The following is a 72,089-nucleotide window of genomic DNA, read 5'->3' as shown; positions in this document are numbered from 1 at the left end:
AGATTTATGTCTGTGCCCTTTGGGGTTAGGCTGGGAAGATAATTCTACCTCTACAAACACATTTAAGGTTGTTAAAAAATACTCTTTCTAAACTCTTTGTGTGGGTGTGAGTGATGGAGAGGGTAAGGGAATAAAAACTATTTTCTATCAGGATAGTCACATTCTATAACATTGTATTAAAAAAAAATCAAAAACATTCTTCCTTGCAATAAGTGTTTTATTCTTAAACTAAGAATTGTGTACCAGGAAAAAACTGTGTACAAACTTGTGTTGACCAGGAATTCCCTCAGGAATATGGGATCTACACAGTATCATTTCTGGTTGCAATCCCCATGAAATACAGGACGTACTTCCTGGTGTTCCCAGTTCCCAAGCTTTGGAAATTTGGGACTCTGGGACACCCAGCTCTATAACCAACCTGCCAGGGAAAGGAGAGGTGACAGCTGATTTCAGAAAAGTGGCAGAAAGTAACTAAGGCAAGTTTTGTTAGAATTATAATGTTCCCACAGATTTGGATGAACTGGAGAAATGTTCTGATGGGAAATCATCCCTGAAGCCCTGGAGGTGAGTCTGGGTGGCTCAGGGGAGGTCAACATGGACCCATCCTCTATAACTCACTTCATCCCCCACCACAGTGTGGGTTGGTGATGCTGGTGCCTGAGCTGCAGCTGCACCAAGTCCAGCCTGTTCTGAGCACAGACTCAGTAAGTCTGATATTTGATGGAGACATGCCCCTAAGGACCATTTTTCAGAGGTGCTACAGAGCACTGGCATTTTCCCCTGCCAGCTGTTGAGAATTTTTTCAAGCTATATATGCAGAGGTTCATTAGAGAAATGTATCTATTAGATTAATGTGGAGAGCATCTAAGATTGCATTTCTTTCTTCTACGCAAGAGCAGCATAATTCAACCTCTCTGTGGTTCTGTTCCACAAAACTTCCCTCATTTGCTTTTTTAGTGTTATTTTCTCCACACACCCACCTGCAGCAGTAGCTCTGATGTACCTCAGGTGTGTCACAGGCTCTACAGCCCCAGTGCAAGGGCAAAAGCAGAGGCTGGTGTAACCCAAGCTGTCTGTAATGAATTTGATCATGATAATCTGAAGCCTGTGATGAAGCTTCAGAGGTACTAAACTGATTTTCTGAAGAGAGATGCTGGCCATGGTGCATCAGTACAAGGCTCTATTGATACATGTGATTTGGGTTTCAAAAGCAGGAGAAGTAAAATGAGAAGACTTCAAAATATCAAATACCCAGTGAGGAGACTTGAGCAGAGAAATACAACAATGACACAGGGAAAGTGTAAGTACTCAGAGGCATGGCTGCTGAAAGAGGAGGGTCACGTAGGAGATGATGATGTCTGCTTCTGTCACTCACATTACAGCACTGCTACCCACAGGGATGGTGCTTAATTTGAAGATCACCTTCACTAAACCATTTCATACAGAATGTGTCACAAGGTAAATTGAACAGCTAGACATATAATCAGACAGAATGGCACATTGAAATAATTAAATACAGGCAGCCCCAGGATGCTCCCTGTTTAATGTAGAATGCTAATTGGTATTCGAATACCACACGGTGTGTGTGGAAGAAAGACAGTGTGACTAATGTACCTGTATGTTGTGGATAATAATACAGCATGAGACCTTGAGGGTACATCTTCCCCTGAGGATTTCACACTGCCAGCAGCTGATACCAATAACAACAAAGGAATGAATTTCCCCTGATATTTTCCTGACATATTCTATCCCAGTTCCTGCTTCAGTGCAATCTGTGTGAAGCTTTAAGAGTAATATGGTGCAGTGGAATTAAATTTGACTTATAAAGTACACATATCCTATTTTTAGTAGTAAAAACCCAGCAGATAGAATTGTGATAGCAGACTATAAATCCTTGGTTGCTTGCTTTCATCCAGCTGATTTGAAAAACTTAAACAACCTTTCCTTTATGAAAAACATTTTTCTTATTATGGTTTTATGATGCTTCCATTTTTAACAGCTAGTTTTCTGACTTCAAAGTACATGGAGGAAAATTTGTGTTGACTTAAAAATATTGTTGAAGTCTTCTTTTAAAAGAAATTTATAAATACAGTAATTTCCATATTTCTGTCTCAAGGTAACTTAATGACAAGCCCTGTATTTATTTTTTGTTGTAGGTACACTTAACTGGTAACTAATAAAATATATTGAGGCAAAAGATACTTTTTACATATTCAATGCAAGACAAAATATTTAACTGGATTGTAGAAAACATTTGCACAAAAATACAGGGTATGAAAAGCACTCCTAAAATAAACAACCTCTAACCCTCAAAAAGCAAAACGAAAAATAAAGAGTAGTTGCAGTGCACACTTGCAAAGAAATATTATGCTCTGTGCAGTGGCTATACATGCTGAATGCTGTTATCCCTGCTTTTGACAAACAGTATTCCACTCTTATTCAACTAGATAAAAGGAGCTTTTATGAAGTAGAACTCTATGAGTGTGAATAGGTAAAAAAAACATGTCCATATGCACACAAATATATTTGGGGTGGTGCCCTCAAAAAAAAATTTAAAATTGGTTATAGCCTGATAGTCATAAATTGAGTAAAATATTTCTTCTCACTCACAGGCTCATTACATCAGAAACAGAGTTCTGCAGAATGATTTTTGCTCTCTCTTCATCCTAGAAGATTTTCAATGAGTGACCAGAAACCCATTTTGCATCCCTAAGGTTCATTTCATTTGACACTAAGGACAGGTGTTTTGCCACTCCCACTTGTAGGAGGAAAGAAAAGTGAGATTAAATAGTGGCATACATACAGAAGCAAATGAACTAAGGTTAATCCCAGGCTGGATTTCAAAATTATTCCATGGCACACTGAGTCACAGAATGGCTGAGCTTGTCAGGTACCTCTGGAAATCATTTAGTCCAAGCCCTTTCCTCAAAGCAGGGATAGCTACAGCAGGTTGCCCTGCACAACCTCCAGTCAGATTTTGAATATGTCCAAGGAGAAGGGCTTCACAACCACTCTGGGCAACCTGTGACAGTGTTTGACCAATTTTCATTACATTTAAATGGAATTTCATGTGTTTCTGTTTGTGCCCCTTGTTGTACTAGATACCACTGAGAAAAGTGTTTCCCTCTTCTTTATTATCTCGTTATTCCCTCTTGCTCAGTTTTCAGATTGAGTGTTATCAGACAGTTATGAAACTGAACTTTGAGTGCAATGAGCTCCAGCTACAATGATTTGAAGGTTGGTTTCTTTAAACTAAAAATGGAAATTCTTTGAGCTGACCTCCTCCAGTTTAACACCATGTGCAATTAATTTCCTCTAATTCTGTTGGAATGGCTCACTTATTCATGAAAGAAAAAAGAGAAAAAAAAGGAAAAGAAAGGAAAAGAAAGGAAAAGAAAGGAAAAATGGAGAAAGGAGAAGAGAGGAGAAGAGAGGAGAGGAGAGGAGAGGAGAGGAGAGGAGAGGAGAGGAGAGGAGAGGAGAGGAGAGGAGAGGAGAGGAGAGGAGAGGAGAGGAGAGTGAAAATGAAGGTAGAAGCCCCCTTGAACAACTTCATAGAATAAATATTTTGCTGTCTTTCAAAACAAAAAGACTTCAAAGGTCTGGCAAGTCTCACTTCCTACGTAAGAAGCTTCCTTAGACCATGGCAAGAGCTCTGCCCAGACAGCTTCCAGGCTCAAGTGGAAAACCCTTAGCACCAAAATACTCAGAGATATTATGCTACCTAGCTGCCCCAATATCAAGGAGCTCTGGGCACACATGGGACAGGTAATCCAGACCTAATACAGCTGATACCACCTGCAATACTGTCCTCAGTAGTATCCATTACCAGCAGCTCAGTGTGCCTCAGCTGTGGAGGAGCCTGGCCTACTTTAAAGAGTCTGGTATTTAATTTCAGTACTGGTGGTTTTGGATGTTACAAATCCCACATTTGTTCCTTACAGATGGCAAAAATAATAGCTCAAGATTAACTACTTTTGCTTTTAGCAACCTGGTCTAGTGGAAGGTGTCGCTGCCCATGGCAGGGGGCTGGGATAAAATCATCTCTAAAGTTCCTACCAACCCAAACCACTCTATGGTTTTTATGATTTCTATGAACTATTCCCTCATCACTAATTTATGACATCTCTCATTTTCCTATCCTGATTGCTAAAGCATTTTCAGCTGGCAAATGTTGGTAGCAGCTAGAAACACAAAATGCTGACTGAAAGGCCTTGCACTGTAGGGACAAGAACTGATTCAAGTATGTTCATTCTAACAAATAACAATTATTGTTTTAAACTCTTTATTTACTGAATAAAATAGCAATGCCCAACAGGCATTTTAGGAACTGGCAACAATAGTTATAATCTGCTTCCAAAAACTCAGAACAACTTGTATTCTCATTGAAACAATAACAATTTTCATAATGGATAGGCCTGTCGAGTAGAAAGGAAAAGAATAATTCAAATAATGATTATTACAATATGCTGCAGTTATGCACAGACAATGTCACATACATAAATTCTCTTCCAGTCTGTTCACAGCTATTCCCTTTGGTGCTATCATTTCATGACAAATTCTGTTTACATTCCCTTACTTGAAATCCTTTTATTGAAAACTCCCAAAACACAATACAATGCTTTTTGGACATCCTTAGTAAGAAAAGATTGTGGCAGATTCTTTGCAGTACATGTTTACTAGGCCAAACTCCAGAAAAACGTTAACAATTTAGAGGGTGACCTCATTGCTCTCTGTAGCAGGGAAAGCAGGGAGGGAGGTTCCAATCTCTTCTCCCTGGTATCCAGTGACAGGACATGTGGCAGTGGCTCAGAACTGCAGCAGGGAAGGTTTAGGATGGACAGTAGGAAGCCTTTCTGATCAAACATTGGAACAGGCTTCTTAGGGAGGTCATCAACGCTCCAGGCCTGTGAGTGCTTAAGAGGTATTTGTATAAAGCCTTTAACAGAAAGCTTTACCCTCAGGTCAGCCTTGAATTGGTCAGACAGTGGAACCAGTTGGTCTTTTCAGATCTCTTCCAACTGAAATAGACTATTCTTTCTTTGTTCTACACTATTAAATGTTTCATGCACTAGGCAAAATAAGAAGAGAAAATCCTCTTCCCAGTCATTGTCCAACAAGGATGGAATAAGGGGCCTTTCGTGTACCATCTGTTGACCTGGCTAAGTCACCAGGGGATGACATCCAACTTCCCAACCACCATCTGATTCCACTTTCCATGTCTTAGTCCAAGTCAGGACTGACTTAAAGATGCTTAAGTGCAAGATTTACCAAGTACATACACCTAGAACATTGCTGGATGCTTTTTGTTATCTAACACATGTCTTTCTGCAGAGCAGCCAGCCTACCCTGCTGGAAATTTCCATGCCTGAAATGACAGTAGTTCCCTGTGTTTGAACACTGCAGAGCTGCTCCAACAGATCAACAACAGAAAACTCTTTTCAGTTCACCTCCAGAAGTTTGACTGATCTTGCATGTGTAGGGTGTATTCTGCATATTACTGAGCACAATTTATCACTTGATTTATTAACAATTCACATTGCTTAGAGAAAGAGTGAGAGAATGAGCACTCATTCTCTCACAACACTCTCCAAAGAGATTTAAAACAACAGACACAACACTCTCCAAAGAGATTTAGAACTCAAAGCACGTGAAATAGATGCACATAGCTGTGCACATCAGTTACACTCCTCATCAATCAGACCCAAAGCCAAGATTGTCATCCACGTGACTTCATCTAAACAAATTTCCTTTAGGAAAAAAAAATATCCACAAGCTTTGCTGAAGAAAATTAGTGTTCTTTTCTTTAAATTGAACTTAACATAAGCATCTCAGATACTTTTCAGTTATGAGATTAAAAAACATACAGAAATAAAAGTGGCCAAGGATCGGGCAAAAGATCTTATTTCCCCATCAAATACTTTACTGTGGTCACAGTGATTGAAAAGACAAGATGTTAATTTCAAACCACTATAAATTTAGTTTAAAATTTACTTATGTATAGAAGTTATGCACACATATCTGAAAGAAAACACAACCAATTTTGTTCTGAAATGTGAATAAATTACTTAAGATACTTGACCTCAGTGTGCTAGATACTTTTTAATCTGCATGTAGGGGTTTTTTACCCTTGCCTTCAGGCACAAGGTCAATGTTTATTTTTTCATGAAGCAGGTAATACCTAGGAAAAGGTAACTTTGAAGTATATGTGCAGTGAAGTATTTAGCCAAACAAACACTATGCTAACTTGCTTACGGATAGAAAATAGTAAAACATATAAAATATCCCCTAAAAGAAAGAGAAATCTCAATGTGCTGCAAAAACATGTTGTGCTCATTCTCTTGTTTTCTCTTTCACCATTCATATTTCTATTACCCCCTTAAAATATTTAGAAGTTCTTCCCTGAAGGACTTTCTGGTTTGTCTAACTTTCATAACTCCTAAAAATTTGGAACTTTCTCCTGCTATTTAACAGCATCATGTAATAGAGCATATGTGTTTCAGCTGTCACTGGTAGTTACATCAGGCTCCGTGTGACTCATGCATTATGTTCTTTCTTTTTAGTTTTTCTAAAAGGACATTTACAGAGTAGGAAGGAGGTAATTTCACTTATCTTTATTCCCTCTAGTTAGTAACCTGGTGGGTAAAAATCACTGTTCTGACAGGGATGAGAATCAGTTTGAAGCTGCAAATTTACAGCATGTAAAACTGATGAAAATCTCAACAGAGAGAGTTTGCTCTGTGGCAGTGTGGCAGGGCCCCATCATAATATCAGTTGGAGTCAACACTGTGAGGAGATCCAGTTTCAACAGCAGCTTTCAATATTGTTTCCTACCACTGAACATTGTTGTTGCCATGCATCGACAAAAAAATGAAGTTCAACAGCACAGCTTTGCAGAACAAAGCAGAAAAATGCACAGGCTGTTTTGTATGTGAATTTTTAAGATTCCTATCATTTTCAGTATAATAAAACCACTGAAAAGAATTGTTCATCACAGCTTTAGAAGTATTGTCTGATTCTCTGCTGAACAACTCCAAAATTCAGTTAATTTTCAGTGTAAAATTGAACCCCCTGCTCAGCCTTTATTTGCTTGTTTTTAAAAGAAAATGTGAAGTTCCTGTTCTCATATATATGCCATGTGTAACTCCCCTCAAATCAAAAGGAATTATCTGCTCACTGCAGGGAGATAAATTGACCATGAGCCTTGCAAACCACAAAACTGGGGAAAGGAAAAGTAATAGCCCATGCTTAAGATAATATCAGCAGTTGTGCAAAACGCTCTGTGAATTCCATCTCATATTATAGTACTATAATAAAGATGGATCTCTTGCAGAAAATTCCACTTAGACAATCATCTTGGCATTCAGAGATCAGAGGAATAATCTCTACTTAATACCAGCAGGGAAATGGACCCAGTAACTCTCTTTAACTGCTGTTTAAATACTCAGAAGTCAGCTGGAATGGGAGTTCTCCTTCTCTGACTCTCAACATGCACCAAAGCTCCTACCTGGGCTGTAGTTCTTAGCTTTCTGGCCATGAAAACCAGGGGGCAGGAGGTGATTGGTGGTTGCTCAGAGAATATGACAGCATGGGCTTTGCACCTGCAGCCTGCAAGTCAGTAGTCAAAAAGGCTTACCTTCACCAAACAGCTCTAGCCCATGGAGTGACAAATTAAGGACCAAGAACCTTCTTACCCTGAGGAAATCCAAGTCTATTTTTTGACAGAAAGAGGCAAATTCCCAGGTGATTGTTTGGGCTGGGGGGCAGGACAGTCACTGTTAGCCCTCCCACTAAAGTAAAACCATTGTTTTCTCTGGTGTGCAAAAGCCAAAGCATCAGCAGGAGGGCAAGCTAAAGGGAATTGGACTGCACAGACTCATGGCTTTGGTACTCAGCTGGGAAGATGGAACTGGGCTCTGCTCCCAGGATTATTCCCATTTACAACTCTAATATGTAGCCAGCATTGCAGAGCAGCTGGAAAACCACCAAATGACCAAAAATCAAGGGCAAGAGGACAAAATGTCTGGTATTCCACTTCCACGTTAGGTCCCTGCCACTGTATGGTAGAAACAATTATTCCCACTTAGTCTTCTCTTGGTTTAGTGAGAGCTGCCCTAAATTTGGGGTACCTTAAAAACACCCTCAATGAAGGAGGTAGAGGTAGTCAACCCTAATGGTTAAGCAGGAGGGGAAGGATGAGCATGGGCTGATCATTTACACTGTCTTTGTGAATTCAAATTCCTTCTGGAGATATAAGAAATTGTACACATTTTCCATTTCCCAGGCACATGTTCAAACACTTCCATGCAAATACCTGCATTCTTAGGTGAAAATAACATTTATCAGTCTGGGTCTTACAAAACGTGATTCTTGCTCAATTACACATGTATAGTCACAAGATGAACTCTATAGACAAGCCCTTTACCCTTTGAAGACATCTGATTAATAACCAATCATGCAGGAGAGAATGGTGCTCTTAATCCCCCTACTGTATCTCTGCTTGTACTAAACTGTCTCACCTGCTGGGTTAATGCAAAGAAAATTCCTCTCTGCAATGTGGCATCTATCTATGAGTAAATCAGGAGAAAATAATTTTGTTCACGTACACCAAACACGTCTCCACTCACCCTCAGAAATGTTCAAGATACACTTGAAAAGTAGTTGATTTTCTGTAACCTGTACCCTATTTCTTGCTACTTTCTCTAGATGCAATACATTCTGCAGTTGTCTGAATTATGAATTTCTGCTGTGCCACAAAATAGACATGGAAGGGAGCCCTGGCATCTGCAAACTCCTGCCATTGCCCATCATTCATGCACCTGCATTTAAAGAGCAGATCTGCTGCAATTGCACTCACTTTGTAGATCTAAATACACTGCATGTGCAAGGCAGAGGGTTGTGACATCCCACCAACTTCTGTAATTTCTGCTGTACTTTGACAGCTGTGGTCAACAGGAGACCCTTTCAGCAATGAATTCTGGATTCTGGTTTCAGGCCACTATATTTGTGAAGAGATGATTTACTATTCTTCACCCTTCAACAAGAACTTTGTTGATTTCAGTCAATGAACTTACACTATTTGATAAGCAGAAACTCACCTGTTAGAGAGGCTTGTTCTTTCAGACAAACACTATCCTGGAGATCACTGGATTATGTCAGGTAATTTCTTCATTAAAAAAAATACTATAGTAAACTATGGACATATGGATATAAACTGATCTGAAGTGAATAGATTGCAGACAGAATTCTTCTCTCATCTGGAGTAGATTCATTGGCTTCAGTGGAACTATTCTGGATTTACAGTGATGTAATTTGGAACAACATCTGGCTTCAGATATATAAGAAGGATTCATTGTAATGGTTTATATCACTGACATTGCATACTTTTGCTACACTTTACTTAGCTCTTACTAGCTACACATTACTCATGGTTTTATATCTTTCTCTTGTATTTCATGTAAAAACCTGTAAAAGCCTTGTAGAATGAGGAGAGAATACATTTCCTGCAGGTCACCACTGTGTGGCATCTCTCATAATTTAGTTAAAAACACAGTCTACAATTATTTTGTTCTTTTTTTTTTTTTTTTTGATATTGCATTATGGAAGGCAGATAAATGAAAAGTCCTCACTGTTGTGTTTGCTCTTCACAGAGTGAGTCATTCAGCAAGCCAGTGGCACTTACCTGGAAAACACCTTTTAATTTGTGTGGGTTTTCCCATAAAGTCTCTGTTCTTTGGCCAACTGTATGCTGTGTTGACAGGGATCCATTTGAGTCACCTTAGCACAGGTTTGTTATTGCTCCATTATGAACAAATAAGTCCAGAGCAGAACCTGTCTCCTCTCAAACCTGTGACCAAACTGCCTCTCTTTATCCCAGACAACACACACTCAGTGCCACTGCAGGGTAAAAGAGAGAGGTGAGCTGAAAGGTGCTGTTTGCCTCTCACCCTGTGGATATCTTCAGTATGTCCTTTTTTCATTGCAAGGCTTTTGGCATCACATTGTCTGCATCCTGGCCATGAGCTCTGAGTACAATCTTCTCTGCCATCAGAGTCTGCTAATGTGATGTTTTGAATTTTAATAGAAGAGTGTTTAATAAAACTACAAGACAATGGGGAATAAATATGCAAACGAGCCAAATACCATTTAGAAATCAGCATTTGCTATTTCACCACACGTGCAACTGTGGTTTTCTGTTATGCAAAACCATAGCATCTGAGCTTTTAATGGCAAAGCTATCCTTTGCAAATATGTTGGGAAATATTCACACATGTTTCTGTTTAATCTTACGACACTTGTTTTTGCAGCTTGAAAATTTAATTCAAATATGGTATTTTACTTAATTAATGTTAGATATGTAATAAATGTATTGTTTTAAACAAAGTGGCTACAAGGTCAGCTGGGTAGCCAAAAGCAATACTTGCATCATTTGCATTTCTTTGAACTCCTAATTACATGGCACTTGTTTCAATAAAAACTAATATTACAGTTGATTTTATTTACTCTACTTCATTACATCTGGCTTCCTTTTAGATATTTTTTCCCAAATCTGCTCACAGAGAATATATAAATTTTACACCATTATCTTTTTTTAAAAGGCAGCTCCATCCATCACAATGGATTACAAATTTATCACCTTGAATCAATTTCTGTTCACAAGTTCAAAAGGAAATATAAGTGCTTGAGGGCCCAGAAATATTTATTGTACATGTGGATATTATTAACGTTTATTGAAATCCTTCACCAATGAGAATTGTTTCTGTTTTGTTTTGCAGTACGTACAGCACTAATGCTAAAAAGCAAACACCTTTATTGTTTAAAAACTAAATTGTCGATGCAGCATTGATTTTGAGGACTACTGATTCTGGCTAGACATACTAACATATTTCTGCAAGCATTCATTTGATTAAGACATGACAACCTCAGCTTGCCTAATTTAGTGAAAATTAGTTTCGACATAGTTTTTTGTATAACATTTCCCATGATGACGTCTATTTTCAAGTCAAAAATGCTTCTGCTAGCAACATCAACAGTAATTCACTCAGATTCTTTTCCTTGTAATAGAGCAGAGAGAGAAAATGGAAACTTAAGATTCATGGGAGTCTTGGTTTAAGACAGTGACAAGACTACATCTGGTATCAATACGGTTCTCTGGGATCTTGACCACATCTTTCACAAAGTGGTAAGTTCCGCCAAAAGGACACATCTTGCTGGCTGCTAACTACAACCTCCCAAACGCCCAGCCCGCGCAGGGGAGGAATGCAGTAATGCTCTGCTGGAGGGAGAAAATGAAAACTACTATTCTAATTACATTTTTATTAGTGGTGTTAATGGGAAGTTGAGCTCTTAAAGCCCATAGTAAGATGTGCTTTCTTTGAAATTGTATAGCACCATGTCAGGAGTTAACATGAGAGGTTTGGTCGCTGGGGTTTTTTCTCCCCTCCTTTTGGACTAATTTCTTGCTATACTAAGTTAATTAAACCCTTGGAAATATTTCCCTTTCAAAGAAAAGGGTTTGCAACCTCAGAAGGCAAAAAGCAGCTGAGTTGCTGTGGGCAGGCAGACATATACCATGGAGCAATCAGACGTGACTGTTGAGTGGGTGAGGAAACCACCACGGGCATTGCCAGCAGAGCTGGGCATAAAGCAGCTGCCCAGGTGCAGATTTCACCATCTCAGATACAACATTTGTTTTGTTAAACAGCATGACATATTGGTGTCTAATGAGTTTCCACTGCGACTTTAGAGGGCAGGTTTGTATTTTTGTTTCTAATCTGAAGGAACCTAGGGAGCATCTTCCACAAGGAGGATACCTATTTCAGGAAAAAGGTGAATATTTCATGATTCCAAGTGTTTGGAAGTGGAGTTCTATGAGGGCTACCTGTAAAAGAATTTTACTTGAAAGCAGAGATGTCTCTAAATGAGGAACAGATTTGTTTGACTAATGAAGAATAAGCTGAGATTTCACACAGTCTTACCAGTGACTTTAGCTGTTTCCACATTAAAGAGTCAATGTGATGCCAGCTTTGTAAAAAAGTTTTCTTCTCAAATATATATAACCCAGAAAAAGGGTTTTGCTTTATTCCAAGGAACTTTAGACAGATGAATCTAATGTATGTGCTGCATAATCATATTTAATTTGGGACTTTTAAGTTCCAGTAAGAATGTTTCATGTGGCTTTCTTAGCAAGAGAAGACTTAAATCTGGTTTAACTGGCCAGAGTAGATTTTTTCATCTGAAAACATCTTTTACTTCCATAAAGTTGCAAACCTAACTCCTGCTCCATTTGTCAAGGATATCAGATATGGCCATAAAGACATTTCGGTGTAGAGATTGGTAGGTGCCAGAATGTCCCCATGTCTTTGGCACTTCAATTAAAATAGAGGAGCTGATGGTTCATTGTCTGCCATGCTGGGCTATATTAGCTTTTCTCAATGGAAGGGTTGGGGGAAATTACTGCTTACACAAAATTTCCTTCCTTTCATCGTGAGTGCAGCCTGCCTTGTTTTACATCAGCTTTGTACTGTGAAACTTATCTAAAAGAGCTGTGTCTGAATACAGAAAATCCCTTATCATCCCTTTTCTGCCCAGCTCCTGGTATTATGGATCCTGAGCAAAAGAGTGTGGCCAAATTGGTGTCTGGATGGAGGAGAGGTCACCAGAAGAAAACTGCTCCTGAACACACTCTGTGCCCCTGCGAGGTGTGTCTGCCCTGGATCCATCAGCAAACCTGAATGGCAGAGTTTTGGTAATAAAGTCAAAACATTGAGCCAAGAGAATAATCCAGGAATTTATCTCATTCAAAAATTCCCCTTTGTTATTTCACACACTGTTAAATGTCTGTTGTTCTGCTGGGTTGCACACCCTGCCAGTTTTAGTTCCATGTTTCTATTTGGTGTTCCTGAATAGCTGAACATCAAAAGAAAAATTGTTCTTACGGGGCTGGCGAGGAAGGCTTGCACCAAGTAGAGCCTATGCCATATTTAATTCAATCAGCTTTAGGTATTCAGTCAGCATATGGATCACTTCAGGGCTTTAGTGATGCTTTAAGGAAACATCAAACAAAAGTGTGAATGTCTATGTATACACATATCATATGACAAGAACCTCTGATGTTTAAAGGTTACAGTTTGCTCTGAAAAGCTGTATCTGTGTAGCATTTTCAGATTTATTAAATAAATTGAATGTTGCATAGGAATGGGCTCATCTGTAGCTGCTCTGGAAAGACACATATGACTATGATAGATTTTCACACATTGTGAATGAAATCTATTTTGTACAAGTCAGCAGTTCTGCAGTTCTGGAGTCCTAGTTAGCAGGGTATCCCCCATTAATAACATATATTATGCATCTGGAATGTTTATAATGTTTACATACCAAGGGAGGGAAAATGATTGGTATAATAAGGGGCAGAAAGTAATAAAATTATTACATTTATTCCAAGTTTCCACTAGGTATTTTTTTAATTGCTGTCAACTGAGTTCAAAGTGCGAAAGGAACCAACATTTTCTCCTGTGGCATTTTTTTCCTTAGATTTCTCATGCATTCCCTTTTCTGTGAAACTCTGCTCAGTAAATATTAATTTACCCTCAATTACTAATGACAAGTGAAAGAAACCCTTGCATTCATCAGGGCCACAGCCTTAGGACATACGTTTGTCCTTCAAAGCGTTCAACCATTCAACAATTAGAACTAATAGCTACTCCAGGCTATCAGGGCTGAAACACACAACACTCCCCCAGTGCAGAGCTCTCAGCACAGGCACTCATGGTGGTCTTACAACCTATTGACTTCATCAGCAAAAGTTGGAAAAGTGATTTGGGAAGGGGACAAATTAGACACAGTGATTGTCTAAAATGTGAGAACACTTATGGGCTGGAGAGGGGAACTAGTCAATTAGTTCACTAATAAACCTGAGCTATGTAAAAGTTCCCTCACTTCTCACATGAACACAGCTTGGAAGACTGAGGATTTTGCTAAACAAAAGCAAAACAGATAAATAAATAGGAAATTCTAAACCAGGAGCATAAAGAATGATCAGTATTGACACTCTGGTATGTTCTTGTGCAACACCTTAAAGGTGAATCTTCAACCCTTAAGCTTTCTTTGCTGAGAGCTCCATCTTTAAACAGAGAAAATCCCCCCAGCCTCTGCAGAATCAGCTGAGGCTTTGTGCTTGGATGTGGCTGCAAATTTACACAAACATTTCTGATGGTGACCTTGCCTGCCTACTTCACTATTCTCCCAATATAACATAAAGACTGGTTTGCTTAAACAGCTCTGATTGCTTTTCTTTGCAGAAAATAGTAACAGATAATTTATTTTATTTTGTTTTCTGCTTTCATTATTTAACAATGAAGAAATTCTTTTATTACAGTAAAAAGAACAAAAGCATGTAATGAAACCACAATATTATTGAAAATAGCAAATTTGTGGCCAAGTATAGTGTGAGAGTAGGCTTTCATGAGTACACACATTTGTTCTTGAAAACTGACTGGGAATGTTAATTATATTCCCCCTCTTTGAATATTTATATATTCTAGCTTACTTATTTATAAATGTCACATATTTCTTGCATCTTACAACTATAATTCATGGAAAGCCAGAAGATATTGATATTTTGTTTAATTTCTAATGGAGGAAAAACAGATTTAGGCGTTTGGGGAAAAAAAACCAAAACCAAAAACAAACTAAAAACTGAACAAAAACCCACCAAAATAAAACCACAGGTTTATTTATAAGAAATGATAAGAAAATTTAAAGATGGTTAAGCAGCACTGCTGTTTTTCAAAATGTCTCCCCAACAAACCATCCAACATTTCGAGATGTCTGAACTGTAAATGGCTACACCCAAGACTTAACTTAGTGTTCCCTGGACACCTCTCATCATTAACCACTGGCACTTAGTGGTCACAAAGGACCTTCCATGAAGGTTCCAAGTCATACCAGGATGCCACCAGCAATGGAATCTAGCGGTTCTGTTCACTGAATTAGACAAAAAACAATAACAGTGAATTCTTAATTATTTTAAAAATTCAATGTTACTAGTACCAGGGCCAGAGCCAAAATCTATTGTTCAGGAAAAAAAAAAAAAAACCAGGAAAAAAACCCTTAACTCTATAATTTTTAGCGTGACATGAATATTAAAAAATACACAGAATTTTTTCAGATATATAATTTGATTTTTTACTTCTCATATCCCATGTATATCCCATATACTATACATATTGCAGATAAAAGAAATAAAATTATAAACAAGAATTAAATGACATAGTGTTGACTTGGCAAACTGAGTCTAATCTCATGCACAAGGAATGAACAAGGACATTTCTAGCACCTGAGATTTTCTGAGCTCTGTAAAGTGGATATTTATAGAACGCTGCAAAATTAAATTACAGCATACTACAACACAAAGCACTATGATCTTGACTTTGTGCCAATTTAAAGCATAGAAATTAAAACTAGTGTTAACAGTGGACAATGATATCAGAAAAGGTAAGGATATCAGAAATGATATGATATCAGAAAAGGATGTATTTGAAGACAGAATTGGGATTTTTTGCCATAATTAAAATATTTCATGTTTCCCACAATGATATTAGTAGCTCTATGCACTGCCAAATTTAAAAGAATGACATGAGAGTGTGCATAGGGGATTTTTTCAGAGTTTTCCAGAAGAGTTTCACCCTAAATGAAGAAAAACTATAGTAATAGAGTTTAAAGTAATCCTGCTTTAACATTCAGCCTGGTTTCTGTAATGAAACTGATGGCTTTTTGTCTGTCAGTTTGCTAACACTCCATCATCTGGGGGGATTAGATTTTGGGAATCAGAGGTGGGAGGCAGAGAAGTTTGGATAGTGTCCAATTGCACCAAGTTAGGGAAAAATAAGCACAAAATAATGCAGAGAGAAAGGGAAAAAAAGGAGCTGAACGAAGGCAAAGGGGGTAGAGAAGGATTTCTGTTAGAAATTGGTAATCTTTAATTACCAATTCTATTAGATTGGTAATATTTAGTCACCAATTAAAGATTTTTTTATAGGGCAGAAGGAGACAAGAACAGTGCAGCAGGTCTGAGAAGAAGCAGCAGAGAGTTGGAAGAATGGATTGTGGGAAACAGCTGGTAAAATACACTGTACCTCTAAGGCAATGCAGTGTGAAAAGGAAGCTAAGGAGAGAATTCAAGCATCATTAAATGAGTTTCCCAAATTTCTACACCATATGTTTTGAAACAAAACATGCTGAAATTTGCCAAGTAAAATTTTATTCTTACTTGGCGGCTTTGTTTAGAAAATGGTCATAAATCCTAAATATAGCTAAAGTACTTATTCCATTGAAATTATCTCATTTCTAAAATGGATACATGCTTGCAATTAGTTTTGAAGGATTTTATATTAGTTTTTTCTTTCCTTATATTCCAATAAAATCTAAGAGAATTATTTTAGTCTGATCCTCTTTTTTTTCTTAGACTGATTGGGAAAAAATGAGCTGCAGTTCTTTTGGGAATTTTTTTCAGAAAAACCATTCACAATTGACCAGTTCACCCTGATTTATTCATGTGAGCTTATTCTGCAAGTAATTCTCCTCATAGCAGTGGCATCATTAAGTTAAAAAGTTATTGCTGTTGCTGTGTCCCAAGACATGGGCATGGTCTTTCAACTCTGCTTCTCTTGTCTTCAACCCTAGTATCACTACAGTTTTAGGTCTTCTACTGTGATCTGTTTTGCTTGGAAGAAAGGGAAATATGCTCCAGTCCTCCTAAACTAGGCATCTGATGCTCTGCTTTGATGGCTTAGAGGGTATTTTTTCCATTTTCTTTCCCTAGAATCACATATTACAATATTCATTGACTCAAAGAACTCTTGTGAAATGCAGAAGTCAAGTCAGGACTCAGAATATTTAAGGAATGGCACCTTCAGAGCACATTTAGATTAGCTGTGTGGACATAAAGACATAGCCTGTAAAATAAATGCTGGGTTGTGAATTGTCGAGCCTGCAATTCACAGCTACTTACTGACAACGATCATCATGATCAATGAGGTAATGTTAGACAGCTACAAATTTCTCTAATGTAATCAGGCTTTTAAATATCTCAGTAGATATGATTCAGATTAATTGTATATTCAGAATTAGACTAGCTGAAGTAGATCATATGGAAGACATTCTGAGGGGTATTTCTTTTGCAAGATATATAAAGTTAATAGAGAGAACTGGGAAGTGGGAAAGGCTGTATATTTTCTTCTCTCTAAAATACTATGAGGGGAGTAAAAAATTGCATGTTTTTCACGAGGAAATGTCTTCTTTAAAAAAATAGATAGTTTTCCACAAGGCTTAAGGAAGAAATGCAAATGAGCTCCACATGCTCTCCAAAGTGTTCAGGAGTGATTTTGCAGGCACCACTATAGGCAAATCATTCCCAATATACCCAGGCCAATAGAAATGGCACATTGCACATTTCACAGTCCGGAATTCACAGGAAACCAGATAGGCAAAAAAAAGAAAGTCAACTTTTAGAGACACGCATCTGGAACTTCAGACCACATCATGGCTAATGGCTTTATTGTGAAATGCTTCCTCTCACTGGGATCATTGTCAGCGAGGCTGTTTGTGTTGCTAAGCATATTGTAAACCCAGCAGCTTGATACATCTGGCATTATGCTCTTCTCTTTTTGCATGCAGAAGAAAAAGAAGAAAGAGAAAAGAAAAAATGAGAGGAGAGGGGAATACTGTAGAGTGTCACTGATGTGTCAGAAGGGCTCTTTGGGATACGAATTCACAGCAATGCATAGAACTATACTGCAATAATTGTGGCTCCAAAAGTGTTACAGGCACCTTGTTGAATATAAAGACAATGCATTTGCTTCAAAGAGAATGTGCAGTTTAACTACAGGCTTGGCACCAGAAATACTGCAGTTAATAAATGGAAGCAAGGGTTATAATTACGACATTGTGCAATTCTGGCATGCGCCATGAATTCTTTGTGTGACCCCAGCACACTTCATCCCAGATTTTGGCTGGGCTATTTATAAGTCAGAGAAAGTTCTGGCCTCATCATACTACACTGACCAGTTACCCATTTAGCTCTCTTGCCTCTTTTCTCCTCAGCCCAGCAACAGTAGGTAGGGTTTTCTTAGACAACAAAACAGAACTTTAACTCATGCTTCTAATAAGGCCATAATTTGTGAGTTTTTGGCTTCTTTATGAAACTTGTTAAGACTGGTATTGCTTTAGTCAGAACAACTTTTTTGCATTAATTATCCCTTTAAAATCCCCACTGCTGCTTTATTGGATGAAGCTGGTGACAAAGTACATAGCCAGAGAGCTCACTCAGAGCTGAACTCTGTGATGCAGCCAAAGAAAGGCTATGAAAGCACTGATGCTGGAGGCCAGGCAAGCCCTCTACTCCTCTGGCCAAGACTGAGTGCTTCTAAGTATTTCTTAAATCTGAAATCTTGACCTCACATTGCTTTGGGAGAGTTAACTGGCATCATTCCTTCCAGTTTGGTGAATAAGTTCCTGAGGGACATTGCACTTGAAATTGCACAGCACAAGTGTTGTCTGTGGTGTGGTTATAACCATGGTCAAGCCTCTGTACTCTGCATGAGGGTTCTCCAGGGATGCTTGGAGACTTTCAACTTGCATGTCTCTAATACTTTGGGATATTCACAGGTGATTTACTTCTTCACAGCCTTGGTCCTCAAATCTCTTTACTACTTTTTCTGAAAACTATTTGTAATTACATATGTCCACAGGAACATATTTCTGTAACTCTGAGGAATGTTATGTCTCTTACCAAGGGTCACAAGGGTCTCCTCAGGAGCACTTCAGAAATGTTATATTAAGTGAATATATAAGCTGTTAGCATTTATGAGGTGTGGCTCTATGTTTAAATGCAGATCTTCTGTGATGCTTGTTCAGGTTAACATTGCTATTTCCTTTTACTAACCACTGAAGTCAGCATTTTTCATATTGGCTCCTTTAGATGCTTTTATCTGGCTTTGGATGAGATCTGTCCTGTGCATTTCCTCCTGCTGCAGGAGAGCCCAGCTCTTGTGACAAGAAATGCAGTGAAGGAACCCCTGGAAACATTCTGGAGCTTGGTGTAAATGTAGCAGAAATACATCTACACTCAGTAATGATAAGATGGGGTTATAATTTACCCTTTTCCATCATTGTAATTCTATTGTGGATAGTGACATATTTGCACAGGGCACTTGCTCATTTTGTAGGCATTTCTGTCCTTTAACAACTTCTGCTAAGACTAATTCAAAGACTCATTCCTTGAACTCAGTAGTTATGCAGAAGTCCTACTTCTGCTGTTTCTCCTACTGGATACTATCTATTCCTTTCTTCATAGGCCACAAACTCTTTTCTATTTGCATTGGTTTGATTTTTCTCCAGTAAAAAGAAGAGTAAGGAAAAATGGACCCAATATATAAAAGTTGGTTTTTAGGTCAGAGCACCACAGGACTAGAACACACCATAAAACAGCTTTCCCTGAGATTAGCAACACTTCCCAGCCCTTTGCAACTGGGAAGCTCAGTCTGTGCTTCCAAACTGGAGATACATTTCCCTGTGCATGAATGTGTTCATGTTCACATGTGTGTTCATATGTACTAAATATGGAATATAGCTTGATCATTTCCAATTTCTGGGAATTTTGGCTGCACTTCCAGTTTCAAGTATTTGGAACTGTTCTTACTTTATGTTAACTTAATGGGTTTGCCTGTTTTTAATGAGCGTGTTTAGTGCAGTGAGACATTATGGTCACTCAATAGAATGTAAGTTACTTTCACACACATTATGTTGCAGGCCAGATTCTGACTGATTAATATGTTGCAGGTGTCAGCCAAAATACAAAAGGATAAGGAGAAGGGTAGGGGGGTGAAGTTATTCCTCCTTGCTGGCTGACTGCTCTTGGTGGGGGTTGCAGAAGCCATTCTGAGACTGGATTGGAAAGACATCCCACTCAGAAACACAGCCCTAGAAACAATACTTCTGTCATCCTTTCCATCTGCACAAATTATTCCCACTCGTGGTAGAGCAAAGAAAAAAACAGCACCAGGCAAAGGGGCCCTTCAGGAGGCTCTTGCCAGCCAAAGTGCACATGCCCATTAAAGTCAGCTTTGCACCTGTTTTTTGAGAGTCAGATGAAACATTTATTTTATTTTGTTGCCTATCTCTACAAAAAAAGCCTCAGCGCAGGCCTGCATAGTAGCTAAGATAAACCTTGTATATTTTCATTGTTTGATTAAATCTTGTCTGAACTATCAGTTGTGTAATGAGAAGAGCTGGCTTGCTCTGAGGTGCTAGCTGTCAATGGTTATTGTTAATCATAATCTAACAAATACCAGATACAGCTATTTGGCAATTGAGAACTAGCATTATTCTTATTTAAGGTGATAGGAATGAAGGAAACATAAATCATAAAGTACTCATTTTCCCATATCTGAAGGTGCATTAATACTTAACATTTGTCTACATTTCAAGACAACCAATTCATGGTTATTACCGGGAAATTGTACATTTTAAATTTTCACTCAAGTTAGCATTACAGAATTCATTGACTGTTTCTCTTTTCTGGGTTAATTCCACTGAAGACAACATCATTGGACCTTTGAAAAAAGAGCCTGTTCAACCTCAGTAAGGAGAATTGTTATAAGCATTATCGATGACCATACAAATAATGTATGTAATATTTGTAATGGTTTTATGCCAATTTAAACTTCTGAAGCTTCTTTGTGATACTTTCAGATTTATATGTATCTATAACTGGAACAAGTTTTAGTTGTTTTCATAAATTCTGTTTACAGAAAACCTTCAGAAATACTTTATTGAACTAAATCCTGATAATGTAAATCATGTCAAGTACCTAGAGAAACCAGATGATAACCATTAAATAAAATTGAAGACAAGTTCAGACCTTGAAAACTTAATTTCATTGGGATCCCAAACATCCTGGAAATGAAGTACCCAGGCTAAACTAAGTGTGTAGGCTCCCACTCACAAGGGGCTTCATGGTGATTTTAAATCACAGCATGGTGCTGTAGGCTAGACAGAGCTGCACTTCCCAGCTGGAGATATTTTGACTGACTCATGGGATTTTCTGAACAGACCTAATGACTCTTGGTAGGACATAGTATAATCACATGCTTGCATGCTATTATGAACAGTGTAAAGGAGAGTGACCTCCTTCTGTTCTCTTTGGGGTTCTGAAATATCCTTTTCATGTGTATTTCAGGTATGGCACAACAAAAATTTCCTGAATTAGTTGTGGAAGTTCATATTTTCTACTGTGGTTTTGGTGGGTTTGCTTTGTTTTGTTTTTAGAACTAAACTTGCCTCACGGTCTTTAAAAGCAAGCAGCATTTTTCTGTGTGATATAGCCCAGATTAAAACTAGATATAAAACAGCCACTGAAAAACAGGCATCGCCTAATGGGAGGCAATAAAACTAAAAATGTTCATACATAAGTGAACAAAGAGGAAACCTGGGATCTGAGATGTCTCTCAATTCCTAGTAATAACCTCAAAAATTAAATGTCTTTCTGTCCCCCAGAACATCTCTTGATATAGTTTTTGTTCTTGACTGTTACTGAATTACACAAAACAAGAATATCACCTGCAGGTTCACATTAGGCAAGACTTCCCACAAGGAAATTGGGAAGTGGCCCACCTACATCAGGACTCACAAAGCCCCATCGTTACACAAATGTCCCCTGTGTTGTGTTGAGATGCCAAGAGAAACTCTTTGACTTACTAACCTCCAAGTACTTTCCCAAAGTCTGGTTAGCATGATGGATCTAAACATCAGCACCATCCCTGCCAGAGGTTTACCTGGCAGATCTCACTGATGACAACCAGCAGTGATCACTGGTTCTGAGTGATTCAGCTGGGCCACCATAGTTGTGGAAAGGAAGATCAGAAGGATGCTATGTTGTTTTCTGGTAGAGGTTTGTAGTGAAATGATCCTTAAGGTCTTGTCCAACCCAAATCATTCTATGATTCAGTGATTTCCCATGCAAAGAACTTTTCAGAAAAGAAGCTTTTTTCCAGCATTCTCTGTAAACTAATACACCCATCATGAAATAAGGTCCCAAGAAAGAAATCAGGAAATGGACATAGCAGTCACCACTGCTAGCTCAGGTTTGTGGGAAAAGACACTCCATTCTCACAAACCTAAAGACAAAAATGTGAGTTTTGCCTGGTGTAAGTGACATCAGGATGAACATCAAGGACTTTGCCATTGACGTGCTTGTGTACATCATCAGAGCATAACATATAGCCTACAGTGTCTTTTTCAACAGCATTCAAGGTAAATATGAATTAATATATATGTGTAATGCAAACCTAAGCTGCTGCCAGACGCTTCTATTTGGTTACTACACTTTGGTGTCTGGTCTCACTGAACTCTGGCATCCTTTGGACTTGACAGATTAACACATATATGAAGACATTTGCATATTTATTTTAAACCAGATGTTCTTCAAGCAGTACAGCCAAATTCCCATCATCACTACAATCACATTGTGGGTTTTTAACATAATGGAGCCATTAAAATTCCACCACATGCTTCTTTGTTAGGAAGAAAGGGTTATTAAAGTATTTTCCAGGTGAATTCTAAATGAATCCTAATTAAGGAGAAAGAATCCCTAGGTAATGTTAATTGTCACTATTTCTATCACTGGAAGATCTGGCTTATACCAAAAACTATTACTTTCTTTTGCAAAAGCTGTCATCTCTTTTACAGAAAAGGTGTTTGGAATAAAGTTGTAAAATATATACTTTATTGTTTTTACCATAGACTTATATTTGAGTTTTGTTTTCAATAAGACTTCTGAAATCATAACTTTTTCATTGGTTTGCATCATTAGAGAATTTGGCTTTTTCTATGAAGATGAATATTTGGTAACATGTAGCACAATTAATCACTGTTAAATCAACTAATCCAGAGCTCTGGAATGCAAAGAATGAGAGTGGCATTGTTTTGTTAAAACTGGAAAGTTTCAATCCATTGAGTGATAAAGAAATAAATTTCATATGAGAGATTTTTTTTCTGAGAAAGGAGCCAAGAGTAAGAGGAACTGAGTGAGGTTGGAGACTACATTTAAATAGACCTTTCTGATTCAATGTGACATTGTTTTTCTAAAAGAAAAATTCCAGACAGTCAGAAAGAAGAGGGAATACTCAGGAAAAACATACATTTGGAAGTGCTACTTTGTATTAAAAAATAATGTCTTGGGGCCAGGAACTGCCCTTTGAATTGTGGCACTGAGCAGTGAGCACAGAAGTCAAAAAATGGCACACCTGGTCGTTTAGTATTTCTTAAATGATTAAATCATTCTTTCCCAGCTGACTGTGAGAGCTGCAGGCAGCAAAAGGCATCTCCCAGCGGCTGAGACCCTGAACATCTCATTACACATCTTGTAAGACACCCAGATGCCAGAGCAAGGGATGAGATTTATTGAGGTTATTTAAGTTTCAAATTTCCTTCGGGGCTACACATGGTATGAGGCAGTTCAGCCTGAGCAGGCAGAGAACAGGAAGGGAATATATTTAAGTAATCCAAAGCATGGTGGGTGATGGAGTATCTAAAAATCTTATTCTGGCCAAAAGAAGCAAAGAAAAAGAGTCAATGTGAGGAGGGAAGAGACAAAGAGTAAACCAAAACAGGGCACAGCTCAGGAATGGGACAGATCTGCCAAGGTGGTGACCACCACACCTCTCACTGGAGTAGGAATGGGCTAATTGATCACTGCCAGACTCCTGTCCAAAAGTCAATGCAAAACTGCAACAGATATGATGGAAAGACAGCTCTTGGCAATGGCATGAGAAGCTCTGCACTTGGAGCTTGCACCACCAGGCAAAGGTCAGCTCAGGCACATAACTGCTGTTGCAAAACACTGCTGCACATTTCCGAGCAAATGCCTGGCAAATTGTGGTCTCAGAGAAGCTGAGTGGATAGAGGTCTACAGCATTTCATTAGGATGTGTTTGTTAAAAAGCTGTGTCTGAAATGTTTGAAAAGTTCAGTATAGGCAGGCATGATCTACTGCAGTAAGTATGAAGTTCTGTCTTTAATGAGATCTAAGTCACAGTAAAGTTGACCTGAGAACAGGAACACTGAGAAATGTTTAAACAGTTCTATGTTTAAACAGGGCACAACACACACAAATGTGCCTTTTTGGGGGCATTCACCCAATTTTACCATTCACACAATTCTATCATGGAAAAGAAAAATTCCTTGGAAAAGCACTTTCTTCTCTCACTAAGAAACAATGTTTACATTAACATATTTTTTTTAGAAAACAGGAATGTAAAGATAACTTCTAAGAAAGTTAGAAATGTCTTTTCTAAGAAAGCTAGAAAGATTTTTTTCTAAGAAAGTTATCTTTAAACTTTTTATTGGGGCAAAGAAAGACTAATAAACAAATTCACTGAATGGTTTTGTGGTATTACCCCCATGTTTTTATGATGGTGAGGAAATTATGGATAAAAATACTAATTTCTGAGTGTGTGAGTTCTGAAGATTTAATTTGGGAAAGATGTTCCAGTAAACAGCAGATAATTACTCAAAAAGTACTTGAAAAGTTTCCCAGTTCAGCTTATACTCACTTTATCACTAAAGTGTTGAGGAAAACAATCAATCAGAACAAAGAAATGCCCATTTCTGGTTGCTGCACTTACAAGAAAAGAATGTGGGGACATCCTTCACTATGTTTTCCTTCTTCTGCATCATCGATTCAGACACAGATTTGCAAAAATGTTTTACTAACTTTCCTATGCCCCCCAGGCTTCAGCCCTTGCTCTTTCAACTATCACTAAATTTCTTCTTCTAATTGTTCCAAACCAGAAGTGAATTCATCTTTGCAATGGACTAGAAATGGAATGGGTTAAAATGGAATGAATGGGAAGGAGAGAAACACATTTTCAGAAACTTTAATAGTCTTCCCAGTTCATGGTATTTTGTTAGGGTTGCAAAATTTTTTAGTTTAACCTTTTATTTAACCTCAGCCTTCAACAAAGCCAATCATAATATGAAGGTTTTACTAGAGAGGTAGTGGCAATCACTTCACAATAGTTTGAATTTTGTGAGCACTATGTGTGAGTTCACACATTTATGTCCCAAGTGCAAATGACCAACATGTTTGGTGTGAGCAAACTCAAGCAACCATGAAAATGGTGAGGAGGTATTTGCAACAGATTTTTCTCTTCAGTCTTTCCCCTGTCTTTAGTAATAAAAAACATAAATTAAAAATTAGGCTGAAATGTTAGGGGAAGAAAATCAATAAGCAATTTCCTTTAATGGAACTGCACTGGTTATTGAATGTAACAACATGAGTGACTACACCTACTGAATCCAAGGAGTCCTTGAAGCCTCTGGAATCCAAGGAGAGCACAGCTCACCTGAGCTTGCTGTCAGACTGCTGTCCTGGAAGGTGGTGCCTGGTCACCATCCCTGCATCCAGCCTGGATCAGCTGTGAGCCTGGGACATAAAACCCTCTGTTCCCAGACCTGGTGATATGAATCTTTTGGTTTATAGCTTAGCTGTTCAGGAGCTACATGACAGGCACACACATGGCACACAGACCTTGCACATGGTTCAGCACTCTGTTGCTCTTCCCTTAATATTGAATAGATAGACATTCCTTAACAAAATCACCATCCTGAAACCAATTTTTTTCACCCTAGCTAGGCAGAGCTAGTATCTGGAGATGGCAAACCCTTAAGTGTCTTAATCAAACTCCAATACAATTTTCTTTAATGTCCCTTTGACCACTGCTATCACGTGGCAAATTTCTTCATCTTCCATTTTTTAAAAGTCTGAAAAAAAAGGCTTTTTCACTTGAAGCCAAAGTACTGGTCAACATTTTATCTGTAAAGTAAATGCCTTCATTTAGCCCAAGTCTGGAGGCTATTTATGAGGTCTTACTAACATAGTATATACAGCCTTGCAAACAGTCTTGCTGTGTGGCAGCAGTCATAGTTATAACTCCATAAATTAAAAAAGAAAGAAATAACAAAATCATGTTTAATATTTTTAGCAACTGTCCAAATAATTTTACCACCTGCATTTTGGATTTCTGCTCCTTTATATATATATTATTTCTGCTCCTTTTTATATTTTCAGACTTCTTCAAAATAACATAAAGAGCCCATGAAGGCCTTGGAGGGAGTGATCCTGCTCAGAGCTCCCTACCTACTGCACCACTGGTTCTGGTGTGGAGGACACAAAGTCTTCTGACATCCCATTGCTGGTGATGAAGCATTGATTTCTGCATTAGAGGTTCCACATATTTCTTCTATTAGCAGTAACAGCAGCCTTCAGAGCTTCCTGCCTGGTATTGTCACTATCAAGAGGTCCATAACCTCGGTAGAACTTCGGGAATCTGCAAAACCAAAACAATGGCCCAGAGGAAATGACACAGAAGACATCAAGACAGGAGTCTGGAGCATCTCTCTTATGAGGAAAGGCTATGGGAGCTGGGCCTGTTCAGTCTAGAGAGAAGAAGACTCAGAGGGCATCTCATTAGTGCATGTAAATATCTCAAAGGCAGGTGTCAAGAGGATGGTCAGATTATTTCAGTGGTGCCTGGTGACAGGATGAGGAGCAATGTTCATAAACTAAAACACAAAAACTTCCAGCTAAACATGAGGAAGAACTTCTTTACATTCAGGGTGGCAGAGCACTGGAACAGCTGCCCAGGGAGGTAGTGAAGTCTCTCTCTCTCTGGAGATATTCCAAACCCACCTGGAGGCATTGCTGTGTCACCTGCTCCAGGTGACCCTGCCTTGCCAGGGTGTCAGAGTAGATGATCTGCAGAGATCCATCCCAACCCTAACAATTCTGTGGTTCTGAGACAGGCAGGATTTCCACATGGCTCTACCCTCTTCCCTAGGAGTTCATCCAGCAGCAGCTGCATCTGAGCAGTGGAATCAGCTCACCTGTGAAACAGCATAAGCACAAAGGGGAGAGGCTGAGGCAACACGGACCACATCTGCTGTTCTTGCACATTGGTAATTTGGTAGTTTATAATAATTTGGTAATTTGCACCAGCTGAATGTGAAGCCTTTCCATAAGTTAACTTAGCCCTGCATTTTCACATTAGGGGTTGTAGTGAAACCATTTGAATAATCTGAGTCTCCATGATTTAGTGCACCAGTTGGTGAATGCCAAGTATCCTTACAGCCATGTGAGATGCATACAGGAATTTTTAAGGATAAAAAGCAAAGCTGTTCTACCCAATAGTGAAAAACATCCTCTGTAACATCATAAATATAATGTATCCTTAAAACAAGAACTGTAACTATGCGAGAATAGGAAAGTATGGTACTGTCAGAGATGTCAGAATATAACCTTTTTAACTATAGGATACTTCAGAAATTATTTCACAAGCTTTTACTCTCTGGAGCACATGAAGTTGACTCCAGAGCTCAAGCTGCAAAGAGCAATTGCTGTAGCTGAAAGTATTTGTTTCAAAGCACTGTGGAAGTAAATGAAAGTGTCATTTTGCACTAATGTGATAGGCAGCTACTCTGCCTTGTCAGAACAAGCAAAGTCCTGTAAGCTTTATCCCATTGCCACAGGCACTTGGGCACCTCTCTGGAAATCAATCACAGATTGGCCTGAAGAAGAGCAGAGCTGAAACAATGGCACCAGAGTAGAGGAGCCCTAATGAAATCCATTTGCTAGTCCACACCTAGGCTGTCTAGACAGCACCTCCTGTGCTTTGATCACTGATAAACCATTCTAAATGTTACCAGGGCTGCTTTTTTGTTTCTGTTTACAGGCAATCAATAGGCCTCTGGCCATTGCCTCTATTTCAAAGCAGAGCTTTTCATCTGACTGCAATCAAATAAAAAAGAACAAAGAGATGGGCATTTTGGATATGAGATACTTATTTTCCTGTGATTTATACAATTTCAAATGAAGAGCGAAAACAAAAAAGCAATTGTGAGTGTACATGTGATAAATGTTTCTAATTAGGCATGCTCTCTTAATCAATTTGAAAGCTGAATTCCCTCCCAAACCAGCAAAAATTTAGTGTAAGCTTTTGTTTGCATGCATGTCTATGTGCTCATGCTGCAAATCACTCACCTGTAGATTTTAGAGCCTTTTTTATTTGCATTGGAGCTACACTTCATGGTGCTATTTTGTGCTGTTTGCTAGTACAGTCAGGAACAGCATTCTGCAAACTCCACATGGAATATCCAGGTATTTTTCCAAGAGGCTCTGTTTTATGATTTAACCACAGTACAATTCAAACCATAGAAACAGAAAAATCTACCCCAAAACATTGTATCCTGCACTTGCCCAACATACACTGGCCCATAAATAACTCAGACATTTTAGTCATACATACAGAGCAATACATTTTCAAAGATTTGTCTAAATATTGTTTTGCATGTGGATTTAAACATGTTTTGCCCGAATTCAAGCCCACAGATACCATGTGGTTGCCTTTAGCTGGATGTCAGTGCTTGAACTTTAAGCCCCTCTCATCTTTTATCTTCAACAACTTGAAGTAGCCTGCTTAAATTCAGCCTTTGAAACCCTCCCAGCCCCTCCCTACATATGTCATGACAGTTCAGCATCTTAAGCCCCCATCTCATATATTCTTTAAAAAAGCCTAAAAGATTGTAAAACCAAGAAGGGATTTAATCTCATCCCTGAATTTGGCTCAACCAGTATATCTTTTAAAAACATTTTATTTCTTGTGTAATAATCCAAAGGCACTTTGGATGAAGTTTAAAAAAAAACAAAAAAAAATCAGTCTTTAAGGTTAGGCATTTTTTCTTCTTTATATTTGAAAATATTTCTGTTTCAAACTCAAGTTCAAGATCAACTCTTTCTGGCTCATCTGTAACCTCCTAAATTATGGATTTCTTTGCTATTTCCTCTTCTCTTTCTGTCGAGTTAATAAAGAATTTAATTAGGTGCATTCAAAATTGCTGACCTCATGGGAAATGGAACAGATATACTCTTTCAACAACATACTGTGCTTAGACCACTGAAGATGGCATACTCTGGAGCTCTGGTTGACCAAGTCTTTGACTTCAGATGCTGTAGGACAAAACGTCATATGCTTACCCTTGCCCCAAAGACATGCACAGTATTTTGCTTCCTTATAAAAATCTCGTGATGTTAATCAAGATTTACCACTTAATGATAGTAGAAGAGATAATTTATGGGGGTGCAGGGGTGCAAAAAAAGTGACAATGCATGGAAAACCCTCTCAAAATATGTCAAGGAAGTAGGAAAGTAGGGGGGAAAAATAAAGCCATAATAAACTTGTTCAGCCACATGAGTGATGAAGAACAGAGAAACTGAGACTCTTTCCCAGGGCTGTGTGCATACCATTAATTTACTGACACTATTTATCCAGGTCCCTTAGAGGATGCACAGTTTTCAGAGTTCAATTCCCTACATTGTACCACTGATTACAATAGGAGGGGTACATTATAAAAACAACTCCATAAAACCCTTCAGTTTCATTCCTGTGCCAACATTTTCTTTCAGATTGATGTTATTTGAAGTGAGAGATCCCAAAGTCTCTGCAAAATATAACTGTGGGGCTCCATAGGAAAATCAATTAACATTTAAAGTTTCACTTCTTCACCTCCACTGTTTCATATCAAAAGTAGGACATGAGTTTTGTCTCACTTAAACAGGACTGGAGCTGCTGAAAATTATTTTCCACTCCTAGAGTAATTATAGCAGTTTTAGTGGTGGCTTTTTAAGATGAAACTTATATAATGCAGGAGAGAAAAGAGACAATGGCACTGTTTATAAACACACTGTGATTCGTACACACTGACTCAATGGTACTCAATGATTCTCTTATCCCTAGGAATATTTTTATTACAGTTTAATTCAAGAGCTATTCCTTCTCCTTGAAGTGAAAAGAGTTAACTGGGTGTAAATCTCCCAGGAATAAATGGAACTGAAACAGTGCCCCTTGGAAAAAGCCCAAAACAGCTTTCCCAGAAAGAAAAAAAACCCGAAATCCTATGAGTACCCAATAACTCTGTGAACAAATTGCAGATTTGAGCCAAAAAGACATTAAAAACAACAGAACTTCGCCTGAATTCAGCTTGCTTTGAATTAAGTTTTTAATTATCTGTGCCTTCAAATTACATATTTAAACACTCTTTATAACTGGAAAAAGTGAAGAAAAAAGAGCAAGATTGGGAATTTTTGTTCTGTAGCAGTCTTTCTTCTTCTAGCTGCAGTTAGCCATCAGATCTGTCATATGTCATTTTTCAGCTCATTAGGTGGGATTTTGGCAATTTCTGTGTACAGTAAGAGGTATTGAGCAGTTGAAGCTGGGAAGGTCAAATATTAAGTGCAATGTCATCATCCCTAATAGCTTCCAAGGAAAAATTCTTGCATAATTGTTTAATGCCATGAGCTGCCCGTAGTGGGACATACTCGTTTTTGCCAATTTCCATTAACTCTTGAGGCTCACAGCCAGAAGCTGTGGGAGCAAAGGAACATACTCAGATTGGATCAAGCTGTTGTTCTGCTGATATTCCTGCCACCCCATATTAATTCCATGAGGTTCCCCAGCAATGAGGAGAAGCCTCAGAGAGTGGTGCAGCATATGGTCCAGTAACACACCAGAACACATTTCCCTTTCCATCCAGAGGTGGTAAATTGTGCACAGGGCACTGCTCAACTTGCATTTGCATGCTTTGGCCCCAAATCAGCAACCAACTTGCACATGCATTTTGCTCAGGCAAGCTCCCATGAGATCACCAGCATTGCTTCTGGGTAAGAGGCACGTAGACCACTGTGAGCAGCAGGGAGGCTGCTTGGGACAAACATCTGTAACAGCAGACATGGGATCAAACCCTCCCCTGCTGCAAACAGCCCACTCCTGGTGCTGCCTGGGGGATGCTCTGGCATTCTGTGTATTATGCCAGAAGAGAAGGAAGGTTTTCAAAAGTATCACAGCAATTTTTTGCAATCCCAACTGTTTCTTTTAATGTGCCGTTTGGTGGTAAAGTTGTTTCAAGAAAATTCATCGTTTTTCCTGAGAATGTTTCAATGCTAAAGGCAGAACTGACTTTCAAGACTCATCAGTATAAAGTAATTAACTGGAGTAACTCAAGTGGAATAGATTGTCCCAGGAAAGCTCTCTGGTGTGCATGTATAGATGTTCCACTCCAGAATAAGTGAGTTATAGTCCAGATCCCAGTGCGTGCAGAAGCCTAAGGGTAATTACTCTGCAATAATTTAGTCTATTTTTTAGCCTTGGCCTTAAACTGCTCTCATTAAATCAGTACCAGAAAAAACAAAGTTTTCTTTTAGTGGAATATTTAAGCTCAAATTAAGCAAATTTATGGTTTACAAACTAGTTTTCTTTGCACTGAAATACCAAATCATGGTTGAGGGACAGTAATTTTCAGCTGAAGGATAAAAATTAACAGCAAAAGAACAATAATTTTTCTAACCATGGAAAATAGATAGATGACAATGTCCTTTGTCTTGCACTTGTTAAATGTCTGTACACAGATTTTTACATGTGTTCAGCTGATGCAGAGTGTCATCATTTGGTTGCAAAACTGGTGCCCCAGACTCCACCCAGATTTTTGCAATAAATTAAAATTTGCAATTTCAAATTCAAATTTGTATTGCAACAACACATCTCTCATTCTAGACCAAACACATACCAATACTACATTTTAAAAATATTTTGCTTATATATAAATAATATTTATAAATTGTACATATAAACAACAATATATAAACAATATCAATGTTGCAAAACTCCTGCAGTTTAAAAAAGAAAGTTTTTACACATAGTGAAGTAGTTAAATGTCTCTTTTTTGATCAAAGCATATTTTTTCCCTTGAAAGTGATGCCATCAATCTAGGCACAGAAACACTTGAGCCAACCAAACTCCCAAAAACTCTGGATTTGAAAAGAAAATCCAACCCATCTGTAAGACTGAAGAGGGAATTTTATGTGTATGGTTTTACCTTTCCCATTATTCTTTCAGCAAAAGAAGACTAAACTCTATCAAGGTACTAGATCTCAGTTTTCTGCTGTTCTGTGTAGCAATTTATGAACTTGTGTCATTGCTCTTCTGGTAACAGAAACACCTGCATTGATAGGCAGGAGCAGGGAAGTACCTTATTAAAGTATAACTCCTGTAAATGTATTTCCATCCAATTTTCTGCATCCAAAAGAAATAAAACTACACAAACCCTGGCTGAAATTCAAGCCAGTGGGAAATCAACATGGAGTTCACTGTTGATTTCATTGGGGTCCAAGATTTTACTATCAGATTCTCTCTGTTTTCTAATTTATAATAAATAATGTGGCATTTTTTGATGTTTTCCTATGTCACAAAGTCACCAAAGTAGATGATGAGACTGGTGACCCTGAGTCCACAGCAGGAGCCACATCTGAGCAGGGAATGCAGAAGTTGTCATGACTGCAGAGAAATGTGCAGTTAGAGTTTCTCATTTCCAAATCAGCCTTTGGATAGGTGATGTGGTAGCAAGTAGAGTTCACATTAGGGATTTGTCCTCACATGTGGGGTAGGTAATAAGATCAGAGCTGTGGAAGATGTAGATGTGTTTATCTACACACATCCTTCTCTAAACACACACAGTATCATGACAGAGCTTTGAGGAAGAAAGCTAGTGTATATCACTGGACTTATAAAATTGCCAAGCAAAGTGAAATAATTTCTTGCAAGATCTTATAATGGTAAATACCCTAAATACTATCATTATCAGAGGCAGAGAGGATTAAAATGAATATTAATTTAGTAATTCCCACTCAAGGCAAGTCTGTATCAGAATGAAGAGCCTTTTTTAGTTGCTTTGCTTGAAAAAATGTAACAAATGCTTTCTTTGTTGAAAAAGCCTAATTAAAAGCAGATAAAAATCAGGAAAATATTTCTTGCATTCTTTCAAATAGAACAAAATATGCCTGTAATTGTGAGCTGAAAAGGAGTTGTCTTTCTGTTTGTTAAAGAGAAACTAAAGATCATTGTGCAACCTTATCTATATCTACCCCATGTGTCACATAATCATGTCAAAAACAGGGATGCTTGTTTTATTCAGCTCTCACCAACAAAACTGCAGAATCTCACACATAAATGAGCTAGTAATTTTGCACAGTCCATTTGTATAATTTAGGTAATAGCAGCATATCCCTATAAATATTTGTGAGGATAAAACAAATTTAGCATGAAAGGATAATTGTATAATCCCAAAGGAGTAGGAATTACAGGAAAATCTTGCCCTGCATGACATTCATCTTCTCAAGAGGCATGCTTAGATGATACTGAAGAGAAACAACAAAAACCCCTGTGATATAAATAATGCACTGGCCATTGCATTTCCAAGGTGTTCTAAAAGTATGAAGTTATCTAGGAAGCTGCATCGCTGAATTTATCTCTTCATATCTGTTCCCACTGCGCCATGGCACAAATCATGTAGACAAGCTCAGAAAGAAGTGGTTATAATGCCAAAAACTGCGATCATGGATTCTGAAGGTACTTGTTTTACACTTTTCTACACAATGATTGCAGAGTATGTGATCCAAGAAGACATTGCTCCCAGCTGTAATGCACACAACTCTGCCTTCCACAGCATTACACGGAAATGCTTAGCGAGAGTAACAGGTTAACAAAGCACTGGCAAATGGCTTCTTTGTTCACACTCTTGCAAAAATAAGCAGACATGGAAACTGGGGCAGGGGGCTGGTTTAAATTCTGTAACACATAAAACAATTTCTCGTTAATTAATTCAGTCATTAGTAGCAGTTTCCCTGAGGGTAGTGTAACCTGAACAGGATATCACAATTACAGCACTCGTTCCTTTTTTAAGCTTGTTGGCATTTGACATGAAGAATTTATCAAAAAAGACTTCTCTGTTCAGCAAACTCTTAAGCAGCTCTTCCTGACTTCCTTTATACATTGATTCTCATTTATTCTCCTGGTAGGCAAGGCCTGTAACAGCATCAAAAGTGACTGTTCCTCTTCCTTTCAAGAAATATAAGGCATCTATTATTTTAGAATTTCCATGCCTATCTACCAAAACATTGAGTATGTATTCTCCCAAATCTTGCATTAAGGAATCTTGATTTAATAGCTAAATTTTCCAAAGTAATTAGGCATCTAAAAATGGGAAATATTTAAATATTTTTGAAATTCTGATTGCATGGCTGAGTGATCCAAGAAGGCAACAAGAAATCAGGGACTGGAGCCATTCAGCAGGATTCTTTTGCCACTACACTTAGCCTTTATGGCTGTGTTGTGTGCATGGGTGGTTGGCTCATGGTGGCAGAGAATTTCTGATGAAGAGGCATCAGTCATTCTTCCACTCTGTGCCCTGGCCCCAAGCCATGCCACCAACCATTGCTCTGCTCCTAGGCAGGACTAGCTGCAATTTAGGCAATACCAGACAGTATTCTTGAAAGGTAAGAGGTCATTCAAGATAGAAACTGCTGGGAGCTGTCCCTCAAAAAATCGGAAACCCTCAGTCCTCCTCTGCAGGAACTCAGCCGTTCAAAGATCAAAAAGAAGAGGAAGAAAAGCAGCTTTAAATGGCAGAGGTCTGCAGAATAGGAGCTCCACATTCCTAGTGAAGCATCTCAGAAGATCTGATGAAGTGTTCTGTTCTCCCTTGCATGTTTCATATGAAAATATAACTCTTTTCAAAAGAATGTGCCACCTCCATTACCAAATGATTGCTGAAAACTCCAAGTTTTATTTCAGTGTAATGCATTTAATGGTATTTCAGGCAGTTTTTTGGCATCTCTGTGCAAGAGAATAAATCACTGCCCTTGTAAGATGTGTCTTGGGTCCCATAGGACTCTCTGCACCCAAAGGGTACCACAAACTTCCATTGTTTTGTAACATGAGATGTGCAATGAAATACTCACAGGAAAAATATTGTTTCAGGAAACAGGTTATTGCACATGCACTAAGTCCAGTTAGGGACACATTCTATCCCACAGTGCTGGATTTTGATTTCTTTCCTGCTTCAGCAGTAAAGGAAAGAGTTTGAAGGCCTCAGATGGTCTGAGAATATTGAAGTGGGAGAAAGCTTTAGATTACTCTGTCCTTGAAACAGGATGAGTGAAACATAAACTGTAAGTCAAATTATTTATGGTTGGTAACAAATGGTGACACATACAAGGCAAAGGTGTCCAACACAACATTTTAGGGCCACTTTAGAGCAACCACTATAAATTTTAATGTTCTGGCTCAACACAGCATAAGAAAACTCATTCTTGTACAGTACTGTCTGGTTATGGAGAATGTGGAAAAGGCTTTTTGCATCCACATTTTTCAGCTTTTTTTTTTCTCTTGTCCTATGAAGAGTTTTTCTAGTCATTCATATATGTCCTATAAATCTCTAAACATATCTCTTTATTCATATAACTGTTTCAAGTAAAAATCAGGGCCACAGATGGGCAGAACAAACCTTCTCCATCTTAACTTAACATTTCCTCCTGAATGAAGCAGCAAACTGCCAAGAGTGAAGCTCTTCTCTTGTAGAAGGGCAAACCTTTTATGTACATATACAAGGGTTTTAAATGAACTCTGTGAAATGTCTCGTGAATGTTCACTGGTTCCAAGTATTTAATTTGCAAATGCAGTAAATTCACATGGTGCATGATGCAAAGAACTAGTAGTTCTTAGATAAAATAGAATTTGTCAGCCTGTAACTCATTCCATTAATCAATGGCACCATTGCTTCCACGATAGCAGTGACTATTGCACTTACAGACAGCATCTGACTTTCCTTGATGTTGTTGAGGGGTCTTTCTGAAAATATGTGGTCAGAGCTCCAGTGAAAAACTTTCTTACCACATTTTATCATGACAATGACCAATACAGCCAGTCTGGATTGTAGCTGCAAATAACAATTTAACCAAAGAATTTTATCTGATGGAAAAATCAATATAGTTTGCAATGAGTGCATGTCTTAACAGCCACAGGGCAGCCACTAATATTGTCATTAAAGACATTCTGGCCTTTATTAATTTATGTTTTTCCTCTTAAAAAAATCCATGTGAGCCATAATCATAAGGGAACACCTCTACATTCATTTGCTTTTCAAATGTGCCTAAATTATTTAGTTTGTCTAATGAATTTGTCTTGTACTAAGATCTTTGCTATCAGTCCTTGCCCTGCAGCCCTACCTGGCATTGCTGTCAATGGTAGTGTTGACTGAGTGAGAATTGAGTGTTTGGGGACAACATTAATTGGAAAATTTGAGAGGAGAACAACCCATCCAAATCCATGTGTTGATTAAAAACACACCAAAGGGACAGAAAGCTATCTACGTGTTTAATTAGAAAGAGTTATTTTTAGTGTCTCAAAAGGTGTGCATACTAGAGAACTTTCATGTCTGAGGTTTTTGCCCTGATTAGGTCTTTACACATGTAATTCCTATGAAAACAGGAGGAAGCAGAACGGTTCAGTCCCCCTGGGATCCTCACTCCCTGCTCACAGTGAATGAGCCCAGAAGTTCAGAGTTAATATATTTTGTCCTTCTATAGTTCTCATTAGATGTTATTACAGCCAAAAGGTCTATGCATCTTCTGGAGTGTAGTGTCAGAGCAGCAGAACAGCAGCAAGGTCTAGAGTTGACCCTTACTGCAGGAAAAGGATGTTCATTTTGGAGCATCCCAGTATGTGTATCCCACCATTCTACTCTACAAACCTTTCCTGCTTCCATGATATCAGGAAGACTCTTGGGGTAGCATTGCTTTCAAAGCACAAAATCAATGAAGTGCCTCTTCACACAGTCAGATGAAGAAATTAAGAATCACACAGGAGATCACCAACAAAAATGGGCTCAGAAAACAGAAATCAGAAATTAAGCTGCCATCTTCAGAGAAATCATAAACCTAAAATACTAAATAATTCTAAAATAATACTAAATAATTCTGTATCTGAAAATCACATTTCTAAATAAGTAATGGAAAATTATTTCTTCAACAAAGCAATCGGTATTAATGGTCTGATATTTAATAACTAGTGTGAATTTGCCACATCATCAGTGCATCTACTACAGAATGATATTCTGGCACAGACACTCAAAATAATTTAGTAGAGGCATGTCTTGTTCAGAAAAGCTTATATACCTTGTGAGTCCCAGGCATGCCACAGCATAACTCTTCTGATTATTAAAAAGAATCATTAAATCCAAGCAGAGAACTGCAAATCAGGCCCAAAAGTATCAGGACACTGGTTGCTTAAGAAGGAAATGCTGATCTTCAGCTCACAGCTCCAGGGAGTCCACTGGGTTTGCTTTTCAGAGTTACCAGGAAATAAATAAGAACAAGTGAGTTGCTGGTGAAGGACATTCTGGAGTGAGGTTTGTTCTGGTGCCCCAGGTCCTGTTCTTTACAAATTTGTTCTAAAATTTTGTATTTCTGCTGTGGTTTTTCTCCCCAGTGAAAGCCAAAACAGGCTTTGGACCATCTTGAAAATCATGATGTTATCCCTTATTTCACTGGCTTCAGTGTAAGCAGAAGCATGTTCACAGTTTGCATGGGAATGAAGAGTTTGGAGAAAGAATGTGAGTCTAAACAATGCCCAAGAAAAATCATTCTGGTCACTTCTTACTCACATATCAGGACAGATTTACCCAACAGGGGAAGTATAGGTTGTGGTTCTTCCTTATCCACAGCCCTGCTGATTTTTTGAAAGATGATTTATTTGAGCAGGAGGCAGGTAAAATCAGAAATAAGTCAGAGAAACAAACAAAGCCCAGGAAATTATTGTACTTCAGTAAAATTATTTGGCATATATTCCACATATATTGTACAGAAATAGACTCTTTTCCCTCCAGATTTAAAAATAATTGTCAGTTTGCCAGCCCAAGTGTTTATGACATTTTGAATATGGGTTGAATAAATATTTAAGTGTGGAAAGGACAGTACCTATCCAAAAAAGGCTATGTACAAAACCAGCAGAGAGCACTGATTATGATAAAAAAACCTATCAAACTCCTTGAGCACATTATGCAGTGATAAAAACCAGGATTTTCCTAGAAGTAAAAAATGTATTACACTTTGTACACTCTACAGAGCAACCCAGCACAAGTATGACATTGAATAACTTACACCAATTATATGTTCTCTGATCAAATAGTATTGTGTTTCTATTGGCCTGAGTTTTTGGAAGTTATGAATACAAAGATTTCCATGGAAGATCATGGGCTTTAAAACACATTGAGTTTATTTGAAAAAACACAGAATGTTACCTCATGAACTGTATTTGTATTGATTCCCTGTCTTGGCTGGGGGCTGGAAGAACAGGAAGGGCATTTTGGTGGTGATTGTTCATTTTATCAGCTCTAAAGAGCTCTGCTTTATTAGGGGTCAGAGACAGCTTATTCTAAAGAACTCAAAGAAGAGTTGCTCTTCCCTCAGCATTAACTTCCTGCTCAAATTAATTCAGGCCAATTTGCAGTTTCAAAAGGCAACTGCTGAAAGGAAGGCTTAGTGGGGTTGGAGTGAAAGAGCCCAGGCTGATACTGCCAGGTGGCCTGGAAACCAGATTAGTTGAAATCAAGTTCTTTAAAAAGCAGTATTGTAGCTCAAGCAGATATCCCTGTGTACTTTTCTCTGAGATGCTGACAGGGCAAGGATGATATTTCTTAGGTATTTCTTTGGTATTTCTTTTGCCAGAGACAACACTTTGGGAACTTGAGAACTACTACTGTAAACTCCAGATATTAACAGACTGTGCTCAAACTCCTAACCAGGTATTGTGAGGATCAGAGGGAAAGTTTGGGTTTGTGCCTTCAATCGTTTTGTAAACTTAACATCATGCTTTCTGTGATTTTTCCTTCCCTACTCAGTCAAATATGATTTTACTGTTGCATGGTGATGGAAAGGCTTGCAGTCCCTCCCAGGTGCATGCAGATTGTGACATGACTTATATGTGTCTCAGCTTACTGGGAAGGATGCTGGAAATATTCACAGGATTTTGGCAAAAATCTGCTTTTGAGCACAAAACTGTTTTCCTCTGTCTCCTGTATGTCTCAGTGGAACAACCCATGGTCCTCAATTCTTAGCATACTTCAGAAGAAGGTCCCTTAACAGAGCTAGAAATTTTGCCAAGGAAATTTGTGAGACTTCAGGTGGTTATTTGAACCCTTTTGTGCATATCTCTACAAAACTGCACTGTAGCTACAGAAACAAACACCACTTGAATCACAGACCTACAAAGTATAATCCTCCACATGAAATGTTAAATTTCATCATGCTATTGAATAAAATGCTGGAGATGGTAGATAAGAAATTTGGCCACTTTGACATTGCTGTCAATAACCTATAACTCCTGAGTGAGCATTAGGAAAAAAAGAAATTTTCATAATGTTGTCTGAAGCAGGAAGTTCTATTTTACAACAGGATTGCATGTCATCTGGAAGAGAAGGACTCTCTGTACAAGTGTTTAGGCATGGATAAAACACGAGGCACAAGTTGTTCTGATACCTGTTCACTGGAAGCTGAAAGCCTGCTAGATTGCTCCTCAGACCTGCTAATTTTTATCTTTTTACCTCAGGGTGCTGGATAAGCATCATTTTGACAGAAATAATTCAGCTATTTTAAAATAAAGAATTAGAGCAAGCACAGTTCCCGTTGAGGCATAGAAAACATTTTGGTTTTTGTCTCAAAAGCTCTGTCAGTTAAGTAATTTTTTGAACACATTCAGGAATGAAAGAGAGAGAGAATTTGCCCCACTAGAAAGGCAAGGAAGTACAATACTTATGGATAGAATTATGAGAGAGAAAAAAGAATAAAATTTCAAAAGCCCATTATTTATAATATTTAATTTATGGAAGAGGGATTTTTCTAAGAAACTTCAATTGTTTTGCACCACAAGAAACAGAGATCTTTTAAAAGGCCTCATTATGCTCAGTGATGATTAGAGGGCAGAGTTTCTTGGAAATAGAGTCTTTTCATTTTGAAGTTTCCTACCCTAAATTGTATTGAAAACTCTAAATAGTTTTCCTGGATTGCTGGGTGAGCTCAGAGAGGCTGAGCTACAGAACTAGCTGGTCAGTGAGTTTCTCAAGCATTGGCCTGGGGTTAAGGAGGTGTTGCCATTTGCTGTGACCTTTGAGACCAGCCAGTCAGACTACACACTTCTGGGGTTTGGGGGAAATGGGTAACTAACCAAGTCATGTAGAGGCCATTATAAATATGCTTGCCAAACCCAAGTTATGAAGCTATCCACTGGTCTACAAACAAGGGAAATACCTTTTCAAAGCTCCCCTATTTGTTTTCAAAATTCTTAGAAAAAATACTGCTGAGTGAACAATTTATACTAATGAAAGTATGTGACAAATATTGCTTCTTTTACTGTTTGGATAATTTTGTTGAACATGTAGCAGTTTTTTTCTCATTGGTCCTGGGACTTAGTTCACACTGTTTTTCTTTTCAATTTTTCATTTACCTCATACCTGAAATTTCATCTGTGTTGTTGAATTATTGGCAAGAGTAATTTTTTGTGTTTCCTGGTAGACTGAGCAAAACTTTCACTTGTTTTTTTGTATGATATCACAGAAGAGAAATTTGTTTCTGTTTTCCATCTTCATTCTTTAACAATTTTAGTCTCATTGTCATATGAGTTTAGCTTTCATTTCAGCAAAACACAGAAAATGTATGCGGCAAAGTAAATTCATTTAGAAGTTTATTCACATAATGGTTTTTCCTCTTTCTATTTAACCAACTTCTTAAAAAGCAGCTTAAATTAGATTACTGTTTAATGAAGGATTAAATTTTACCAGGGCTAACTTTTTCCACAGTGACTTAAAGAAAGCAGAGGAAAATGACACAGCCTGGGAACAATTGCCATATTTGAAGCCTGAGGCAGCTTCTTTGCAGCAGTGGGCTGAGGCCTAGGAACCAATGCAAAATTCAAACCTCCAAGTGAAACATGAACTAGAGTGTAAGTTGTTTGCAACCTCTTTTTGCCTTGATGGTGAAATTTGAAGTATATTCTCAGTGGCTGCTCTTACTAATTTAAAAATTCAAAAGCCTCACTGCATTGTGCATGTCACTTTTTACCACAAGAGTCACATTATAGTTACTATAATTGCTCTGTGGAAGTCAGATATAAGCCTGTGTTTAAAGGAACACATTTTTATGAAACTTTAATAACGGCATTGTTACAGATTGTTCTACCAAGCTAAGTAACTCAGCCTGGTGTCTTTTTTCTTAAAGGAAGCTGTGTTGGAATTTTGTTTTCTAGCTTCTCTTTAAAGTGAATCAAGTTTTCAGCACAACCCTCTGGAAACTTTCCACAAAAAACTGGAACCTTTTCCAAGTACAGCCCCTAGAATGTGGAAAAGGATCAGATGCTAGCTGGGTGTCTGGCACCTACCTAATGCTCACATGAAGGTATTTGGGTCTTCAGCTGGTGAAAATGAGCACAGCAATAATATGTAATGCTGGGAGTTTCTCTCACTGCTGATTGAGATATTTGACCCATTAATTGAAGGATAATTGCAAGACTGTTTTGAAAGGTCTCTTGGGAACCCAATCCAGAATGATGCGAGTGTGTGAATATTTCTTTTTCTTTGCAACTATTCTTCAAGGAAAATGTCCTTCATTTCTAAATTCAATGTCAAAGTGGCTGGAAAATTCTGCATGAAGGCAGCTATTCCCTGTGGAAGTGGGGCTGCTTTGGCATGAGATGATGAGTAAAACAAGACCTCCTGCAGGGATGCATGAGGCTGTTGGCAACACCTGTGGTTTGTCCTGGAAGCTTCAGGCCCAGTTCAATTCTGCTTCCCAATGGAGAATGGCCATTAATGAAAAGAACATATCTTCTCTCACCAGTGAGACATTCCCAACAGCTCCTCTCAAGTGCAGTTTACTCATGTTGTATTTGCCTGGCTGACTCCCAGATGAAGGTTTTTGGTGTGCAGTTTATAGGGCCAAAAAAGTTGATCAAAATTGCTCTAGTCCCTAAAAATCAGTTTTGATGGGAATCTAAGCCAGTTTGTGGAAAGAAGGCTGCTTGCCTGTATTTACTTTATTCCTGTCCAAACTGTCCACAGCCCTGGGCTGTGTCACAGTAGTGTTTTACACAGCCACCTCTGCCCAGACAACGAAAACTCTGTGTTAGCAATAAAACCATTTCATGGAAATAGTAACAGTGTAGTCAACAGAGGATTTTCACAGTGGTCTAATCTTTGAAACTAATTCTTTTTGACTAATAAAACTGAAAAGTGTTCCTATTTTGAAATGTACGTATTAACTGTATGAAGCCTTTTATTATGTTAAATGGATTGATTTTTAAAGGCAGGTAGGTATATAAAATACACCTAATCCCAAGAGCATATTTTTTTTCTAATACCTAATACTAGGCAACAAAGGAAGCAGGAAAAGTAAAAATTGAAAATAGAATGTGAAATGTGAACTAAATGTCTTTGGTGCAGAGTCAATTATATTATTAATTACAATCAACGACTATGACACATTTTTACCCCTCCCTACTCTCTGACTTCTTTACTGAGCTCACGAGATACTTCCCAGAAATATTTATTCACCTGTAAGCTATAGAGCAAAGCTGCAGAGCTCTGGAGCCAAGCTCTGTGCCTTGCTGAGGCACCCCAACCAGGGCAATCCCTTCCTGCTGCCAACCTCTGGCTGCTGAGGAAGTGCAGTGGCGCCTGTGGTGTCTCAGTGCCACACGCAACTGAAACAGCAGGAAGGGGCTGAGAAAGGTATCTGACAGATGAAATCAAGCGAGGGGTTAAAGAGTGCCTTTTCATGGGCTTGGTCAGCTAGCTACACGAGCCAAAAGATGTTTGGAATGGTCCCAAGAACCTGAGCAGAAAATCTATAAACTTTATATGTATGTAAATTAGATCTGTATTTCTAGTAGATAGGTAATATAGCTAGCGTATATGTAAAAGAATGGGCAGATGCATCTAATACTTTATATGTATATGTAAAGGATTAGATGATAGCTCTGTGCTCTAGTTACTTTTTCACTTGCCTAAGTATTTTATGAATAAGAAAGGAAGGAAAAGATAGAACTTGGATGCATCAGAAAATAAAATCAAAATTCTTCCATAACTTCGACACCAAAAAATAGTTTCCTTACTCATTAAATTATATTTCCAAAAATTTAAATGGAAAGAAACTTCTTTCAGATCTCTACTGATATATTAAAACAGAAAAAGAAAACCTGCCTATGTAGAATATGATTTTACTTTGAGCTTGGTTTTCTGTGATCTTGAAAGTTTTCTTTTTCTGTCCCTCAGGTACTTCTATAATAAGTATAGAATCATGCAATATGTAAAGAGATAAATTTTCTTTTATTATGTATTGAAAGAGAGCATAAAGATAATGGAAGTCCTTAGCAAAGCAATGCAATCTGATATACTGCCTCAACTGAGCAGAACATACCATTATCTTTCTTATCACTATTTTATACGTTTCACTTCATGCCATTTCGTTATAAAATTACCTACATTCAGTCGCTGTTGCAGTATGGACATTCAGAGATGTGGACATGACATATAATTAATACAGCCTTTCTTCCCTCTTTCTGTTTCAGATTATAGACCCAGATTTTGGACAAGTACATAAATTTTGTATTATAGCATGAGAAGCAATTAATCCCATTAATAAGCAATAATTCATATAATTCAGATCATGGGCTGTCACTATGAATTACTTCATTAGCCAGTTTTTTACCCTAGGCTAAAAAGCCAGCTTCATTAATTCTGTAGAAGGCTTATTTTCTTCTCTTGAAAAAACACAGTCAAACCTATTTAAAGGAATACTCCTCTTAACGACAGATACCATCCAAGAAAAAAATTATTCAGCAGCAGGTCTTTATACATGTTAAACTTATTTAAAAGATAAAACATTTAGATCACATTTCTGTATGGAAAAAATGCCACCAGAAAGATATTTGTTATGAATAATGATTTTCTTCATTGTGAAGGATCCCAGTTATAGATTGGACTCGATAATGAGCATATCATGCTCACATAGAGTTGAATATACTTATTACAAATCATTTTAATGATGCATTAACTTTTAATTAGATCTGCACTTCAAATTAAATATACAGTGAGGGGAATATAACTGGAATGAGAAGGGAAACTTGAGCAAGGTTTGCCCACATTCATTTTATGTCTTCTGAGCTGTGACATTAACACATATTTTACTGAACACCTTCCTTATTATGTTACATCCTGGAGTTGCAGTGAAAAGTATCAGGGAGGAATATGGCTTTCAAGTGCTACCAGGATTATGGTTTTCAATGTCTTCCCTGTGTAGATCTTCAGGCAAGTAAAGGGAATTCTGCAAATCCTGTAAAATACAACTTGAAGAATTCATTGACATAACATTTAAGCTATAGCCACTATATCTTCTCTCTAGTTCGTTATAGTAAAGGATGATATTTATTAACAGTACAAAGTGAAGAAGAGAATAATCTTAACTTGCTTCATTGAATTAAGAGGTGTGTCTCTGAGTGAAATGCTACTCTCTGTTTGTAAAGATGGTCAGCTTGTGAGGTTTGTAAGAGCTACTATCCTCCAATGAAGAAGCTAATGAATAAAATACCACCCTCAACTACAGAGTCAGAAAATGTGACTGCCCTTAAACTGTTTTCTTGTAAGACACAAGTGAAACATTGTCCTTTCATCTTGTTTCTGCTTATTCTGGTGTCTGCAATTGAACTATGTAAAACAAAATGATGTCAATAAGCCAGAGTTACTTTTATGACTGAATGATAGTAAAGAACACTCTATAAATATTTTGTTCACTATTTATAATGAGTTGGATAATGCCCTGCCAGGCATGACACTCAAATTTTTCCATTATATGTCCTTAATACTCAACTCTTTCATTATTCAGTATGTCTGAATATTCTAATCTGCTCTTGAAGGGAAAAAAAAGGTACAACAGTATCAGAGCCCAGGACAATTATGTCACATTTTTATTAAATTAACTACGGGTTGTAAGTTTACCTTAACAACCACTAACATTTCTAAATAAAACCAAGATTATTCCTTGCCTAATTTTTTCCAGATGAAAGGTTTGTGGATGTTTTTTCAGAGGAAATTATTACTTTCATGCTGCTATATACTAGTGAAGTGGTGAGAAATGCTTCCTTTTATTGAGATGGCAATGGTGTAGCAGCTGTGATACAAACACCACGCTGGATGAGCAGCAAATCTTGCAGTGTAGAATTGTTCCAGTAAACGTTAAGTGATTTGAAAAGATCTGACAGGCGAGAACAGCAAGCCCTGGAGTCATGTAAAATGCAAGAGAAATACCACTTTATGGATGCTTTATGAAGGCTTCAGAAACAGAAACAACAAACTAGCTATTAAAATATAATTTAGCAATAATATTGCTCCCAGTTTGAAAACTGTCTATGAGAAATAAATTCTTTTACATTCAAGAAAAATTCTAAAGTCTTAAGAGATGCTCTTATTTCTTGTAGATGGCTACATTTGGCTGGACTGTATGGAAATAACATTCAATTATATGCTACATTGGTACCAGTCAGAATAGCTTATAGCTGGGGAGGATCTCTTCCCTCCCTTTTTCCTTGGTGGCATATTTTCGAGTGCATTTTAATAAAACCCTTGGAAACAAGCAAGGGAAATTACTCAACATCCACCAGAAAGTGTGAAGAGTGAAGAATATGAACATACAGTAATAAGCCAAATAATCAATTAATTCAGCAATGCCTGCTGGCTGTACAATTCAGTTAACCCAGAAGGCTCTGCAAAGTCAGGAGCCACAGAGGAGACATTTCTGGTGTAGCCATTTTGTAGCAGCAATTCTAAATCTCATTCTGAGCTGAGAAACGAGGAGTAGAGTGTCTAACAGAAATACTAAGGGGATTTAAGGTAGACTAGGTAGAATTTATATCCTTTCTTGGGCTTCGGCCAGCATACTAAAGTTGTCGCTCTGCTAGCAAAGAGTGCCTGGGGATTCTTAATGATCAGACATGGTCATGACCTCTGTTTTGCAAGTAATCCAAAAAACAACACATCCTACAGAGCACTGATCCTTACCACTAAGCAGAAACACTGAGGGAGGAAAGACTGCCATGAGGAAAGCATTGCTAGCATGCAGCTCTCCACAGCTTAAGGGAGAAAAAAATTCTTGTGCCTCAACCTTTCTGCATCACTGCCACAAGGTTCAGTGTTGCAAATTGTCAGTGCCATTGACCCCACTTCTGTGAAGCACTTAAGCGTGTGCTTAACTTGGAATTAATAAAGCGGTCAGGAAATGTCACAGCACTTTGCAAGCCTTCCATTCCTGCCATGGTATTATTCACCTAAGCAGCCACCATTTCATGTTGAGGCTTTTGTTCTAAGGGGATGCAAGAAAACAAAAAAATAGGCTTTGTGGTTGTGCTGTGTGTGTTGCTGAAAAACAGCTTAATGCAGTGTTCCCACCCAGTCAGAACTATTCAGTAGAACAATCCACACATCACCAAGTAGGATATGAATGGATACTCTCTACCTGTGCTGGTCAGGTAAATGGCTGACTTTTACCAGAGGTTTAACTCAGCAGTTCTGGGCACCTGCAAAGCTCCAGGCACCTGCATCTGATCCTTGATTGCAGTGTTCCTCTCCCATTGTTGTGCACATACCCAATGTGAGGCTTTTGTAAGAAACGCAGTAGCACCTAGTGTCCAGTGAACAAGGGTTTGAGGAGTACTTTCTTCCCTTCTACTTGGACACAAGAAGCTGTTGTGTTTGCCTATGGAACACATAGCTTGGCAACTGTCTGTCCCTATTGCTTGAAGTCTGCATTTAGTGAGTTTTCCTCCTAGGACTGTACTGGGAGAGCAAACACCAAAGAGCAAATAAGCAGCTGAGTATTTTTTTCATAGTACCAAATTCAAAGATCACCTGACATTTTTGTAGTCTGCTCCAGCTTATATTCTTAGGGGGATGTTCACCTGAAAGTTCCTAGTAATTAGATCACAAGAGTATATTTTCATTCTTGTCTAGAAGACATAACATTTTCTGAGTTAGAATAAATGGGGCTGTAGCTATAGCAGTGGCAAGAGCATTTAAGTAAAGTATTTTCCTCTCTTCTTCCTGTAGCAGAGCCTAATCTGTTGCCTGTCAAGGCAGGGTGATCACTGACAGCCGTGATGGATGAACTGGGAAAGAAATATTTATAGATATTCATATTGTTTTTATTTCCATCTCTCCATTCGTTGCCATCCTTCCTTCATCCATCCCACATAACATGCCTGTCGTCTTTTATACATTAATTCTGAATTCAAATTCTTCCCTCTTCTTTTTTTTCCTAGAATTTTATGGTCTTTGAAGATGATGACCACATCTGTTCTTTAGTTATCAAATATGTTTCTTATTTTAATGATTTCCTTTGTCTTTCCAAGTATCACCTTCAGCAGATCTAAAGTTTGGTTGTACTGATACTTTTCTCATCTCCCATTTGCTCTATACTGGCGAAGATTTTTTTCCTCCCATTCTTACAGCCTTTCACCTCTTTCTGTCAGTTGTGATACAGTTGCAATTTGGGCAAAGCATTGTGCCTTTAAGCTTATCTATTTCTGCTACCTTTGTCTTTTTGATTAGCTGAGAAGACAAATGAAATAAAAGACAGTTCACTCTACTCACTGTGACTCTAGTGTCTGGATTTTGGTTTGGTATTTTGTTTCTTTTTTTAAGCATCTGAGAAGTTGAACATACTTAGAGACTGTTTTTGTCTTTAATGAAAAGTATTGAACACACAACAAATTTCAGATAGTCTCATATCACCTCAGGATCCCCTCAGAACAGAGTGGAACACAGTGCATCTGGATTCTGAAATTTCTCCCTATTTCTTTCATTCTCTGTGATGATTCAGCCTACAGCCCTCATGGCAAGGGGATGCCCCAAGATCCTGTCCCATGATTTTCCATTCCCAGACCACACCACTATTCCCATCTAGGCTGAATGTCTTTAAACTCTTTCCCTTGGTAGTCTCTGCACCAAGAGCAGCTGACCAGTCTCACCTCAGTGGGGAGATGGCAATAGAGTACCTGGAACTGAGGACTTCAAAGGAGTGTGAAATAAATGTTTTACTACTACATCACTGGGTTCTGAATGAAGCAAAGCTGTGAACTCTCCTATTATTTAGTTTAGGTGCTTCTTCTCTTCCCCTTCTCACCCACGGCTACTCTCCTGTGTGATGCCAGGGGAAGTCACAACAGAAAACACTCCTGTTCTGCCTGTGCTGAGCTCCTGCCCTGCCAGCCCAGCCTGTGAGAAGTCCCAGGCCAGGTTCTGCTCTGTGAGGAACCTACACATAATAATCTTACTAGAGCTGGACACCTACCTCCAAGTGTTGAAATTCCAAAGCTGGCCCTTTGGATCTTGCTTTTCACGTCTGTATAAATGGCCTAATCTGAAGCTCCTTGTAGGGCTAGAAAGGGAACACATGACTTTTGTGAGATGCAGATCACACCTTACATGAAGCCGGTGTGAGTTTTTTTAGCTTTTGAAATGGAAACCACCAAATTCCCTGTATGATGCAATCACAGAGATCTTGCCTTCCCAGGATATTATATAAACTCTTCATGCTGCCTGGGTTGCACTGCATGCATCTGTCATTTATAAGCAGAAACTAAGAAAATCCCCCAACTTGTTTCTGAAACTCAAGCCTAAATGTGTTCACTGCTCAGAGGACAATTGCTTGTCATCTGTTTTTCAAGGGTTCTTTTAACAGAGATTCAGCCAGCCAACACATTGTTCAGCCATGCAGAAGCTGATCTCCAGAAAAAATATTTGTGCATGTAAAAAAATCAGAATAAAGGGTTATATGTCCCTTCATTACTGTTTCATTTTGTATTCTCTGTAATAGCCCATATCATTATAAATTCATGATGTAGTCCTGTGAATGTCATTGTTATTTAGCATTAGTTAAGCCCTGGTTAATAGACTCTCACTATGTTGCCACATGTAATGTACACAGTCCTTGAAAAGAGACTTACTCTGAAAATTTTGCTGATCTCTTAAAGGCTGGTTAACTCTCCTAAAATTTTTCCAGCATTGTTAGCACTGTTATCATGCTGGTCAAATATGACTAGTTCCGACCATTTTATTCTAAAATGAATGACAATGGGATTTACTCTTCCTTTTTTAAAGCTATTAAAGATGTTTGTTGTTGTTGTTTCTTTTTTTTCTTCAGAGATTAGTATTGCCCAAGTACAACCTTCCAAGACTTTTCCACACCCAACAACAAACTGCCAACCACAAGCCGAAGGAATACACTCCTCCTGGGATTGCCAGAGTAAGTGTCAGTTGTGTAATGCCACAGCTACACGCCCTTGTAGGAACTCTACTTGGCTCCTTTTGACTACAGGGATCAGTCATTTCCCCCATCTTGCTTTTCTACATCACTGGCACTGGTAAGATATTTTCTGGCAGTTTGTTCCCTGGTCTCTCCCAGCTGCCGCTCTCCCCCAGGCAGAAGTGGGAGACAATCAGGACTGACTGACTGAGGCTCTCAGACAAGCTCCTAATATTCCAAGGTTTCTGCCCAGACACTGAAGTTCAGGAACCTCTGTTTCTCTCCACACAGCAGAAAGACATATTTCTTTTCAAAGAAAGCCAAGATGTTTCATCATCAAGAGGTACAAGCAATTATCAAACCCATGGTTCCAGTCCAGCATTTTACTTGCCAGGAAAATAGCTCACTTGACATTATTTGTAGACAGTTCTCAGTGTAACACAGTGAAAAAATCTTAAAAAAACACATTTGGCATTATTTTTGCCTGTTTCTGCTTCGTTCAGGAAATCCCTCATTCTTTTTCTTCATTACTCCATTTAATATCATTTCTATGGCAGTATTTGGTTTATGGAAGTTGTTAGCTAACAAAAAAGTAAAATTACCCAAAAAAAAGAGCACATACATGGCCTTATTGAAATAACACTGTTGTCTAAAATTACAGCTTTTTTCCTATCATGGACACTTCCATGACTTCCTTACAATTTCAGAGTACATGTCTTTCTAAAAAATTCCCCAGCCCAGCTCATCAGAAGCCAAGGGGGCTGGATCAACATCATGGCCAGTGATTCCTGGGTAGTCAGGTTTTCATCACTGCAAACCATTCCAACGGTCCCAGATGTGAAAATGCCCTTTGGAGACATGCCTATGGTGTGCCAGGTGCCCCCGATAGAGAAAAAACATTTCTTTCTTTGGCAGAAAAGTGGATTCTTTTGGTTACTGGAGCCCAGGAAGAAGGTCAATTGCTTCAGAGCCTTCAGCCTAAAGGAACATTATTCCTATCTGCACTCAAAAATTATTTTTAAAAAATATATAATTAAAATTTAATAAATAAAATCTTGAATAAGGGTATCAATTTTTAATTATTCGACTACTCAGCAACATAATAAAAAGTTAATATGATCATAATGTGTTATTAATGAACAATTAATTACTATAATTAGGAGGTAAAGCTGATGAGCTCAGGAAGTGGTTTAGTGCAAATTATTAAGGCAGAGTTTTAATCTTCCACATATAATGTTCAATGGTTTTAGAACTGATTATGGATGAAACTGAATTTTCAGATCTACACAGCTATAAATCCACAGGACACAACTGATTATATACTTTCCTGTAGTTAATGTTTGATTATGTACTTTCTGGTAGCTAATGTTGTATGTTTTTAGAGTGCTGTCTGGTGGTGGAAGTGATTGCTAATTAATTTTATCAGAAGATATATAGTAGCCCTTATATTATTCCCTCAGTACAACTCTGAAGGGATACAGAAGTCAAAATCCTAGAAAAATTTCGTTTTGACTCTCCATGATTTACTTTTTCAGCTCTTCAGTTGAATAAATATATTTATTTATTTATTGCAAGTTGTTTTCACTAGTTCATTCAATGAATATACAAATACAGAACTTCGGACACAGGAGCTGGAAGCTTTCTGACATTCAGCAGTGGAAACATAAAGCCAGAAAGAAAGTCTGTGATAATTCAGTCCAGTCTTTTCCATTACACAAACTGTGACATCCCATCTACTGATCCATGCACTGAACCCAGTAACTCTTCAACAAATTTTTGCATCATTTTAAAAAAGACATTGTTTTGGTTTAGAAATCTCTGTTAGTGAGGACTTCACTTAGAGCCTGAAAAAAATGTGATTATCAAAGTGATTCTCAAAGCCCCCCTTCAAAAAGCACAATTTCATTTCCACTTGAATTCTGGGAGTAAAAATCCATTGAGACCCCAGTACAGGAGAGAAGAATCTAATTCCCTCCGAATGGTGTCAGCTTCCTTCTCCTCACCTTCTCACTACATAAGCCTTCCCAAATCCACCCACAATATTGCCATCATTTCTGTAGCACACTTTCCTCTCATTTCCCTCATTTCCCACTCATTACACTTTCCATATCTCCTCTCTGCTCACTCTTGCCAATAAATTTCAAGCAACCTGTAGAGATCCCAAGGACAGCTCTCACAACAAGGATTTGTGTGCTAATTTACTCTGTCATGGTTGGTAAATTAAGAAACAAGGAGCTTGTTTCAAAAACCCATTTTCACACCTTATAGAGCTTCCCAAATAAAGAAAAAAAATATTTCATAAGCCACTGAAGAGGAAGGATGTTTCTTCTCTTACATAGATTACCTTTTTCTTTGTACTAAAACTGGTAAACAGCTGCTAAAAGTTTTTGATGCTTTTTGAAACATACCATTCACCTCTTCAGACCTATTTTTTTATTGTGCCTGCCTAACTGCCTGTGTTAACATTACACTGTAACAGTTTATGGACACATTATTTATTTTATGTTAAGGACCATTTAGCACCCTTGAATCCAATGAATCATCCTCCATCTCTGAGTGTGTAAATAACACAACTATTTCCTTCACCCAAGGCTATATAAGGAGTTGAATTCAGATCACAAGCTGAGCATTCAAGTACCAGAGCTGTGAGTGTGACAACCATTCATATTAACCACAGTTTTACGTCCCTGAATATCACAAAATAAAAGCCTTCTTGCAAAAAAATTCCAAGAAACTGAATGTCAATCTCAGTTTTCAATCCTTTCATTGAAAACTTCTCCAGAGCACGTTGCCCTTATATTTCTTATTAAGTCAGCCTTTAAATCATTATAAATTCTGGTTTTATAATTACTAAAATAACAGCTTTGTGTTATTGCTTTCATCTGTCCACTGTGGACATAAACATGGTATAATCACAGCCACATTTCTTTTTCTGTCTCCAACACTTCATTTTTATTCATGATCAGTCCCATGTAAAGGGAGAAATTTGTTCTCAGTGTGAAAGCATATGGCCCTTGGAAGAGAAAAAGAAGAGAAAGAAAACAGTGCAATGTGCTTCCAATTCAGCCAGAAAAATTATTCCATTATAATCAAGACTTGATAAAAAAACCCCAGCACTTCACATTTTTAGCAATGGTAGTACAACATCATATAAAACTTGTGGGATGTTTCAGCCTAGTTCCAATTTAAAACCTATATTAATAGTGTAGTTAGCCCTTTAAAAGCACAACAGTTTCCACAAACGTCCAAATCCTAGGTAATTAGGGTTTTCCATCATGACAGTGTTCTTATTATAATGGCAGATTTGGCAAACAGCAGGTACTCATAGCTCACTGAGGAGCTATATTCTCACTTGAGACCTGCCATCACCAGCCTAATTGCTTCCCAGTGAAACAATAGCATTTTTGTTCAACTATCATCTTTTGTTATTCTGCAATTGGAACAGAATATTGTGAAATTTAACTTCTCTGCTCTAAGCTACAAAAGAGCTTTTCATGGCATGTTTGTAAAATACTGGCATGTGCGGTTTTCTCTTGTGTTTACAGGGAGAATGAGCATTTATTTATCACAAGAATAATAATCTGGGCTTCCTTAAGTTGAAACCCTGTGAAAGTTTAAAAATACAACACATAAATGTCACTGGAACTATTAGAGTCAGTGAGAAACTAATGAAAGAGCCATAGGACCTATTCTTGCATCAGTTACCAGCCAAGGGCTTTTATATCCACAGCTGGTTCCACCAGATCTTCTGGGCTTGCAAGCAGCCATGTCCATGTCTTAAAGAAATCAGGACTCTATTACACAACTGTAAGTTTTCACATATTATTAGTATTTAGCAATCCCAGGTAAGATTGGCAATTTCAGGGCAGAAGCATAAAGCAAGTCTGAGGATTCCCACTCTGCACAGATCAGATGGGGCAGCAGTAGCCCTGCCAGAGGCCATTGGTAGCCACCCCAAAGTGGAGACCCTGGTGTTCTGTTCTGCATCCTCATGGTAGTTACAATTGTCACTAATTCCAAACGTACAACATGTCAGTTACCTGTCATTGTGCAGTGACTCCACAATGGCCATCATGGTGATACAGACAATATATGAAGTAAAAAAAGCCAGCACTCACAGGGCTTGGTGCTGGATGGTACCTGAGCACTTCTGTGAAGGCAGAACAGGGCACTTTCTTTATTTTACCTTACACGTTCTTTTTCTCTCTTTCCAAAAGCACCTATTTAGGAATATTTATTCTAGGGTTTTTGTTTTTTTTTTTTAATTCTGAGGAGACTCTTGTAAAGTACTTTTGGCTGAATATACAAGTATTTTTGGTTTCTAGGCTGATTGACTTCCATTACTTTAGCAGAAGAGAAAGAGACTCTTCTATAAGTGAAAATATCCCACACTGCCTGTGCATACTACTATGGAGGCAATATTTTGGTCTGGAGGGAGTCTTGAAGTCATGAATCCTTCTGAGTTAGCAAAACTTCACATGGGAATTTCTTACTCTGTCCGAACAGTCCTTTTCCCAAAAATCTTGTTTGTGCTACAATAGACAAGCTTGAGATCAAAAAAACATAAATTACTGTGTTCACGTCTGCACCCTGCTAGAGGGACCAAAAGGACTCCAAGAAATCTGCAGATGGAAGAAGGTTTTTCCAGCAGCTGCTGCAATGTGAATCTTTGGTGGCCCAGAGCACACTTTTTCTGAAGGGCATAAAGATAATAATTTCTCCTAAACTTAGATCTTTGAGGACATAGCCAGTCTCTTCTATTGTCTACATTGATAGGTATTTAGTATTTACTAATTCTCAAATGATCTATATTAGAAACAGCTTTGCAGACACATTCTGGGCAGTAAAATTCAGGATAACAAACCCCCATTGACTGTGTCAGCCTAGTGCTGAGGGAACACCAGGTCATTCCTTCCTTGCTGGCAAGGGACTGCCCCTCTGCGTTCACCAAGGAAAAAGAACTCCATTTCCCAGGGGAGCTGATAAAGATGAAGCTTCAAAGCCCTCTGAGGAAGTTTTTCCCATGTCAAGAGGGAGCAGGTTTGGCTGAGAAATTTCCGCCTATGGGAAGGATGAGAAGTTGATCCCAGGAGCTGTTCGAGGGGATTCTCTTTGTCTAAGTGGTGTAGCAATAGAACAAAAGACACTTTCCTGGAGCCAGCTGGGGTCCAGAGCTCTTCTGGTTCCTGCCACATGGACTGCTGGAGTAGATATGATCAGCTGATGTGGTCATCCACTGAATACCAGCTGCCTTTGTGCCAGGATCAGGCCAAGGGGAAGATCAGCCTGCCCAACAATCACCATCTAGATCCAGGGTGTTTTTCTAGTAAGAACAGACCTCAAGGAAGCCAAGGGCCCTGGCAGGCAGTCCAGCAGAGCTCCATGTGCCAGGGAATGTGGCAGCACTACAGGATACAGGCAACCTGGGACAGCTTCCCCAGAGCAAGTGGAGACAACAACTCCATGGGGAACAGGCAAACACTGTGAGGAGAGTTACCACGGGCACCTCCTGGTGATAGAGAGAAAATGGTTCTGGGAAGGGGAAAAGAAACAGTAGGGCATTAGCTGTGGCTCCTCCTCTTCAGAATACTTTCTTTTCCCAGGATTACTTGTGGATCCCCTAGGAAACTTCTGAGACCACTATAGGACAGGAAAGTCTCCCCACCTAATTTTGGATAAGCATTATTTAACCAATCTAATTCACTGTAAAGATGTAAAGAATTGTCTTTATTGCAGCAATCTCAGAAGAATCAATTATTTGCCAACCATCCCATTTTCAATGACAGGGAGTGAAAAGGAGTTAAGTTTGAAATGGATTATACATTGGAAATTCACTAGTGCTGCTCTTCTCTAGCCTGGCCTGATACACTTTTCTAACTGATATTGCTGGAATGAAACCTGGCCCCTGTGTTTTATGGAGTTGTTCATGACTTATACCTTGCTTGGCTCATTTGGATGAAATGGCCTAGGACTCCAGCTCTGTAACAGCATCATACTCTCTGGATTTAATTTAACTTCAAAAAGTAAATAGCCTGTTTTGTTTTGACGTCAAAATAGTTCTGATGCTAGAGCGGTTGATATCCGAGGGACTTGGCCATCAAAGCCCAGTTGCTGTCAACATGCCTGTTATTAAAGCCAAGTTTTTAAACTACTTTCCAGAAATATATGACAAAATATCCTCCTTCACATATGCATAATTTTTAACATTCACATTGCTGGTACAGAGCCAGAGCTGCTGTGTTAGATGTACTCATTAGGATCCCAAATGGCTCTGTTAAAACCAATGTTTTGTTCTGCCTGTTTTAGCAATAGAAAGCTGGGATGCAGTGGTTAAGCTGCACAGTGAACATACCTTTACCTGGACATATGTCCCAAAGATTGCTCTGGGGACCACTACAAAACAATAGTGCTTGACTGTGGAGCTCCAGCAAACTGTGGTCTTCTGTTAGAGCTTCTCTACAGTGAGAATAAAAACCTATCCTTCCACCCAGCAAACAATGTTAATGCCTTGACTGGAGCTGCAAGGGAGGACAGGCAGATGTAGAACCACCCTGGTTTGGTATTGATGACAGTGGCACATTGCACATATCAAAGAAAACACAAGACTTCAGAACTGCTGAAGTCACACTCCAAAGCACTCCATGCTGCTTACTCTCTCCCTTCCATGGAGATGTTTCTCTCATGCACAGTTGCCTTCAGATCTGTGTCCTTCCAGTGAGGCAGGTTGTTGTGGACATGCTGCCTTTGGTTCAGCTGGTTCCACAGCACTGTTTTCAGTGAAAACTCTGATAAAATAGGAATTTTCAGGCCTTGAATGTGATAAGGAGCATCTCTATTTATTGATTAGATTTGGTTAGATTGATTCTAATTTTTATAAGATTGGAAATTGTCTTCAACTGGTTATTAAGTATAAAAAGAGTTTCACTTAAAAAAAAAGTTATGAAAAGGACAAAACCGATGGAACATATTTTCTTTTCTTCCTCATTCTGCCCTCAATGGCTGACAACCTAATTTTACAAAAATTATTTAATTATGGTTATATTTCCTATTTTTTTCTGCTGTTTCTCTTATGTAACCATAAGCAAGACAAAGTGAGATTTCTTCTTCCTTTCTTAGCCATACTTATCTGAGGTCTCCTTTTCAAAGAAGAGTGAGATGCTCCACAGAGAGATTGAAACAGGACAGAGCTCAGTGAGTCTGTTGAAATATCTTACGCCCCTAAATGCCCCAAGAGTATCTGGGACATGCAATGTGCCAGCAGATGGGATGCAGACCTACAGGGTCCTGGACTCTGTTGGACTGGCAGCTGGAGGGGATGAAAAATACCTGAAGGCACTTCATCAGTAGCAGATGCATTTGCTTTAGCAACTGAAGGACGCCCCAAAAGCTGTGTGATCAGCCTCTGCATTGTGCTGTTTGCCTCACCTTTCACCATCACTACAGCTGAGCTTATAAAATTTTGGCTTTAACATAGTTCCAGAAATCTGAATTTGCTCCTGGCCAATGGTTCAGTGCATAGCAAGGAGCAAATGTAAATATTTTTAATATCTTGATATATCTTTGCCATAAAGAGGAAGCAGAAAACGACATGCCAGCTATTTTACTGGGTCATTGCAAAATCCATATCTCCCCCACGCAGCAATCGTTAATGCAATGGGAGCCATACGGTAACATTCAGTTCAAGATCTTTAGCATGATATCATATGCTGTGAGATTTACTTTGTCAGGGAGGAGGAGACTTGAGAAACCCAATGAGCTGAAAACACAGGCAGGGCAGAGAGAGGGAAACTGAGCTGAGTATCAACAAAACCTTTCCTTTCAAACACCTTTACCTCCTGGAACATAAAGGTAGATGAGAGAAAGGAGATGCGCGAGTTGTCCCAAAGCTTCCATTTAAGTGGTTTTTGTCTTGATTATCAGAGGAATGACGAAGCAGTGGGACTTGGGTCAGAATCAAGAGTGTATTTTAAGTGCTTTTTCCCCCTCAGGAATCATTCTGGGAAAGGCAGATGAGAGAGAGAAGAAAAACTAAACTGTGCCTCAACAGGGCATTTGCAAGTGCTCTTTTTTCCCTTTGCTTTTAAATTTCATATTTAACTTGTTTCATATGGAGGGAGAAGAGACTGAGGCTGTGGAATTCACGTAAAACCACTCATGGAGAGCTCCTTGACATTTCTGTCTTTTTCCTTGTCATTGCAAGAGATGCAAGGAATTGGTGTGAGACTGAAAGAAAAATCACAGGCTTATGAAAATACTGCATGTGTAGTCCCAGGCCAAATCCTGATATCATTACCAAAATTAATTGTACTTTTTCACACCAGCTAGTCCCAGGAATTTAAATAGGGATGTACTGTGCCCTAAGAATAACAAAATCAAGCTACCTGGCAAGTTCACAGTATTTATATGTGTCTGTGGACCCTCTCTGCATTGGTCATCTTGGCAAAGTGGTAGAGATGCTACATATGGAAAGGCATCTTGAAAGAAGATATGTTGGAGAACTTAGATTTGAAGACTCTACACAATATTTAGACTTCTATTACTGTTGTCTGAATGGAAACTCAGGTAAGTAATAGTATTTTTTAAAAGCCCCAGAAAAAAGAATTAATTTCACAGAAAAAGAAATTAATTACTTTTAAAATAAGATGGAATTTTATCCTCAGGGAGTATGTCACAAATTTCCCATTCCTTTGATGAGACCAACTTTCTTTTGGGATTTTTCTGCAGAGCTCCCCAAGCTAAAACACAGAACAAGAGACACAGAAGACAAAAGAAAAATTTCCTCATGAGTATTTTATTCTGAATTCTATTTATACTTTCAAACAAAGAGGTCATATTATTTGGTACCAAGGGTGATATAAACTTCATAGTGATTACCACCACAAATTATTCCTTAAATCAAAATGCGCTCTCATTTTCATCTGACTAGCTGTTCCCTCCTTCAGTTTCAACAAGCCCTCTTTTCCCAGTAATAGCAATTAGACTAATGAAAACATGATCTTTCCCTAAGTAACTTTTTTATTTATATCCTTAGACCACCATGGCTAAAAGGTGTCATCACAATATGAACCCTAATAGATACACCACCAAAATCTTGTGATCATGTTTGATTTTGTGACCACTAAATGGATACTTGGACAAGAATTACTCTGTCCACTTCATGCTGCTTAACCAGATCTTAAAGATAATTTTAGTAAATTTGAAATTTCTTCTCACATACATTTGTTTTAGAGAGTCTTTTTTTGTTATTTGTGTGTCCAGTGTTTTCAATACTCATAAAACTTACTTTTTTTTCCAGCATGATAAAAAAGGTTTAATTGTTTTCTAAAGCTTTCATTTTTTTTCAAGAAGAAACCTTTAAAAGTAAGTACAAAAAATACTGAAAGTCAGGAGCATAGATCATGCCTGTATAAGGTGAGCAGGTGGAGCATGAAGGGTACACAATCTACCCAAAGTACTCCAAGCATATTAAAGATAAATACAATTCAAAATTAATCACCACATTGGCTTTTTGGGTGCCTTCAAAACTCTATGATTTTTTTTTAAGGATTCTTTATTGTGTTTGAGTTGTCCTTTCATTGATAAGAACTGGGAACCAAAGTAGTGACCTACCCACATGTCTCCAAGTAACCTAAATGCTCCTATAAATGACATCCTTACATACCCATGGAGCTCTGCTAAAGTCCCTCAAAGTCGATTTGTAATCTGGAAAATATTGATAGAGGCATTCTCTCTAACAAGAGAATTCTACTTGGTTACGTCAAAGCAACCCCTGAAGTTGCATTAAACTCAGCAGAGGTTTATTTGAAGGCAGCGAGGGGAAGAAATTTCATTTTTCAGTATCCTCAGAAGGAAACAGTTCTGGCTTTCATCATTGGGATGAAACATATGAATGATACTGCATCCCAATGTCTTTCCCTGTATAACTGAGAAGGAGTGAGTAATCTGAATGTTTAGGTTTTGTCAAAATAAAACATTTCAATCGAGAGTAAAAGAATTATTTTGTTTACACCAAAAAAGTTGACATTTTCAAGTTCTGTTTGGAATCCACATGAAGGCAAATGTCAAAATTGCCCAATGTCCTGTGAAATGGAACTTCTGCCCCCTTTGTCCTTTGCTTGAAGCAATGAGATATTAAGTGTGAGAGGATGAATTGGTTTTCATGTCCGTTCAATCCTAGCTATCTACATTCAAGAAAAGTTTCAGTTACTTCCAGTCATGATGACAACTTATGATTAGTTCCAGCTGCAGTGTTGACATCTGTCTACTGCAAATTGAAGAGACTGTCAGTTCACCCATTAGCAGCAATTCAGCTGGGTTTGAGTTCAGCATGGTAACTTTTACCAAAATGAGTATTTCAAAACCAGTTACAAAAGCTCATACACGCTATTCTCCTTAAGATGCCACTACAAAAAAGGACTGTCCTTGATATTTTGGAATAAAGTTTGGTCTTCAGTTCTTTCCTGAAATAAGGCAATTTCAAACTTTCTTTCCTCCGTTTCTTTTCAAATGGAAAATGTCTGCTTGAACTCTCATTAGCTTTCAATATTTTTACCCTACTATTAGCTCTCACAGAATTTGAAAATAGAAAGGAATACAAACTACTTACCTTGGATTCACTTGGATTTTTCTTGACTTTCGCGCCTTTTAAAAATAACTTTTTACTTAGGATATTTTTGGCAAGGCTTCTGAGGACCTGTCTGCCAGAAAAGAAAACAAAATTACTGATCTGGTGAGAAGCAGATGGATTATAAAAGGTACCTGGCATGGAATAGATGTGAAAATGAAGAGCAGAGAATGGATCTCTGGTTGCAGTCTCTCAGGAAAGTATTCCATTGACCATGAGAATTACCAGAAGAAGGGTCCTCCATTTCTTACACATGCAGTAAATATTAATGGTTTCAGGAAATTAGGGATGACTTTTGCCTCTATATATATATGGTTTCATACTACTGCACAATGAAGTTTCTGCCCTCTCCTGGTTGGAGAAAAATATTTCCCAGTTCTTCCATGCCTCCTAGTTCTTGTGGTATCTCCAAGACTGAGCTCACACCACTGTCTCACTCCCTGATCCCTCACATCACCTTCACTCTGGCTAGTCCCTGGATCAGGGAGGCAGGAAGTCTGTTACACGAAGACGCCTGGGAACAGGGAGGGGAACACAAATGCCACCAACAGAGTGCATGGACACATCTGGACCAAGCCACACAGTGCTCCAAATGTGAGCTCATGCTCTCATATGACCTGTGGGAACATTATGGACAGAGCCCTCTACAGACAAAATCTCTATTTTTTGTTTTCTATGTGGACTTGCCTTTGGAAAAGTGTTGAGATAATAGCCCAATGAACAACTTCCTTCCACAGAAGTAAGTACAGCACTATATACCTGACAGATGATTTAAGGAAAGATCATCAACCCACAAAAAAGTGGTAATGCAGCACCCACTTTGAAGAACTTTTTCCTCATATCCCTACTGAAATTCAACATTTGTTTGGATTTTTCTGGAAGAAATCATTTACTTTTCACTAAGTTTGATAGTATACTTGACTAAAAATCTGTAAAAACATTCAAGAATGCCTTCTCTTCCTTATTTTCTAGCCAATGCCCTGCTATGACTCTGTCAACATGCCACACTGCTCCTGTGAGAGCTTGCATTTTCCATGCATGCTCAGTTTGTATGTACACAGTTGTGCCACACCCATGCAGCTGATGCCATACACTGTTTACATAGGTTTGGCTCCCAGGAGTGGCTTTCATGTGGACATTATCATCATCAGAGGTTTTACTGCAGATTTCAAACCTGATACTTTTCACTGCCATGCAGAACACAAAAGCCTCCAGTCCTGAGTTTAGATCTAAACTCCTGGAGGGTCAGGACCAAGGCTGTAAGACATCATTAAAGACATTTTGATGGGTGGACACGACATTTTAAGACACTCCTCTGAATCTGAGCTCTCTTAGCTCTGTTGCAAAGTCATCTGAAGACAGTTACTAAAAATTTTCTTCTAGAGCTCTGCTTGGGAAAGATAGGTTGATCTTACATGTAAATAAATATAAATAAATCAGATCTAGCTTCATTCTTTATGTGGCTGTTGTAACAGATGAACACTGCATACAAATAGAACCTCCTACACCACAAAGGTATCTATTTTAAATGCAATTCTAATATTCTATTTTTGGCAGTTAAGATCTTGATTCTGGTCTTACATGCACTGGTTTTATCCATTGATATAAATGAAACCACACTGTGGTTTCATTTATATCAATGGACTTAATCACTGGGGTTTCAAATGTAAATGGACACACTTCATTGGAACATGGCACAGAGTAGCAGGAATAATTGAAAAGTTCCTGAGGCATTGAATACCAGTCCCAACAGAGTCACAGTTTCCCTTTGCAAAGTGAATGGCTATTTTACAGTGAGTCAGAGCTGAGGCAGCAATGAGCAGCACTGAGGGGAGGGCAGACGCTGAAGCATTAGAGGCAGAAGCATGCAGTTGGTAAAAGACATGAGCAGAGCTGCTTTGCTGTACAGAAGAGTCAGGAGAGCAGAGCACTGACAAGGACACGTGTGTCATTGAGGATAAACCAATCCTCAGCACTGGGCTGACCTTCTGGGGGCATATGACCCAGCTCTGAGGGGTTTTTTCTCCATGAACAAGAGATCGTCCTGGGAAATTACTTCATCACAGAGGGATTTTTGCTTTCCAATTTTGCCTAACACCAGGAACTCTACAAATACAACATCATTGTACTGGCTAGAGGCTAGGGGGGGTATAGGAGAGGAAAATTCATACCTGTCTCCTACCAGCCCTACTCCACTGCAACACAATCAACATCCACAAAGGCAGACCCTGAAAGCCAGGAATTATCTTTTGATTCAGACTTGCTTTAGCCATTTTAAGCCCCTGTCAACCTTTCAAAACAGAGAACTTTTTTTTCTTTTTTTTTTAAACAAAGTGTAGAAATTCATGACTTGGATGTGAGATGGAGTGAAATGATGAGTTGTTCTTGCTTGATGGGTGTCACCAGAGCATCATGCACTGTGCTAATTTCTCAGCTTGTGAATAGACATATTTAGACTGACAGTTGAAAGTGGGCTGCAGATTCCACTTAAAACATGTTTTTCGTGCTGAGTAATGAGGGCTAAACACAAACCAATTCTGGCAGTTAAACTACGCACTTAAACCTTTCATAGTGTTGTCAAACACTATAATCCTTCAAAAATCTGAGTTTGAATAGCCTCAATATTTTATTTAATGAATTTTAAATCCTATAATTACCATAATTAAGACACTCCTTTTGGATCATGTCAGTGTGCTGCTCAAAGAGAGAGAAAGCTGTAGGCGATTTTCACTAAAGATTTTCCTGAACGCAAATGATACATACAGCTCATTTTGAATTCTTTATGATGTCATTTGGGGAAGCATTTTTTTAGAATTGGTGTGGAAAGTCTGTAACACCATCCAAGGAAAGACTTAGATGGAAAGGGCCTTATTATCTCCAAACCTGGCTCTTCCTGTGCTGGCTGTGCACCTAATTTGGATGTTTCTGCCCTTCATTTGGTGAAACAGGGTATCTGGAAAGAACTAAAAGATTTTTGAGTGTTGTGAGACACACTGAAAACTGAAAATGAATGTTAGACTTAGGTATGCATTGACCACTGAGAAACAAGATGCAATTCATTATTCTCTACCACCATCCTCATTGACCAAGGAAAGGTCTTCCTTCCAGCGTTTCTTTACCCTGTTCTCCTGGGTCAGACATACCTCAGGGCTGGTCTTGGCAGTGAAGACAGATGCAAAAAGCTGTTCAGTAAATCTGCCTTCTCTGTTAGCAGGGCTCCCCCTCCATTAAGTGATGGGCCCACATCATCCTTAGTGTTTTCATTTTGTTCTTGATGTATTTGAAGAAGATCTTGTTGTACTTCACACCCTTGGCCAGACTTAATTCCAGTTGTGCCTTGGCCTTCCTTGACTCATTTCTACTTACTCTGACAACCTCTCTGTATTCATTCCTAGTGGAATCTCCCTGCTTCCACCTCCTTTATATCTCCTGATTACACTTGAATAACGACAGAAGTTCATTATTTATCCACAAAGGTCTCTTGTCTCCTTTGCCTGATTTCTTGCTCATTGGTATGCATCATTCTTAAGCCTGAAGAAAGTGATGTCTGAATATCAACCAACTCTCTTGGACCCCTCTTCCCTGTAGTGTCTGTTTCCATGGGATTCTTCCAAAAAGATCCCTGAAGAGGCTTAAGTTAGTTCTTCTGAAGTCCATCTTATTTGCTGTCTTGCTTCCTCCTCATCCGACACTGAACTCCACAATCTCATTGTCAGTGCAGCCAAGGCCACCCCCAGCCTTCACATCTCCAACGAGGCCTTCCCTGTTTATTAGCATAAGGCCAAGGACCACACCACTCCTCCACTGCCTATCACTCAGGAAGTTGTTATCAACGCTTTCCAGAAACCTCCTGGACAGTTTGTGCTTTGCTGTGTTGCTTTTCAGAGTAGTTAAAAGAGGCAAGGCCTGTGACTTTGAGGCTGCTTCCATCTGCCTGCAGAAGGCCTCATCCACGTCCTCCTCCTGATCACGCAGCCTGTAGCAAACACCCACAGCAGTGTCACCCCAGTTATTCTGCCCTTTTATCCTGACCCATAAGCTCTTGACTTGCCCATTATTCACCCCAAGACAGAGCTCAATACGTTCCAAGTGCTGCCTCACATGGAGGGCAGTTCCACCACCTCACCTTCCTGGTCTGTCTCTCCTAAACACAGAGCAGCCTTCATGACAACATTGCAGTCATGTGAGCTGTCCCACCACACCTGTAATTGCTAGGAGGCAAAAGGCCTGCGCACAGATCACTAGTTTCTCTTCTTTTTTCCCCATATTGAGTGTGTTGGTGTACAGGCAGTCTACAGAAGTATTTGGTTGTGTCAACACCCCTGTAGGGGAGCAAAGGGATGCCTCATAGTCCTGCCTTGTGATTGTGCCTTTGGCTGCTAGTGCTTGATCAAGGTGTTCCCTCTTAAGCCTCATTTTCCTACTAGTGTGGTCACTGTAGCTATACCATTCCCACACCTTTTCATTGTCAAGCCTGGCTATGTCCCCATCCTCCTCCAAATCTAGTTTAAAGCTCTTCTAAAAAGCCCTCGTAACTTGTGAGCTAAGAGGTTTTCCCCCTTGAAGACAGGAGGATCCTGTTTATTGCCAGCAGTCTTGGTGTCATTTAAGCCAACCCATGATCAAAAGAACCAAAATTCTGCTGGTAATACCAGTCTTGAAGCCAGGCGTTCATCTTCATGATTTTCCTGTTTCTTGCCCCACCATTTCCTGCAACCTACAGCATATGAAATAAGACATCTTGTGCTCCACATCCCTTGACCAGTTGTCCCAATGTCCTGAGGCCTAGTGATTATTCCTTTTTGAGACCTCATTGTTGCCTACTTGGAAAACCAGTAATGGATAACCACCAGTGAGCCTTACCGGGCTGGGAAGTTTCTTGGCAATGTCTCTTACCTGAGCCCCAGGGTGGCAACACACCTCCTCATGGGTATGGTCTGGTCAGCATATCAGGCCCTCCATTCCTCTCAAAAAGGAATCACCAATTACCATTATCATTCTTTTTTATTTAGGTTATGATGCAGTGGAAAGGTTGTCCTGCCCTAGGCAACACCTCCATCCCAAGAGAACCTCCACCCACATTCTCATTTCCCTCATCCTCATTTTCTTGGTCCTTGGATTCCAGGGCCTCATACCTACAGTAGGTATAAGAGCACCTGCGGAAGTGGGGTAGGTTGGGAGGGGATTCTCCTGCCACCCCAAGCAGACCCCCTTCCCATTCCCCTCCATTTATAAGGTTCCTTTATTCTGCCTGAGGGTGAGAATCCCTAATAATTCTTAGCCTTTCTCTTTCATCTCCCAGCTCCACCATCAGGCTGAGATTGTTGACCTGATTGCACCCCACAGAGCTGTTCTCCCTGCTGCCATCTGAGAGCAGCACCAGGCTCTAGCACTCCCTGCAGCCTGAGGACTGGACCCCTGAATGCTTTTGTGGCACTCCCTCTGGGCAGCCACATCCTTTCTGCTGCTCACAGAGGAAGCAACTTTTCTCCAAGTGGACACCATACCTAACTTTCTTGATGAGGGCAATGACAACCAACTGTGGAGGATTTTAAGTTCATAGGAGCAGGTATGACCATATCAGCAGGTAGAAAATTAGAGTTACTTGTGTCTCAATGGCTATGAGCACTTTGTATTTAGCAATTTTAAAATGCTTCACAGCAAACAAATCAATATCTCTGAGAGAAAATCCCATTTCACACCCAGACTGGCAATTCGCAGCCTTGTCAAAGGCATATTCAAGGACAGCACAGGCAGCATGATTCTCATTTGTACCAATAGCTGTAATCAGCTATACCCCCATGTAAATTAACACCAAAGAATAATAGTTATTGGCTGATTTAATTTAAATGGCTACAAGCTATGAAACAAGAACTTATACAGGAAGAAAAGTTTTTTCTCTTTTCTAGGCATAAGGTGTAATAAAGGATGTTTATATTTTATGAGGAAGGTTACAATCAAATTTGGTGTTGAAGGCAGCAGAAAGAAGGTTCTTTAGCAACATGTGGTATTGAAATTTTAACTGGTACTCCTTCACTGTATTCTGCAGGTGAGATTAGTTGTGATTTCAACCAGCTGGTGGTTTCCTAATGAAGCATAACATTATTTAATAGTCTTCTTCTGCGGTGAAGATTTTCAGTGAAGCCTGGATAAGTAAATGGCCAAATCTCATGAGAGTCTTCAGGCCTTCAGTGCCCATCTAAGTCCTAAAGAATAGTTAAAGCTTTGTGCCCTAAATATATATTCTCAGCACCTAACCATTGAATTGAACATTTTTATTTTGATTTTAAAATGGTAAAAAATATAGGAAAAAGTGCTTAGAAGTGAGTACTTAAATCCTGTTGATAAATACCCTTTTTATCAAAAAATAACATGAAGACAAAATATTTTTTTCAAAGGCATTCAGAAAGATTAAGATACAGATACCAAGCAAGTAGGATAGAGATAGTTCTTAAGGGAAGGCAAGTGTCTCAGAGCTGTGGAGAAGGGTTTGTTAAAATTCTTTCAAGATTCAAAGATCTCGGTCATCTCGAACAATCAGTCCTCAGCAATCAGGAACTTAGACTGAGAAGCAGATCTGCATTCTTGAGTTGAGTTTTAAATCTAACTGAAGATTTTGTATTTTCATGTAAGTTAATTTAAAACACAGGACCAAAAAGAGATAAACTTTCATAGAATCCTAGAATGGTTTGGGTTGGAAGGGACCTTAAAGATCATCCAGTTCCAACCCTGTGCCATGGGCAGGGACACCTTCCACTCCACCAGGTTTTTCAAAGCCCCATCCAGCCTGACCTTGAACACTGCCAGGCTTGCAGTATCCACAGCTTCTTCTCTGGACAACCTGTTCCAGTGTCTCACAACCCCCATAACCAGTTTTTTTAGCAGTTTGGCTCCTTTCCTCCGTGAAACCAATTTCAATCAGTGAAAAATACAATCAAGTTTATCATTGATGAAAACAAGCAATCTTACTGATTTAAGTGAAGTTAAGCTGGATTTCAACCAAATACAACTCTGTCATGAAAAGGATGAAAGATGTTTTCATTTATCTCAAAGTAGGATTTTAAAAACATTGAACCATTTCATTCACCTTTATTTTCATCCAGAAAATTTATTTTTTGTTTGTGATTAAAATCCTGTACTTCTGGGTATGTTTCCTACAATATATCCTATTTCTCAGGTGCTGGAGGCAGACCCTGGGGAGCATTATTCCTTACTTAGTGTGTGCCAGACCACATTTGACACAGTCCATTACACTGACACAAGATTTATCCTTCTGATAAAAAAAAAGCAAAATCTTCAGCTGGGCAAACAGACTTCGATAGCTGTTCAGAATGAAAAATATCTGGTTTTTAAACTCTTCTAGTATTCACAAACCCAGAGGTTGTGTTTGTGGTGCCTGTGCTAGCATTAAGATATCATTTAAAAGCCCAAAGAAAGGCAAATGATTGTATTAGCTCTATCTCCAGGCCAGTTATAGAGGCACTGATTACTTGCCATATCTTCTACAGACAGCAGGAACTTAGCCCTGCAAATCAGACTCTCTAATTTAAGAGGGATCTGTCTCTCTGCTTGAGAGATTATACTGGTGAAAGGAAGTCACTGTTAGAAAAAGTATTTCTTCTTAAAGCAATATAACCCAAAAGAATTTGGGTGCAAAGCTTGAAGTGCCCAACTATAAATGAAATAGCATTAATATCAATAACAATATTAGTGTCAACTAATAAAAGAGTTAGAAAGTTGATGTTAAGCATAAACACTGAATTAGGATGTTTCACAAACATTCCCCCAGTAGTTTCAATTTCACTGAAAATGGAAAATAGTATTTTTCTAAATTACCTTCTAAATGTACTACCTTTTTAAATTTAAATGCAGGTCTACTATCACATTCAAGTAAAACAGCACCATTGCTCTAATACTCAGAGCAGAGGTCAAAGCTAATAAAAGGACACATTTTGGACCATGTGTGACCAACATATCACTTGATTCACCACAACTGTTTGCATTTAGTTACCTAATTTGCAATTAGTTATCCAATTATTTGCATTTGATTAAAGCACAAAGCATTTTCAGGCAGATCTCCACTTGAATACTTAGAGCTGTGGACTCCATGTTTTTGCCACAGTCATTGCTTTCTGTGATGAGTTTACAACATGGTTTATTTTCCTTTAGTATTTATTGCTTAGTTCTTTAGATTTCTCTGCTTCTGATCTTGTTACCAAATAATAAAATCCCTTGGCAAACAACAGTATCAACTCGTCATTTCTTGAAAATTGCAGCCAGGTCACTCCTAAATTTTGGTTTGACAAAACCTTGTAAGCCTTTCATTGTAACATAAACTTTTCAGCTCTAGAATGATTTTTATGTTCATTTTAAAAAAAAGAACAAATGCACAAATTTTTCAGTATCTTCTTTAAAGTGGGGATCCTGAGCAAGATGTGGTATTCCACTAGAACTAGTCACACTGGAATCACACAACTCACCATTTTTGGAACTTACCTCTTGATTCAGACTAATTATTTTGCCCTTTGATTTCAATAGTTGTGACTCTCTAGGACACAATCTCCTGTTCTGTCTGTTACATTCCAGTTCTTCTGACTTTATTTGAAGGTTTTTTGTATGAAATGTTTTGCCAAGTGATGCAGGGCAAATTACCAGGTTACATTTCTCTGCCCTAATTAATTTATTTTCCATTTTGTCAATCCTTTCATGATCCACAGGACTTTTCAACAACCATTCTATATCTATATTTACCCTGACAAAATGTCAAACCAAGTCAAAACTTCTTCCATCTTTAGAGACTCAGTCTTCTTATTTCTCCTTTTCAATTGACTTTTTCTTTTTTGTGACCTGTTAGTTCACAGACCATTTAGTTCATACTTTATTATTTCTATAGAGTATTGGTCTTTAATCAGACCATCAAATACCTTTAAAAATTAAAGTATATACATTTTAACAGGTTGATCCCACATGCAGAAACTTGACAAAATGGTACATCTCTCAGGACCTATTTCCACAGAAGTGTTGACTAACATTGATTGCATTTCTTTCTTTTATTCATTTGTTGATTGCATTTTACATCAGCATTTTCACTGTTTTCCCTGAGACTAATGATGAGCTAAATACCTAGAAGTGGTCAAGATTCCCCAGATAATTTTTTTGGGATATGGGAAAATGCTCAGGAAACTAGCAAGATGTCACTAGCTTATGAAAAAGTGGAGTCACTGTTTGGATTTGAGTTATAAAATGAAGCAGAGGTGAGACACGGAGAGGAATTCTCCTGTGAGGTTTGCACATGAAAATGACTTGTTTTGGTTCTAACTCTCTATTTACTCCATTTTAACATGCCTAGCATCTTGATTGTCAGCTTTACACACTCTTTCATTTATCTAAAGGCTCAAGGCAATCACAGCAAAAGCTTATTCTGTGTAGTTCATAACACTGTACACCCAACCCTTAGCTAATTCAGCTTTGTGAGGGACAATCCAAATTAGAACACAGTAGTTACTATTGGTTTGGATGCTCTGAGTTTAGCTTCTTGAAAAGGCTTATATCCCTTTGTGGCACATTCCTCTGTGGGTGCGCAGCTGAGCAGAACTTCATGGGACCTGTATAGATGATGGTATGGGTGGTCCATCACTATGTTTAGAAGCTTTGTTTGCCTCCTTCTGGTATAGTTTACCCCCTCTAGGACCCCCAAAATATGTTCAAATTATGGAATCACACCTGTTGTAGGCCCTTTGTCCCAACCTTCACATTATCAGGTTTTTTATGTAATAATGAAAACAAGTCATTCTTCCAATAGCAGGTGCTTGAGGCATCCTTTTGGCAGCTCACAGGAGACTTCCAGGACATATGTGATCACTGCTATGTAATTCCCCTGCAATGAGACCTGAGGGAGTGTTTTAGCAGAGTCGGGCAAAAAGTGACTCTTCATGACTCCATCTCTCTTCTCACTGACCTCCTGAACCTCCTGTTGCTCCTCACTGGTTTTTTTCATATTTTTCTCCTTTCTGTCTCTGTAGTTCTTCCTGCCAGACCAGTTCAGCACCTATCAGCTCTCCCCAAGGCTGTCCCAGCCAGCAAATGTGCTTCATTCAGAGGATTTTTCCCTATTGTGTCTAATACCTGGCAGAAAGGAGAAGCTGTCCTTTTTGAAAGTAGAATTGAAGCACTCTCCAAACACAGCTCTTAAGCATGACCCAAACCATAAGTAAATCAATAGGACTTCTCATTTGTTCACATGATTACAATTAAGCATATCCCTTAATGCTTCCCTGGATGGGAGCCAAAAGACAGCAGTAAATTGAGTTGAGATCCCAGAAATTACATTCCTTTTACTGAGGCAAAATCACCCTTTGTATTAGCATATGACACACTCCCTAGAGCACAGAAAGACACATAATCAAGCCACTTACAATGGGGGGTCTTTTATTTCCATTTCTGCAAGTATGGTCCTTCATCCTGCAATTAAATAAAGAAAAGAAAGAGAGAAATCCAAAGGAAGCGATGGCTTGGCACCTTTGCTGCAAAAAATTCCTTACCGCTGAACATGGTAGCTGAGCTCTCAGGTTACATTACATCAAACATAGGCTCTCTAAAGAAACAGCTCAGCTGCATAAAGGTCGTAACAATTAGAACAGAAAAGGACAGGCAACAGATTCTGAGCAGAAAACAAAATGAGAGACAAACAGAGCTCTGATAAAAAGTCAAAATAAGAATAAGATACAGTTCTAAGAAACACCAATTGCTGCAGTAAACAAGCACCTTCCATGAGCATATTAGATAGTGAACAAAGCCTTTCATGAGTCCTTCAGCTGCCTCCTCATTCTGTCCTCAAGGAAAAAACATGCACATTTTTAATGTTCACTTTGGTAAATTTCCTAAATACACCGCCTCATATTTCCAGCAGCAAGAAAGGAACAACTAGGTGGTATGTGCCTGGTCATCCTATGTGATTCAGTGACAAAACTCTGCTTGGGTGCTGCAGGTCCCAGTCTCGTGTTTTGCCATGGTAATGCCAGCCCTTTCTGAGCCAGGCTGCCTTCATGGAGGTGACACAGCAGGATGGCTGTTGACAGGAATTTCCACCACCCCAGCCTGAGCTAGATTTATAAAATACCTTGCCAGCTGGGACTTTTCTGCTTTAAGCAGAAAATGGGCACGTTCCTCGGTAGAAATAAGTGGTTCTGCATTCGTGTTAGAGAAAATCAGATAAAGAAAGTGGCCTGGGGACAGATCTGATAGTGATGCAGTATATAGTAACCTTTGATGTCAAGGGCAATGTCAGCTTGGGTCAGTCAAGAGAAGAAGTTCTATGAGGAAAAGCCTTAACCTTCCGCCAAAAATTTTCCTATTATATAATCTAAGATTTTATTTCAATTATTTATTTTCCAGGATTGGAACCTAGACAAGGAACACTGCATTCTACCTTTAAAAGTCTCAGAAATTGCTTCCATTTTCTTACTCCCTCAACAGCTGAGATGTTTTTCTCAGGGACATAATGCCTACAACTCTGAAACACCTACAACTTTTAACTCATAAACAACATATTAATGCACTCATCCTCTCACTTAATCCACTGCTTTTCCTCCACAAGGAGATGATTTACATTTGTCTTCTCAAAATTGTTTTTCAGATTTTAGTTCTTTTTTTTCCTTTAAGCCAGCCTTCCAATTTTCTGTGATACTGACATTTCCTTCCTGAAACAATTTTTCTGTTCTTGTTGTTATGTTCCTTCACTACAACTTTCAATCTTTATCATTTCACAGTTTCTCCCTTCTCATCAAGCTTTTCTCTGTTCCTAACATATCTCTGATTGCCTTACCAAAATATTGACAAAATGCTTTCCAAGAAGCTGGCAGATCTCCAAAGCATCCTGACACATTATTCTCCTGGCAGACACCTACACTGTTGAAATCCCTTCTTCCTACCTTCTTCCTGTTTGGGATAAATCTGAGAGATATTTGCTAAAGAGCCCCATCCTCCTGACCTTTTTCTTTGGTATCTTATTATCAATCCTAATAAAAAGAAGTCACACCTACTTACCCTCTCTCTTCATTTCTGCATATACAACTGGCCCCAAGTGCATATGTGCATATATGTTGACAGAAAGTAATGTACAAAGCAATATATTTTATCCATGCTTCCTTGTCAAATATCCCAAGACTAAGTAAATAATTTA

The 72,089-nt window shown here is 38.6% G+C and overlaps 3 long non-coding RNA genes across 3 annotated transcripts; 2 read left to right on the top strand and 1 right to left on the bottom strand.

The window, feature by feature from the left end:
* The first annotated feature begins 3,495 nt into the window (after positions 1-3,495).
* LOC146438761 (uncharacterized) lies at positions 3,496-16,217 on the top strand. The gene is made up of 6 exons (XR_014851918.1): positions 3,496-3,600; positions 5,335-5,478; positions 6,564-6,598; positions 8,707-9,159; positions 11,065-11,182; positions 16,040-16,217. It is a non-coding gene; the product is annotated as an uncharacterized LOC146438761 (long non-coding RNA).
* A 24,592-nt stretch (positions 16,218-40,809) lies between these two features.
* Positions 40,810-53,967, top strand: LOC146438759 (uncharacterized). The gene is made up of 3 exons (XR_014851917.1): positions 40,810-40,936; positions 49,183-49,284; positions 53,015-53,967. It is a non-coding gene; the product is annotated as an uncharacterized LOC146438759 (long non-coding RNA).
* LOC146438760 (uncharacterized) lies at positions 44,901-48,378 on the bottom strand. Its single transcript, XR_014852120.1, has 3 exons — positions 48,331-48,378; positions 46,498-46,662; positions 44,901-45,263 (listed from the first exon to the last, which is right to left on the bottom strand). It is a non-coding gene; the product is annotated as an uncharacterized LOC146438760 (long non-coding RNA).
* Positions 53,968-72,089: the final 18,122 nt, after the last annotated feature.

This window comes from Lichenostomus cassidix, chromosome 4 (assembly GCF_008360975.1).
Source record: "Lichenostomus cassidix isolate B80296 chromosome 4, HeHo_3.0, whole genome shotgun sequence".
NCBI lineage: Eukaryota > Metazoa > Chordata > Aves > Passeriformes > Meliphagidae > Lichenostomus > Lichenostomus cassidix.
Note: the sequence above shows the minus strand (reverse complement) of the source record. Positions and strands in the feature narration are given on the sequence as shown.